The 71,421-nt window shown below is 38.6% G+C and overlaps 5 protein-coding genes across 9 annotated transcripts in view; 3 read left to right on the forward strand and 2 right to left on the reverse strand.

The window, feature by feature from the left end:
• The first annotated feature begins 17,146 nt into the window (after window positions 1-17,146).
• On the forward strand, window positions 17,147-20,463 carry LOC133451932 (uncharacterized). 2 transcript variants are annotated; one of them, XM_061731089.1, is made up of 7 exons: window positions 17,147-17,265; window positions 17,820-17,915; window positions 19,275-19,303; window positions 19,385-19,460; window positions 19,554-19,688; window positions 19,764-19,858; window positions 19,948-20,463. In XM_061731089.1, exons 2-7 carry the CDS (start codon window positions 17,822-17,824, stop codon window positions 20,287-20,289), a joined length of 771 nt encoding a protein of 256 aa, XP_061587073.1. In that variant the 5' UTR covers window positions 17,147-17,265; window positions 17,820-17,821; the 3' UTR covers window positions 20,290-20,463. The 2 variants fall into 2 exon arrangements, with proteins under 2 accessions (XP_061587073.1, XP_061587074.1); XM_061731090.1 differs by having other exon boundaries at window positions 17,165-17,265; window positions 17,817-17,915.
• A 274-nt stretch (window positions 20,464-20,737) lies between these two features.
• Window positions 20,738-25,655, reverse strand: sf3a2 (splicing factor 3a, subunit 2). Its single transcript, XM_061731091.1, has 8 exons — window positions 25,609-25,655; window positions 24,681-24,951; window positions 24,515-24,561; window positions 24,118-24,227; window positions 23,959-24,008; window positions 21,521-21,661; window positions 21,373-21,441; window positions 20,738-21,277 (listed from the first exon to the last, which is right to left on the reverse strand). The coding sequence occupies exons 2-8, from the start codon at window positions 24,876-24,878 to the stop codon at window positions 21,005-21,007; spliced, it is 888 nt and encodes a 295-aa protein (XP_061587075.1). The 5' UTR covers window positions 24,879-24,951; window positions 25,609-25,655; the 3' UTR covers window positions 20,738-21,004.
• A 3,684-nt stretch (window positions 25,656-29,339) lies between these two features.
• Window positions 29,340-34,867, forward strand: plekhj1 (pleckstrin homology domain containing, family J member 1). Its single transcript, XM_061732087.1, has 6 exons — window positions 29,340-29,685; window positions 29,855-29,922; window positions 30,053-30,119; window positions 31,190-31,280; window positions 31,804-31,867; window positions 33,707-34,867. The coding sequence occupies exons 1-6, from the start codon at window positions 29,592-29,594 to the stop codon at window positions 33,797-33,799; spliced, it is 477 nt and encodes a 158-aa protein (XP_061588071.1). The 5' UTR covers window positions 29,340-29,591; the 3' UTR covers window positions 33,800-34,867.
• Window positions 34,868-35,370: 503 nt separating this feature from the next.
• Window positions 35,371-49,279, forward strand: fzr1a (fizzy/cell division cycle 20 related 1a). Of its 2 annotated transcripts, none has more exons than XM_061732088.1 (14): window positions 35,371-35,524; window positions 36,918-36,991; window positions 40,965-41,093; window positions 41,301-41,364; window positions 43,321-43,451; window positions 43,542-43,627; window positions 43,750-43,933; window positions 44,031-44,096; window positions 45,498-45,600; window positions 45,754-45,938; window positions 46,993-47,226; window positions 47,575-47,679; window positions 48,012-48,104; window positions 48,221-49,279. In XM_061732088.1, the coding sequence occupies exons 2-14, from the start codon at window positions 36,923-36,925 to the stop codon at window positions 48,260-48,262; spliced, it is 1,491 nt and encodes a 496-aa protein (XP_061588072.1). In that variant the 5' UTR covers window positions 35,371-35,524; window positions 36,918-36,922; the 3' UTR covers window positions 48,263-49,279. The 2 variants fall into 2 exon arrangements, with proteins under 2 accessions (XP_061588072.1, XP_061588073.1); XM_061732089.1 differs by lacking the exon at window positions 35,371-35,524 and adding an exon at window positions 36,061-36,112.
• A 14,168-nt stretch (window positions 49,280-63,447) lies between these two features.
• LOC133452633 (spindlin-Z-like) overlaps window positions 63,448-71,421 on the reverse strand; it is a 10,731-nt gene continuing 2,757 nt past the window's right edge. For all 3 annotated transcript variants that reach the window (XM_061732092.1, XM_061732090.1, XM_061732091.1), the window contains 3 exons: window positions 66,020-66,279; window positions 65,234-65,467; window positions 63,448-64,180 (listed from right to left, as the gene is read on the reverse strand). In XM_061732092.1, the coding sequence (XP_061588076.1) occupies window positions 63,975-64,180; window positions 65,234-65,467; window positions 66,020-66,279 (700 nt within the window). In that variant the 3' untranslated portion in view covers window positions 63,448-63,974. The remainder of the gene's footprint in view (window positions 64,181-65,233; window positions 65,468-66,019; window positions 66,280-71,421) is intronic.

Consider the following 71,421-nt stretch of genomic DNA (forward strand, 5'->3'; position numbering starts at 1 on the left):
TAAGTTGCGACATGATACAGGTGTGTAGCAATTTTGGTGCATGTACGTCAAACTACGTGAGGCTCTGGAATTTAGTCACCAGCAGGTGGAGCAGTTGGCAGCCGAAAACCGCGGTTTGAAGGAGTCGGTGAATTCCCTCACAGAGGGGATGAACCAGCTCCAAAAGGAGAATAAATCCATGAAGGAGGCCGTCTTAGACCTGCAGGCCCGGAGCATGAGGGACAATTTGGTGTTTTCCGGGATCCCGGAGCACGGATAAGAACACAGAATTGATTCTTCAAGATTTCATCCAGAATCAATTAAAACTTCCAGAAGATGTGGTCCGGAAAATCACGTTTCACAGCGTCCATCGCCTGGGAGGGAGGAGAGTAGAAGGCCAGCGACCAAGGCCTTTCGTAGCAAAGTTTGAACATTTCAAGCAGAAGGAGCAGGTGAGGAGCCGGGGACCACAGCTACGCGGATTACCGTTTTCCGTGAACGACCAGTTCCCCCGGGTGATCCTGGACCGTCGCCGGGTCCTGTTCCCGATCCGGAGAAAGCTCATGGCGGAGAGGGCACGGGCCATCATCACTGTGGATAAACTGTACGTGAATGGTCAATTGTACCGCAACCCGGACACCACTCCCTGGCTCTTCTAAAAACGGATAAGTACACAGTATTTTTGTCACTGTTGGTGTTTAGATTAGATTTAGCTCCATATACACCTTTGGCTCATATTAAATCATTAATAATTACTACACTGCTTGTCTCAACAACACACGGCACACACTGGTGATCGTTTCTTTTATTTTTATGGTTAGAATTATTTACCACCCCCCCACCTCACCCCCTTTTCCCATTTCTATTTTAAATGTTTCTTTTCTTCTTTCTCCCTATGTCCCATCCTGCTGCACTTTCTGTTTGGTAAACTGGTATGAATACACATGCCACACACATAGAATAACATGGCACGCACATATGCAACAATATATCATTTGTAATTTACACGAGCTCATACAACTTAACCATTTACATATAATATTACTTCCAATGATTGGATTATGGACAAATTAAAGTTTCTATCCTGGAATGTAAACAGAGCTGGAAATAAATTGCGGCAAAATTACACGATGTATTCAAAATGGCCGACTTCCTGTTAGGTTTCGGCCATGGCGCCAAGAGACTTTTTTTTAAGTTGCGACATGATACAGGTGTGTACCGATTTTCATGCATGTACATCAAACCGTATTGTGGGGCTTAAGGCACGAAGTTATCTAGGTGGCACTGTTGAGCCATTAGGCCACGCCCATTAATGCAAACCATTAAATATCAAATTTATTGCCAGGCCTGGCTTGCGTGCAACATTTGGTGACTTTTGGGGCACGTTTAGGGGGGCATAAAGGCCCTCCTTTCGTTGGAAAAATAAAGAAGAAAGAATTCCTACAGATTTCCTACTTATTTTTCCCCATGTTCTTTGATCTTTTGATCCTATCTTTTGCTAGCATTAAAGATAACTAGTAACGTCCACCTTACAGTTGTTGATTTAAGATATCAAATGAGGTTTAGATACGATAACCACTTTTTAGAGGACTGTCTTACATGATATGGTATAATCTGGACTACTATGAACATAGCCCTTTTTCAGACTTGAGGTTTATAACTTTAACTAATTCATCAATCTTTAAAAGCAATGCCAATCAACTGTTCAGACGTCACTTTTCTGTTAATCAGACATTTCTGTGAAAGTGGCAGAGGCATGCATGTGTGATATTTGCCATTCATTAGAGAATGGACCATAAATCAAGTGAGACAAAAAATAACAAAATTCATTGTACTAACATCCCTGATATCACTGATAACAATTTATGCTAACATCCCAGGTGTTCAGCGGTTGTGTGAAACATGCCAGCAGCAGATGTAAGCAGCTGAATTCATCGATTTTTTTTACACGTTGAGGTAAACAGTCAGGATAATACTTCTGACTGCACTACAGTAACAGCGTAGTTTTTATCGATTTGAGAAAAACATGACCTTTCACATTACCTGAGGACACCACCTCAAGCCTTCATAGCTTTTTGTCAAATGAGAAGCTGCACCACTGCAAAAAAAAGGTATTTTTCAATATCAAGCTAAAAAGAACAAAGAATCAGGTTAAACAAAGTGGCAGAGGATGGGAGTAGTTGAAGATATTCATAGCTAATAAAAATAAAGCTTCCACTGTACCTCAAACACTTTTAAATATCTGGCTAAAATGTTGAGAAATGAAAACTATCCTCTGCCACTAATTACTGTCAGCAGACCTAGGAAACTTTGGACCTCACTGATGTTTATCTATTTGCAATCTGCCAGATTTCTCTGAACAAGTGGATCAGAAGCCAAATAATGTGACTGCTGCAGTGTTTAAAGTGTTGCATATAAATTACTAGGTATGAATTAATCAGGTATAACATTGCAAAAAAGCAGTGTGGGGTCATTCAGACATGACCCCAGTATATTCTGTTATCGTGGGATTAATCGAAAGACGATGTATATCTGAAAGGACTTTTGACAATTTTAAAGTTTTGAGCTCAGGAATTGTTTTGTTGTCTAGAGTCTGTAAGATTGTTGTGTCTAAAGTGTGTACACCAGCGTGCAGTCCAACCAGATTATTATCTGTGACAGAGACAAAAAAGGTGTTATCTTTTTAGACTCCTTCAGCTTGTGTATCGGTGTGTTTTTGTGCAGAGGTTTACAAGTGTGTGCGGAAGCAGCAGTGTGGCCAATGATGCATGGCTCATTCGTCCTCTGTGCAGGACATGTGATGATAAGCCAATCACTCGGGCTGATGGGGTGGGATGAGTGATGGGAGCTCTATTTCTCAGCGGAGAACGAGACTAAGAGGGATAGATGATGTGTACTGATGCAGACTGCGCTGCTTTTCTGCCTGGCATGACCACCTAACACCTGAGACCAGGGCCAAGGCAGCACAGTCAATCACAGCTGGTCCAGACCTCATTGTCAAAACGAGCACATACACAGTGAAAGATTGGCTCGGGACAGGTCTCGAGAAAGTAATCGTTGAAAAAAAGGAACAGTTAGTTTTTGTTTTCTGGTGCATCAAACCTGCTAAATGATTGATGGTTCTGACATGAACCATTATAAATGAACCCAGCACTAATAATGTTACAAATCTAACTGGCCTATGGCAAAACTAACTTTATGGCAAGTCAAGCATTCAAAAAAGAAAACATGAATAAATGAGGTACAGGTTTGCTTTCATTACTGTGACTTCATTGTACTGAGAAAATAAATGGCAGTTTAACCCAAACAAGCAGACATCACACATAAAGTAAACAATTACTACATTATATGTGATTGCACTGCAGAATCTCTGCAATCCTCATCATATATGTAGACAAATGCTGTATATTCATCCGATCAATGATTGCATTTACAGAAAAGCATAGCAGCTGCCTGTAAAATCAAAAATCCCTGACATGCCCTGTGTTCAGAATGTCACCACATTTATGCACAGGCATTTACAACGTGCACACACTCACCAAGGAGGCTGTAAAGAATCTGTCATCGAATGCCAGCTAACACCCAGTGGGTATAACAATTACACTTATGAGCCTGTACGAAAACTGAGAGGGCTTTGTCAGAGTGCCTGCAGCGTTGAGATAAACAAAACAACACAGCTTACTCATTTGCCACTGCGTTCATTTCAGCCTGTGCATCTCATGTTTAGCTTCCAGGACAGCACAAGCCTGAAGGAGATCAGGAGCACATTTCATTTCAATACCCATCTACAGGTACGTACTGTCATCTCTCCCTCCACGGCTCAGCTGTTTCCTGCTTATATTTGGCTCATTTAACAGTGATCAAGTGCAAACTGGGACCAGAGACAAAAACAAGAGAATGGAAAAAAAAACAAAATAAACAGCATCTATTTTTGGTTTTGTTTTGTTGAGTCAGTAAGAAAGAAAATCCTATAACAGTTTTATTAGTTCATAGTTTTAAATCCTGTCTGAATGCAGTTCTTATACGCTTATCTTTACATATGCAATAAGTGTGTGGTTACTCGAATTATTCTTTCTCTTCAATTTGGCATCAACAGAAATAAGATTCTGCTAATTCTACAAAGGACTCGGATTATAAAAGTGTCTCCACACTGCCAGCAGAATGCCACACATTTTAAATTACATGTGAGTATGAATGAGGACGTCATATTAAAGGAAGTGTCACACTGTAACTGCTGGATTTGTCAATAAAGTGTGTGTTAGGTGTGTGTGTGTGTTCATCCAACTAAATACCTTGCCAAAATATACCCAAAACAATATATTATCCCTCTTTCTAGTTGAACTATAGACATCAATCTATGTAATCCCTTCAGTTCTGTTAAAAAAATCTACAAAAATTCAAAAAGGTAAGAAAAAATGTAACACGGTACTGTCAAAAGTAGTTTGGTAAGAAAGAAAGAAAGAAAGAAAGAAAGATAGATAGATAGATAGATAGATAGATAGATAGATAGATAGATAGATAGATAGATAGATAGATAGATAGATAGATAGATAGATAGATAGATAGATAGATAGATAGATAGATAGATAGATAGATAGATAGATAGATAGATAGATAGATAGATAGATAGATAGGCAGGGAGAGGCAGAGTCTCAGGTTTGTTGAACTTTTATAAATGTTGTGAAAAAAGGAGCCCTTTCACATCTAGAATCATACAGACGTAAAGACAGTAGTCTTCCTGTTGTGCTCAAAAATACAGGGATAGTTTTAATGTGGAAAACATCCATCTCTATTCTAAGAAACTGTTCAGATTCAGCGAGTGAGATGAAAGACTCTGAATCAGGGAGAAAGCTTGAAACTTCAAATGGCAGCACAAGAGACTCAGCAGATAATGATAACCTCACTGCCAGCAACAGTCTCCCACTCAGCATTCACTTTAAGAGCTGTTCCTGTTCATTAATGTTGGAACAAAATTTTAACAATTGGAGGAAAGGTTAAACGACGGGAAACAAGTGTGGAGTGGAGCAGCCCCTAATGAAACAGACGAGTCACTGATCAAATAATAAGGGAACACATTCTTTTCTTTCTGGTGCTGCAAGAGGACCGACTTAAGGAAACCACCAAAAGAAAGCCAAGGACTCTAAAAATCCAAAACACAGAAGCGATGAAAGCATCCAGAGCAACACAGGGAGCATCACAAGACAAGTACAAGTCCAAGCTTGACAAGGAAGTTGACGAACAAACCAGCAATGTGAAGGGGCAACACAAGATGTTACAGACAAGAGAAAGTACACTACAGCAAACCAGCTAAACACACAAAACAAATGTATTTGGTCCAAGAATCCAAGTAAAGTAGACTGAAACCCAAAACCATAACATATATTTTTCCAGCTTTAAAGAACATTTTGTGTGGACTGAAGCTTTAGTGAGTGAGACTGTGTATGGGTGTTTGTCTGTATGCTGCCGACAAAGGACTGGTGTAGCCCGGCCTGTTGCCTGAAGAGAGCTCTGGATGGATGGATGGATGGATGGATGGATGGATGGATGGATGGATGGTTGCTTTAAAAGTTATTTTTAATACTGTGAACGCTAATGGAAGAAAATAATGCACAAAACCTCAGACAGAATTAAACTTGTGGTAATGACTGATTATTTGACACCATTTTGTGAATTTTTGTCCTTTCTCTTTTGATTGTTAAACTTGCACAAGCTCTTATAGTCACATTCCAGATGTGCTCTCCTTCCTGCTTTGCCTCTCCTGCATCTATTTGCATAATCAACCCAGTCTAATTTATTACCTTGTACTTTTGAGTTCACCTTGAAAGTAATGTACTTAATAAATGTCAAGCAAGAGAGACAATGAGTGTATGTGGGAGATGCATACAGGGAAATGAAAGGACAGAAGGTGCACATGTCCATGTTATTGTTTTTCTTCTTTTGTCTATTGCTATTTTGTGCTTTTGCCTGCAGTGGGGTGTGCAGCTGTCATGGCTTCCCGTGAAACAAGGAGGCAGACAAAGGGGTGTCGCTGCTGAGAGAGGAGGACGATGAGTGCAGCTTATATAAGCATGAGACAAACTAAGGAGGAAAGTGGGAAGGTAGGATGCCGAAGACAACAAGCCGAGACAAAAAGAGGCAAAGAAAAACTTGTCAGACAGGCAACGAAAGAAAGAGAGGAAGATGAAGAGAGCTGCCATCATAAAAAGTCTGACTCATTCCTGCTGTTCTGGATGTAGCAATGAACTGAGAGACATGTAGTTGAAGTGCAACAGCTCGAGAAACAATTACTTCAAACCAGGTTAAAAACATGGAAGAGAGGGGGTCAGTCACTCCAAAACAACACTGAAATAGAACTACGTTTCTTCTGAGATGGTCACCAATTTATCTACAATTTATACTTACTTTATTCTTTGGTATTAATTTAAGTAATATAGGCATCTTTAACATGAATAAAACATTTTATTTCTTCCAAAATAACATTTCTTGAATCTTAAAAATAAATGAATCATTCGGCAGTCAAAGTCCCTAATGGAAGACAATGTTGCTTTTCATTGGGTTTTCTGTTTTCTGCCGCATTATGTTAAACGAACACCACCAGCAGTCGGATGTATGATTTTATTCTGTCAAATTCATTGCACCACGGTGCCTCTAGTTATCTACAGAGGCAGTTAAGGGCCTGTGCTTGGCATGTTCTCCCACTGTAAGTGCCTGCAGAAAGGACTGGCTGTGAAAGCTGCAGTCAAATAGCTGTAATTATCTGCAATCAGTTGACAACCAGGGGCCGGCTGAAAGGCTGCTCACACACAAACATGGTGGAGGGAGAGAGGCGTCAAGGGGCGCAGAAGGCAAAATATCTCACAGAACGGAAAAAAAATGGCAGCAGTGTTCGTTTCAAAAGAGACCGCATGCAAAAACTGCAGCATCCATGAATACAGGAGTATTGCTTAAGCGACACATATATGTGCATGTATGTGGGTGTTGTAAGAACCACTTAAGGAGAAATTGTCATTTGAAACCCTGTTACAGTTTTATGTAGTTATTGTTTTTTTTTTGTTTTTTAATTTTGATGTTTATATTAAACCTTTAAATTTGTACTGTAAGTTATATGTTATTTGCAATATTTAAGTAAACGCTGGGTCTTTGTGTAAGGTAGGTTGTTAATTGTGGATAGTATTTGCGCAGGTGCAATAAGACGCTTCTTCTATGTTGTTAAGTTAAATGTCGGGTGTGTGATTAAGAATCTGCCGAAGCTTGGATGGAAGCAAGTTTTTGATGTTTTGTGATCAAATTAATTATCAACCTATCAAACATCAAGTTGGCCTCCAGTCTTGGATACTATATGTTCGCAGGTCATGATTTTTGTGCTGGAACTCTCTTTGCAAGACAAGATAGTCCAGTAACGAAACAACGTTCATGAAATATTTCATTATACTTGATACTGCTGCAAATGAATAAACTGTATCCCAAATAATTTCAGAAGATTATATAAATCATTCTAATCACAGCCACTGAAGTTTTATATTTTCAATTTTAGGACAATAGCATGAACCTTTGTTTACATATCAGTGGGATTATTACACATATGCATGGGCAGGGGCTAGGTTGAAAGGAAATGCTGCATAATTCACTGTTTTTCGACAAACCAAAGGCATGTAGATTCAGACTTTGTGTTGCATCTCTTGTATAAGTAAACAACCCAGTCATTGCTGAGCAGTAGTAATAAATCACTCTTTTCATGAGTGTGCAGAGATTCACGTTCGTGAATCCTTGCACACGTCCTGCAAGGATTCACGTTTGTGAATCCTTGCAGGATTGTGGTTGGATTGTGGTTGTGATACAAGCTATGAGGAACTGGCCTGGATCTTTTGGATGATGCTGAGAGGATGAGCAGCCTCAGACAATTGTAATTGTCTGAGTGTAATTAATACATCTAGTGCCACAAGAAAGCAGCACAAAACCAGTCCAAATTACTTTGTCAATAAAATGGCCTACAGACTCAATGAGAAGTGTTGAAGGGCTGACTATCAATCATGCCTACTAAGAGAAAAGCAGTGGAAAGAAAACATGAGCCAAACCGGCTTCATCTAAATTATTAAGATAAAAGTGGGTCAACATAAAAGGGATCCGTATTATAACAGTTAAGCATTATAGTCACATAAAAACTGAACAATGAGTTCTGAAACATGAAGATTAAAAATATCACTCTAATATTCATAATCAAACAAGGGATTTGCATAGCCTTTCAAGAAATCCAGTTACTGTTATCTCTGCTCGTCCTGTTCTATCATCTTAAATCAATCTCCTGTGTCATTGTCCCACGATGATGGAAAAAAAAAGAGAACTTTGAGATATTTAGGGGAGAAGCTCAATTGGGATTAATCCAGCATGCACAAGAAGAAAACCATCCACCTACTAATATGTGATAACATTCCTTTGGGTCACTCCAGCTCTTTCCTCAGGTACAACTCTTCCTTACAGTGGGAAAATGATGGGCAGATTATCACATTGTTGAGACATTTGAGTATTTCTTCCAGCCCAAGGGCGTGGTCTAGATTAAAGAGGAGTGTACATTACTGAGGCGGCAGGTCTCATACTCGTGATCCCTGCAGTTACATGTTGTGGTCTCTGAGAGATCAAAGGTTTGCAGAGCTGCCTGAAGAGATTCATAGTGTCACAGGAGCACATGCGTACGGCAGCAGCTCCAGGAGAGCACGACGGCTTTGATTTAGATTTAAAGTGAAAGGTGAGCACCACTGAGACTATGACAGAATCCTTGTGGATTCAGTGTCATTCCTCTTGAAATGAAAGTTGTACACTGTCAGCACAACTGTGAGGGAGGATGTTAAATGTACAGCCAGATATTCATGCTGGACGCAGGTGGGCTGTCCTGTGAGTCTGCCTGATGAATGAGGGGTGCTGGTTCAGTCCTGCTAACTTGCTCCCGGGATGAGTTATGCTGGTTTTTGTGAATACTGTCATGAAAATTATGACAGTGACTGTTTATGTAAAACTGAATACAGGTGAAAGCTGATGAGACAAAAGAAAATACAACACTGAAGGATTTTTGATTTTTTTTTTTTAAGCACAAAGTTCCCTTGATGTGACTTAGAACAGCACAAACAAAGTCAAAGTCAAATATTTTTCATCAACTAGTTTACTAAATTAAAAGTAAAGCATTAACAGCATTAACAGTAAACATATTAGTACATATTGGTGTATTTCAATCCAAGCAGTAGCCTACAGCTTGAATGCTTATTTGATTTAATACTTTGGGATCTCTGAGAGCGATCCAGACTTTCCAAACCCATAACAGTGTTTGAAAGCAGCTCTCTGAGACCTGGAGGCACTCGGAAAACTAAAGGGGACCTATCGTAGTGTCCTTGGGCAAGACACCTTACCCACCTTGCCCCGTGTGAATGTGTGTGAATGTGTATGAATGTTGGTGGTGGTCGGAGGGGCCGTTAGGCGCGATATGGCAGCCACGCTTCCGTCAGTCTGCCCCAGGGCAGCTGTGGCTACAATGTAGCTTACCACCACTGGAGAGAATGTGTATGAATGAATAATGATTTCTGTAAAGCGCTCTGGGTGCCTAGAAGGGCGCTATATAAATCCAAGTCATTATTATTATTATTATTATGAAAAACACGTTTTTTCTTGCTTTAACATATATAGTGGTCTCCCCTCAGCCTGCCAACTCAGAGAAGGAGGAAAGCAACCAAATCCTGCAGTGTCTGTACAGCCGCCTGGATGAGCCATCCAGTCTGATGTGGCTTCTACGAGCCGTTCAGATTCTGCTCCCGTCGTTACGTAATGACGAGAGCGATTTACATAGATTGGCATCCGATGCGTGAAATCACGCCCACAACTAACTCCGCCGGCCGGAGCTTCCGCCATTTTTTCGTAGCGGTGTATCGCGTCATTCGCGTCATCACGTCAGGCAGCCTTTCAGCACAGTGCCTCATTATCATAGCCGCCCACCCACTCAGAATCCCGCATAGAGAAGGAGGTTAGAAACGGGGAAGATAAAGACATGGCTTAGAGACTGAATTTCTAATTTATTTAGCAAAAACAATCAAAAGCTTCTTTTTAAGATATTCAAGGCCTGTTTAAAATTGGTATTAGATGCCATAATAGGTCCCCTTAACTAGACCAAAAAACAAACAAAATTAAATCTGCATGAACGGGCCCTCGCACCCTTGTGCACGTTCAGGTGTGTTGCAGTGGAAGCGCTTGTAAAACTTGAATGTAGATGTCTTCAGGCCTGGACATTTAGTGGATGACACCAGCCACGACTCTCTATATCAGACCATTCAAAAGTTATGGCAGAAAGTAGGAACTATCACCTATCGACCAATCAGAAGAAGGGGCGGGGCTAATTCATGCCAATGAAGGTCAAGTACTCAATACCGAGTCCGATGACACCACCCATGACTCTTTATATCACACCATTCAAAAGTTATGGCAGAAAATAGGAACTATCACCTATCGACCAATCAGAAGAAGGGGCGGGGCTAATTCATGCCAATGAAGGTCAAGTACTCAATACCGAGTCCGATGACACCACCCATGACTCTTTATATCAAACCATTCAAAAGTTATGGCAAAAAGTAAGAACTATCAAATATGGACCAACCAGATGAAGGGGCGGTGCGCTTTTTGGCATGTATCGTCGCCACGGTAACACTTTTGACTGAGAATAGTAATGCGCATCGTCGCAGGATCGAGACGCACATTTTGATGTATAACACACCTGGGTGGACGTTACGGTTTGGGCCGTATTAACTGCCGAAGGAATGGCATAGATTGCGCCAAAATTACACGATTCATTCAAAATGGCCGACTTCCTGTTCGGTTTCGGCCATGGCTCCAAGAGACTTTTCTTTAAGTTGTGACATGATACAGGTGTGTACCGATTTTCATGCATGTATGTCAAGCCGTATTGTGGGGCTTGAGGCACAAAGTTTTCTAGGGGACACTGTTGAGCCATTTTTGCCACGCCCATTAATGCAAACCATTAAAGGAGCTTGAGGCCGGATTGTGGCAAGATTTATGAAAAAAATCCGTATACATTTTAAGTTTTCTAGTAATAATGTCAGATGAAGCGTTCCAAACCCAAAAGAATGAGCCCTCTAGTGTATCTCTCCTTTGCCTTGAACAGGCTGTGTGCTGCAAAATGTGCTGCAATTCGGTCCCGAATTTCCCGCGCTGGGCTGCGGATGTGACGTCACATGACGCTGCATGCACGTTCTCCCCGTTCTCCCGTGCCGGCTTCACTGTTGGCTGCAGTACCCCCAACGGCCGTCGTGGTGAAGGGTGGCGCTAGAGAGTCTCATTTCTTAAAAGGAGCCTCAAGCTCCTTTAAATATCAAATTTTTCGCCAGGCCTGGCTTGCGTGCAAAATCTGGTGACTTTTGGGGCACGTTTAGGGGGGAAAAAAGGCCCTCCTTTCGTCGGAAAAAAGAAGAAAGAAGAAAAATTCCTACAGATACAATAGGGCCTTCGCACTGTAAGTGCTCGGGCCCTAATAAATAGAAAGGTTGACATTTGGATTAGGTTTAAATTGCATGAATATTGTATTTGTTAATATTTGAATGATTAAAAACCAAGTTTGATGAGATTGTTAAAATACACAAATGTTGTTCCAGTCTGATTGTGATGAGATGAAGAAAATGACGGTCTTCGTGGAAGGAAGGCTTATGAACGTTAATGAGGAGAAGTGGGACTCCACTGCTCACTGAATATTTGTGTAAGAGCAAAAATACATAGTTGCCTCATACTAGGGGCACATTTATTCTATGTTATTCTATTCTATTTATGTTTGAGGTCCAATAACATTTTGGATTAATTGAGAGCATAGCATTTGTTCAAAAACAAATGGAGGAATAAAGTTCATCTTGGCAGCGGTGCATGTATTGAACATTCAACCAATTTATTGCAGGGGTTGGTCCATGTCATTCAAAAGCACACACTCCAGTTCCTCTAGAAATAAGCCAAATATTCAATAAATCTTGTCGAAGTTGTCTTTTTTTAAGCAAAAATATCTTTGCCAATGGGGTAAACAAAGATAAATATTGACTGGTATTCCTAAAACTAGCAAAATAGACTATGTAATGGATTTCTGAAAACTGTACAACAGCCCAGAGACGTTAAACCATTCTCTTCTGCCTAACAAAGTCGAAGCCTGGCAGTTTCACTTCCAGTCTTGGTTATATGGATTTATCCAACGACCAAATATAGTTTTTGTTCTGTGCTCAGAGATATCTCCTTTATTCAATAACATGCTTAATTTCTTGCTCTGTATTCATCTCAGACAGAGATGTATGTGACTGTCCACCACTTTAAACCTAACTTTATATCCTCTGCCACTCAAAATTCAATTTCAAATTTGTAAACACTCACACTAAGCAATCTGCTATGCCCAGTTCCTGCTCTCAGGCATGGTTGGAGGCGTGTGTGGGCATGGTATGGTTGCACATTTACATAGCAAACAGACAAACACTGATACACCAAAAGAACAAAACATCCAAACTGAAACTGGGCATCATCATCACATGGTCGAACAAAGGATATCTGGCCCATCAGGTCAAGATTCAGCAATCCACCTGCACAAACATTCACATCTCTATTCATGTGACTAAAACCAGGTAAACAATTGAAAGTCAGAAAAACTCCAACATGATTTTCCCATAATTTCAGTTCATATGCTTGAAACTCCAAACCAGTCTCTTTGAACTGAGGATGCATTCTGGGTTAAATGTAAAACATCTTCAAAAGCCGAAAGAAAATTAAGTAGCTTTTATTTAAGCCTTTGAGGCTTTCTGTTTTTCTAGTTTACTGGGTAAGAAATGCACAAGTATAGTGAAAACTTTCAACAAGCCAAACAAATCCTGAGGCTGTCTGGATTGGAGTTAAGACCTCAGTTGCTCAGCCTTGTCTTTGATTCTTCAAACCCATACTATTAATACTTGATCAGACTATCTGAGGAGTTTAGGAGCTGTCTCCAAACAATGGCCATTGCTACGAGTAACTACAATTGATATGTGACTGCTATAGAGTTGCTTTTTCTTTATCGATATTTATGTAAGCTCTTGAAAAAAATATAAAATTCTGAGCTGAATAAAAGCTGTGACCAATAGTTTTCCTGACGATCAATTTATTGGAATTATATGATCATTTTACTTCACCTATCAGGGATATTAAAACGTTTTGCTCAAAAGGTACAACCTATTTCCTTTTAAAACAGTCTTAACATTTTCAACTTTAATTTCAGTTTTCAGAGTAGTTTCAGGACATGTCATCATTTCATCACTTTTTATTTTTTGCTATAAAAATGAAAAGTTGTGCATTTCTGTTTGAAGCTGTTCTGATCAAAATGTTCAGATATTGTTTTTCACTGAGGGCGTCATCCATGGAAATATTGCTTGTGGAAAAATCTTTTTTATACTCTACTTTTTTGTTGACACTGACGTTTTGTCCGGCTCAAAGCTGCCACAGTCAGATATTTAGATTCCAATTTCAAACAGATTTTTGGTAAAACTCAATACTGTCCAATACCTTACATAATAAATCAATACGCACATGTACATAGAAGTAGAGAAGATCTGTTTGTGGAACAATGTGAGTTCCCAATTTTCCTGCATTTTCAGTGGTGGGGAAAACTCCATGTGCACATGCTTAGAAACATCGTTGAGTGGAATTCTGTGTCATTACTGTCTCCTGGCCGTCATCACAACAGTCTAAGATATTTTGTTTATTAGTGCAAACCATGAAAAAATGCTAGGAAGAGATTTAAAGAGAAAAATTCCACTAAAAGTCAGGACTGATCAGCAAGTTGATCAGCAAATGGTAATCAAGAAAACTTTATAATTTCCAGTTTGTTTTATAGAATTAGAAAATCTGCACAGTCGATCCCAGACATCCAGACATCTAAATACTACTGCTAATTTGTGGATGCTGGATTGTTTTGTAAAGAAATTCTGCATGTTATTTACATCGATGTTTCAGCTCACTTGACTTATGAAACATACTGCCAGCAAATCAATATTAATGACAAATATTAAATAAAGTAACAACCTTTTGTATCCATTTTTTTTTCTGATTAATTTATTCCAAGTAGGGCTCTGCTGTCAAAACCATTGAATTACTGATCCGTAATTTAAGAGACACTTATGAATGTAGTGATGTTTGCTGTACTCATCTTTTTTCTTTTCTTTCTTTTTTTTTAATAGGCGTACAAGTTGCGAGTTTTATCATTTTAATTTAAGGGGGCAGATTGAAATGGTCTCGGGTTATAGTTTTTAATCTGTGGTTTAGTGTAACAAGGAGGGGGACTTAAATATGGAGGGTTTAAAATGCAAGGTGACTTTATTTCAGGATTTCACAGTCAAAAATTGTATCTTTTATCGTGTGTATATGTTTTTAACTCTCTCAAGTAAATGTGGAGTCCAGACTCACTTGCAACAAATTTCATGAGTGCAATTTGTATTCTCTGTATTCAGAGAGTGAGTCTTGAGATTGTCTTTTAAAACTGCTTGAAATTGATAACAATAATAACAAAGTTAATAATAAGTGAAAACTATAAACCCTGCCTTGTGTTAACCTTGAAATATTCTTCAAGAACAGTCCAAATGTATTTGTTTCACTTTGCTTTTCTTTGTTCTTTTCCACCTCAACATCCGACAACAAAAAGACACATGCAACTAAGACGACCTGACATTGTGAAGGAAAGTGTCAATCTTCAGGCCCACTTTGATACTTGGATGAATTAATTAATCCAAACTGTGCACACTTTTCTATTAGCAGTAACTGAAGAACCATTCACACAGATGATGCCCTCTAACTAACAGTTAAACAGTATCCTTGGGGCTAATAAGCACTAACAAATGAGTGGGGCGAAAGTGCACGATGAACAATTTTGCATGTTAAAGAGCTCATTACAAGTATGAACAGAGGAATAGTGTTTAAACAAGAGACAGCATCACTGCAGAGTTACCTGCATTGCGTTAAGGGTTGTTAGTAATCCACACACATAATGAAAACTTCATATCATATAAGAACAAAAAAATGATTACAATCAGCTCAGGGTTTGTTATAGTTCAACAGTATTTGAAAAAATAAAAGATAAATTAATTTATATGAGGGTTGAGGCAGAGAAACTGGTTATTGCAGAGAAACTTAAAACAAGTCATTTTAAAATGTGGTTCAACAGAATCATTTTTTTTTTTTAAATGAAACTGGCCTGGACAAATAAATTGGTACCTCTAAAAGACAGTTTCACCATTTTGACATGTTAAACTGAAGTGTGTCCAGTAATAAGCATAGCAGGTGTTTACAGTAACTCTGTCTGGCTATTTAAACAGTTAAAAGTTGTCAGTCTAGAATCAAGTTTAAGACACTTCTTTGTGTAAAAGAGAGAGGAGGGTTAAATGTACCTAACTTTAAAAAATACTTTTGGGCAGCTAAGCTTAGAGCTCTGGTTATGTGGATAACCAGAGACACTGACACGCTGTGGGTGGGAATGGAACAGAGCTCTTGTCAGAAGGTAACTTTGAACTCGCTTCCATTCCTGAATAAGGAACTGAGGAAACAGTAATGAATGGATCAGGGGGCCATTGAGAGTCTGGTCAATAGTGAGAAAGAAACTTAAACTGTTACATTCTATTGGTAGGGCCACTAAGATTGCTATTAACCCAGACTTTTTACCTTCTAGTATGGGCTCAGGGTTAACAAATGGGCCACTAAGGGACTAATATATATTGGACAAATGTTTAAAGGTCAAACCATGAAGTCATTTGAGCCACTAACCCGGGAGTTTGATCTTCCAACTCAGGACTTTTACAAGTTCTTGCAGCTGATGCACGATCTTCAGAAACATGAGGAATGGACAATTATTAGTGGAGATCCATCATAGATTGGAGATTGTTTAATCAACTGACGGGTTGGGACTGAGAGCAATAATCTTTCTTCATCTTTTCTGTTTCTTAGAATAAAGATGTACTTTAGCACTTTTGTATGCTAAATGGTAGTATCGACATGATCCACTCAACAGCAACATGTTAGGAGGCTAATTTGCAAACAATGAGCACAAAAATACATTTTATGCAGGTATTTGATGATAAATAACAAAAACTGACCTTGTGGGGAATTAAGACAGAATGAAAAACAATATCAATTCAGGCTAACATGGGTGGGCTTTGTTAGTTTCTATGTTATAAGTCACAGATCAGGGTATTTCCCACCGTCTACCCACATCAACAACTACAGAACTGCTGTCCAGTTACGGTTACTGATATTTAAGGCAAAAGCAGCGTGTGATTCAGGTTGAACTGGGAGAGTACCATGAGATGCATGAGTCACCAACATCAACACAAGTCTGTTTATAAACCCTTCCTCTCCCCTCCCACATACAGGTGGTCTGCAACCACCTACCCTGATAAAAGCCAGCCCTGTCACTGTGATATCTGTTATATAGCCTCCTGGAAGAAGCCACCATTTTATGTTTGCTTCAAAGCTTCACAACAGACGCAGTATGAAAAAATCCAAATAGTGAACAGGAGAAAAATTAAGTAACATGCACGGAAGCTTTTTCAGACTGATGTCTCTTGAGACAACGTTGCCACATGCCTTTAATGTGCTCAGTGTAGTAGTTGGTGGTTGGCTCATAAAAATAAATGTGTCAGTCTCTCAGTTAATCTGTGCCACGTTTGTCTGACTGATGCAGACATCATCTGTAAAGCAGAGCATCCCCACACTCTGTACCCAAGAACAGCAACGCTCTCTGCTGGTGGTTTATCCACCTGAAACCCAGGCAACTTCTCATAAAAACTGTGGTAAAACCTTGGAAGTATCTTTATAACAAAATATTTAATTTGTGGAATTTATTGGCCTTTTTTAAGAAAAGACAAAATACAAAAAAGGAAAGAAAAGATTGGTCATGGGAGCATTAAATCATTTGGGAATATGCAGTACTTATATATAGATATTACATAAAATGTCTCTGGCGCTGGTTACCAGAACTAGTTATAATATGCGGCCTATTGTCTTTTTGTCTTTTCTCTTGGGTTCACTTGGATGTGACAGCTGTAGGAGACATGGGGATGCCTGCTGGGCCTCAGTCAATGTCTCTCACTGACACCCGATCACTTTTTGTTTTTTCATCCTTCAGCACCTGTCCTTGGCCGTCAGACAGCTCATAGTGCGAGTGTGCTGCCTTCTCTGCAAAGCAACAACAGCTCTGTGACAAAGGTTCCTGTACCACCGCCCAGGCCGGCCCAAATGTTGAGCCAGGTAGGTCCTTATTTCTTTCAGGGCCAAAGGTCCTCATAGCTTGTATCAGCAGGATTGTACAGTAACATCACACCTTTTGTTTTTGAGTATTTACACAAAGGAAGCGTATCAGTCCGTCTCACTGGGGCCATTGCCGCATCTATTTATAGAGCTGCAAGGACATTAGCTCAATGTCCATCGAGAAATGTCATTTAAGTCTAAAGGCCTCACAGGATTCATCTATAAAATTTGAAGGTCAAGAAATGGACTCAATTTTATTCATATGGTGAAGACGTTCACGTTTAACTTGAGTCACTTTTGTGAAGCCAAACTGAATACTAATGACACTTTTTTACTATGCTTCAAATTAAAAAACACTGATAAACAAAACCCTAATGACAATGTAATTCACTGAATCGTCTTGTTTTTTAGAAAGGTAACACCCAGAAAAAAGAAATAGCTTTAAAAACAAATAACCTGCCATCTGAACATTACTCTGATGTTGTAAAGCATACGCATGCCTGAAATATGACAAACAACTGAAAAACCTCTCACTCTCCCTCTTCTCTGAGGAGGAATGGAAGAAAGTTATGAAACATTTGAGGAGGAGTTAGGGCCATCAAGAGCAGAACCTCCCCCACAGAAGCCTGTTCGACAGATCTGCAGACCAGGTGGTGACACACACAAACACACAGATGCTGAAACTGATGCCTGTGCATAAATCCATTTTACAGACTGTAAAGCTTAATATACAACTATAAATAATCCGGAAGACCGGCACAAGCAGCCACTGAAACTTGACTCCTGGTCAAAGGCGGTGGGGTTATAATGAACCTCAGCCATCCAGACGGATCATTAAGATAGATTCTATGAGTGATCATCTGCATCATTACATTATTGGTTTTGTTTGAAAAGTCCTCCAATCTTATTTAGGAGAGGGTTTTCATCCCCCCTCGAAATGAATTGATGTGACTATGGTGATAAAGACCTTAGCTTTAGCGCCATGACGCCATCATCAGGTCACCCCATGCATTTGCCAAAAGCTTTGGTTTTTAAATAGATGGAATTATTTGCTATTTTTCTATTGGTTTGTTTGGTGATGAAGGTATTAAAAACATACCGGTGGCTGAAACTTAAAACCTGCTATCTGAAAAATGAACTCTCCTGAGAGTATAAAATAAAAACTCAAACAATGATATTTTTTATGGATACACTGTTTTTGGGCAAGATTACTTTACTGTGTTAACAATACCGATTTAGCATTAATGAGTTGCAAAGGGGAGATTAGAAGATTTTGACTACTTTTTTGGATCATTTTGCAGACAGGCGCTTTTGCATTTTGGTCGACACAGAAAACCATATTTGTCATGTTACTCACTACATTCTTACTGTGACAGCGGCCTTGTCAATCTGTACATTACAGTGTTTAATTTATACCAACGTTGGTGTTCAGAACCAGTATAGAACCTCTAGGTTACAATGGTAAGGGATGTCTGGGTGAAACAAAACACTGCGTTTCCTTTACGAGAGCCTTGCTCTGTTAAACACGGAGCAGCTAGTATCATCATTTGCCTGTTTTAAAGCACCTGTTCCAGGACAGCTCTCCATCAGTGACAAATCAATGAAATCTAAATTATACCACTGAATTTAGGTAATCATCAGGACATTTGTCCATAACCTTCACCTCAAGGATAAGTGAGTCATGCAGCAAGACAAAAACAAGTAGTCTTAGCAGTAAAGAAGGATAAAGTTATTGTTTAGAAGTGGTCAAGTAACTCATGATATTAATCAAACAGTGGATGTTATCAGCAGTTGCCAGAAACACTTACGGTAGTTTAGTTTATTTCTTCACGAAGGACTCCCACCGGATATTGAAAGCAAGGGTTTGCATGCTTGTGTCACTCTTGTGTTGTTGGAATTTTTTCTCTGTAATTCAACATATTTGTCTTATTTAATTGCATTTTCTTTATCTCTCTGTCTTCCAATTATATTTCACAATAATTCAGTAAATCTTCATTTGTCTGTTACAGAAATGTATACAGCACGGAAAATCAGAGAGGTTAGCTGCAAAGAAACCTACAATTAAACTTCCATGTAGCTAAAATCTCAAAATACTCAGCTTTTTGTTGCTTTCTTATAGGAAGTGACTCCACTTCCACAGCAGCCACGATCAGAACCTAAAACCTTACCCAGAGAGGGCAGTTTTGGCAAAACAAGTGAGTCATTTTAATAATTCTCTTGAACATTCAAGCACAATGCAAATTCCCCATCCATGCCAATTACTCATTCACTTGTCCTCTTTTCTTCAGCATCCTTGCACAAAGCCTTGTCCATCCAGAACCTGACTCAGATAGAAAAACCGTGGGAAAACGTCACCCTCAACCGCTGTCTGTTTGTGGCCATCAGTATTCTGGTGCTCACATCAGGCTTACAGAAACTTAATGGCAAGTAAACATCACATCTCCGTTATAATTTTACAGTAACATTTTGCATGATCGTTTTATAACTGAAACCCACAGAAACTCTTCGTGGTCATGGAACAAGTGAGGAGGAGGAAGAAGCTGGACTGACGATGAGGCGGTCAGGACTGAGGCACAGAGGCCAGCCGCCAGAGGTAACTGGGATCAGAACTTCTCTAAATCACAGTTAGAACTTAATCAGCCATAAACCTGTTCACGGTTTGTAATGCTGTCCATCTTGTAGCCAGAGAAATCTTTGTGGGAGGTCTTGTTGTGGTGGCTACCTGACTTGGATGATGAAGAGGAAGAGGATGAGGATGATGAAGAAATCAAAAGAGGAAAATCAAAGAGAGGAGTAACATCACGAACATCCAAAACATCCACTGGTCTGAGAAATAGGCCACTGCCAGACAAAAAACTCCTGAAGGAAAGACGTGGGACATTAAGTGAAAGAAGAGCCAAGAGAGGCAAAGAGAGGGAGATAAAAGACGACCCTGAAGAGGGAGCAGATGAGGATAACAAGGAGACGGTGCCTAAGAAAAATAAGAAGTCGGAAGAAAAGAAGAAAAAAGCTAAAAAGGTTTGAATGCTGTAGATGTTGCAAAATATTTTCTCTCGTTAAAAAAAAAAAACTCAGATCTCTCAACAAAGTGTGAATCAAACTGCAGAACAGGATCAGAACTGACATGTTGCTGTCCAGGAATTATGTTTTTTTTTGTGTGAAAACAACTTCAGTTTCATTAAAAATATTTCAATTGGATGCATGTTCTGCTCCGTTTATTTAAATCCATGTGATAATCTGATTAATTTTTGGTGTTTGAAGATATCTTTGAAAACCTGCCCAGTCGAACTCAGCCAAACGATGATAGCAGCTCGACCAGACTGAACAATACAAACTTCAAATCAAGACTTAAAGATTTGTTCAGTATAGTATGTTGTTTACAAGAGCTCAGTAAATTCAAGCCTTTATCCTTATGAGTTCAGGAACTGCTATATGTTTTATGTCTTTATAGAAGCACAGATACACTTGAATATTTGCAGTTTCTCAAAAGGTATTTAATTACAAAAAAAAAACAATCTCACAAGATCAGCTATTCATCACTGCTCAATATCAAGATATATAAAAAGAAGAAAAATGGCCACATTAATAAAACAGCCTTCTCTACACATTTGCAATAACCAAACAAATGTATAAAAATGTACTGAATGTATCTGCAATATTTAAAGGATGATGGACACTAGACGGGAAGGGCAGAGTCACTGAACAACGTGACAGAGAGCAATCATGAACACTCAAAGAATCAATTATTAGATACTGATAGGCCCTGTGGTGGGGGGGGTCTCATCGGCATGGGGGGCATGGCCATCTGATGAGGCATGTGGGGGGTACCAGGGGCGCGAGGTGGTAGAGGAGGTACTGGCATCCCTCCTGGTGGGGGGGGAGGCAGACTGTCGGATGGCTGACGAGGTCCTCCTCCACCCATGAGAGAATTGGGGTGTTTCACAGTGGGAGGTACTGAACCGCCAGACTGGGAAATAGCTTTCTCCATTTTGAAGTGGAATTGCAGGAAGAACTGTGTGAAAAAACATAGATAAATCAAAGTGCATGTTTTACATGAAATATGCTGGTTGGCTTTGCGATACCTAATTCTCACAAACTTATGGGTACCTGTTTAGTTTCTTTGTTCCAATGAGTCCAGAAGCGGTTTTCTGCTTTATCAATTTCCCTGCTGGGGACCTATAACAGCAAGCATGTCAGTTGAATATTACAGAGAGACATAAGCATAATAAAGGCTCAAAAGGTGAGCCCTACTCACTTTGAAGGCGATAGTTTCATATGGTTCAGCAGCAAACAGCAGATACTGCCAGCGACGGTCAGGGGGCTCAATACGCTGCTCATAGGCAGACATGAAACGATGCCGGGGTCCAATTCCTTCAGCAATCTCCGGATAGTCAATCTGATCAACAAAAGAAAAAGGAAAAATCAGTTTGATAGTCAGATGTCTGGATGACAATCTAGAAATACCATGTAACGACATTAATGGACTGTTCCAGCAGAACATTTTATAGGAATGTGACAATGATGCTTCTCATCTGTGTCTCATCTGCATAACAACGTTCTAATCATAATATTGATCAATCCTCTAAATAAAATAAACAAGCAAAATTTGGTCAAAATTTCATGTAGTATGTGGCTTTGGTTTAATCACTAAATATGAAGCGCATAAGGCCAAACTTAAAAACTACTCTGCCGTTTTTTTTTATTCAAATTACCGTATTTATTCCCAGAGGAAAATTAATAAAAGGTTTGTCAGTCACTTTGTAAAAAATTAATAAATATAAATGTGTATATATATATATATATATATATATATATATATATATATATATACATACATTTTATTTCAGATTCTTCAATCTATATCAGTTCAAGACCACAGATGACACATAAATATAATCATTACAGCTAATAAGTCCAGAATAATTTAGATCAAGACTTTCAAGAAACTAAGTATTTTGTGTCACTTCCTGTTGGATCAATTAAAACCAAATTAGATGTTTTTACTTAGTTATTCAATACCAAGGAATTTCATGTACCTGTGCATGAATTCCTCGACACTGCAAGAATTGCAGGCACATCAGAGTCACAATCACTTGCATTTGCCCATCTTGGTAACTTGAGAAAAGATCTTAATACATCATTAAAGCCACCTGAAGCTTTTACATTTATAGATTTACTCTAACCACATCAGATATGACTGATGAGGCGGATTACAGTACGTTTTTAAAAAGGGACATGTGCCAGCATATAGTCCACAAAGTTTGTAGTAGGTCTACTGTTGGTATATAGCTACTGATGTAACATAAAGATCGGAGGACAATGTAGTTCCCCATCCACCCTTGTTTTAACAAATGCAATCACACCCTTTTAATGATTAACAATAATATTTCCCATCACACATCTGATTTTGCATTCAACTTACTGGATAGATCTCCCACATAAAGATAAAACATCCAGTGACAATATACCTCATTGGTAAACCCATTTGTCATTAAAAAGATAGGATCCCATCTAACTTCCTTGGTTTGAATAGAATACCAAAAAATAAAAAGCAATAACCGTATCAAGTATGAGGAATTCCCTCCTTCTTCCCATTTAACAAACATGTTACCATGCTTAATTTCATCAAATGCCTTAAATCTATCCATGAAGCACATGAATGTTGCAGTATTACATGTTCTGTACTGGCTAACAACTTCTTTAAGTGCATAGATACACAAATCCCTTTTTTTTTTAAACCAAATCGATCATCTGTAGTCATCATATACTCTTGAAGCTCATACCTAAAAGGATTTGTTCAAAACCCTAAAGGACATTAGCCACGGGCTCTCCAATTTCCATTGTTGATATTTTTCTAGGTTTATCTTTGATGTTTGGTACCAACAAGAAGGATAACACAGGATCAGGCAGCATGCCATGTATTAAAACTCCAGAAAAACAGATGTCCAGTAACACTGAATTCTACAATTAACATACTTTAGATGCTCTACTTTTATTTTTGGCTGCTACATGCTTTGTTGATTTTCAAATTCTGAATTCTGTGTATATCTCATGTCATATAATCTAACAACCACACCCTCGTTATTGATCACATCCCCATACAAAAAAATTAGCACTTTTAATACAAATAAACATTACTTTATTTCCTAAAATGTCCCCGCATTTAAGAAATACTTAAATGTACCAGAGGGCAGGGTCATCTTTTTGCGATTTAATAAGTCATTTATTTATACGTTTAAATAAAGAATGTGGATATTTCTTATGTTCCCGCTCTGGATGTTAACTTTCCCTGACAGTATCTTATCTTAAAAAGCTTCCCTAGCCTCCTAATGAAGTTCAGGCACAAATTCAGTCCAACCTGGCCTAAAGATATACCGTTTGGTCCTTTTCAGACAGTTTTTGCAATCAGTTGGGCAATGATCAATCTTAATATACATTTTCCATAAATTCCCTATATGTGAACTGTAGCACCACTTATCATCCTCTGCAAGCTTTGGACAGTTTAAAAGATACTACATGGCCCATAATCAAACTATGATTTTAAATGCAGCCCTGTATTAGGAAACAGTTGGAGATTCTAAAGATGAAATGATGAGGCTGCTTTTGCTGTTACTGGCTTTCAAAGAGTCTCTCTGGCATTTGAGACGTACATTTAATTCAAGAATTAAAACAATGTTTCATTGGGGCACTAACCTGGAAAAGCAAAGACTGTTGACCGGTCTCCTGGTCCCTCTGTTTGGTAACTATGAGGAAATAGAGAAAGACATGGCCCATAAAACAATCGGTATAATATAATCTACATTTGTTATACATAAATGACTGCTGTGATAAACAGTAACACAGCAAACTTACCTTTATATCCTGGTCTACCAATTTTTACAAATTTCTTGACCTCAACTTTCACTTTCGCTGGAGCTGGTTGAGCAGGAGCTTCTTTTGCCTCTTTGGCTGCTCTCCGTGCTCTGAAGCACAAAATAAAAAATCATTTCATTTGTAACAAACACTGTCAACTGGCGGTTGCCTGACTAAACTCTCGCTGTAGCTCATTTATGAAATCACATTTAAAACATGTAAAAACTGTTTACACGCCATTAAAGACTTTCACTCCGATGCAAACATATTACATCCAAAACATTAAATGTGCCAAATTGAATTCAACATGTCAAATTCTGTCACAAGGGACAATTATTTGGACTCGGTAGACAGCTATATTAAAACACATGCTGGAGTACAGATTAGGTGGACTCACAGGTTGGTCTGATGTTTTTTTCCTTGCGTGTGAGCCAAGTAGCTACCCTGCAATACAGAGAAGGGAAGTTTGTGAGTTTACTTTTTTTAATCAAGATGCTTGAATACCAAGAAATAGCCCAGAAGTTAAACTTAACACACACGGTCCAGACATTGTGCTTCCTCACCTCATTGTTGTGAAGTGTCAGACAAAGTTTGCACTCATATGATCCTAAATGATTTTTCATAAAGTAGGGGTCTTTGTTGATGTCAATGGTCTCCAGAGCCAGCTGGCGAAGCCGCTCCCGTCTGTCGCGGTTGCTCTCAGAGGCAGACGCCACGCCACCGCTGCCCGTCTTCCCTCCTGCTCGATGCTGGAAATCCATCTCTGCAGGGTGATGAACTTAATCCCGTGGTCAGAACAAAACTGGAATATCCAGTCAAATCCCTCCTGGTGCTCTGTAACAAAATGTTATCAAGTAAAATACATAAAATGAGTCACTGCTATTAATATACTTTATTTAGAGGCACATTACAGACCAAAAGTTTGGACACACTTCCCCATTTGTTTGAATGAGAAGGTGTGTCCAAACTTTTGGCCTGTACTATATATCCAACGATCAGTGTGTGCTTAAATTAGTTTGTTGCTTTCTTATACAACATGTATTTACATAACTAAGAACACAACGCACCTTTAAATAAATAAACTTCTTCATAAAATGACACTGTGATCAGTCTGACTAATGTTTCCTCGAGATTCCTGAATAAAGATTATTTAAGGAAATGTATTAATACAAAAAATAAAAGTAACCAAAACTGTAAAGGTTAAATTATTTAGAGTTAAATTTTATAGTTTCGTGAGATAATTTACTACAAATATTTCTCTACTCAAATAAACGATTCTTTTAAAACCAAGTTTTCAGTCTGAACCTCTGAAGCCGCAGCATTGTGATCATGCTAAGCTAACGGTGTTATCGGCTAATAAAATACACGCCTTTCATAGGATCTCAACAATCGAACTACAAACAACGGAGATATATATGCTGTGAATAACATATCCAAGACTTAATGAGGAAAGGTAGATATATCAAAGTTTACTTCTTCAAAACCACTTACCTACTCGACAGGATACACCGACAGTTTAACGCAGGCGCAGACTGTGCTGAGCTGAGCGTGGCTCGTAGCTATGAGCGGGGCCGCTACCGCCACCTGCTGGACTGGAGTGGGAGCGCGCTGTTTTTGCTTTAGTTTTTTTTTTGGTTGTAGTTTTTTTTTAGGGGGCGGGGAGGGTGATTTATGTGTGTATCAATTCAATTCAATTTTATTTGTATGGTGTTTATTACAACAGAAGTTGTCTCTCTGCTCCCGAGCAATTATTACATACACAATGGCAGGTAAAAAAATCTCCTAGTGGGAGAAATATGTTAAGCCAAACAGGGGAAAGGAAAACCCCTTTAAGAGGGAAGAAATCTTGACCAGGACCTGGCTCCTAAGGGGGGACCCTCCTGCTGAAGGCCAGCTGGGCAGAGCAGGAAAAGAGAACAGACAACGAGAATGAAGAACAGCGAGAGGAGAGACACAGACACAATGGGTAGCTGGTGCACTACAGGGATGACTATATAAGCAAATGCAGAAGACAGTGAGGTGGGACAGCAGGCCAGGATGTCCGTGGGCATCCAAGAGACATCTATACAGACAGGTGGAAGCAAGCAGTGGGATGGTCAGAGCATGGGACTGCACGGCCGCATGCAGCTCTGGAAGCTCTGGCCTGCAAACACGCACAGAAGAGAAAAAGAGGGGGCAGACCAACACAACATATTACAAGAACAATGGATAACAATGATGGTGATGAGATACTTTGAATTAATACCTGAGGGTTGATCTGATGAAAGGAAAGAGAAGGAGTGGTGATGGACACCACCTAGTGGATCATGTTGGTGTCCCCCTGCGAATAAGGCCTATAGCAGCATATCTACAATGAAGCTGGTTTGAGACAAACTGTTTTGTCCTATAGCTGCAGCTATGACTGCTAACTAACACACTAGAGGCTGGAGCCTATTCATTGAATTACTTGGATATCCTGCTAAAAACACATAACAGTAATCTAGCCTAGAGGATACAAACTTGTGAACTTATTTTAACACATCACTCTGGGAGAGGATGTTCCTAATCTTTGCAATATTATGGAGATAGAAAAACGCTGTTTTACACACCTGATTAATATGCTGTTTAAAGGGCAAGTCCTGATAGAAAATAAAAGAATAGAATAGAATAGAATAGAATAGAATAGAATAGAATAGAATATGCCCAAGAGGAGAAATTCACTTGTGCAGCAGCAAACATACACACGCTCAACAATTTTTACAAAATACACACGAAAGTAAGAGAAGGTATATATATAAAAGAGTATATCCTAAAGAAAAAGAAAAATAACCAATATAGCTAAATAATTAAAAAAGAGCAATATAAAAAATGAGCAATGACCAAAAGAAATACTAAACCCGAAAAACGAATAATATATACATGTGCAAAAATACCAGTGAAGTATTTAGAGGGAGAAGGTTATTGCACTTTCAGAAAAACAGGTTATTGCACTCGAGTGACTAGAGTTGGTTGTTGTGGAGTCTGATGGCCAAGTAGTATTGGAGGCCATCACAATACCGTGTAATCCCTCCCTAAAAAACTTGGGACCAAAAATAATAATCTGTTTTATCGGAATTAGAAGTTAAAAATTAGCAGTCCTTGAAGAGATGCCTGAAGTTTAGCTAACGGGTCTGTTTTATCTGGGTTCAAAGACAAGAGCTGCGCATCATCAGCATAGGAAGGAAAATGTATGCTGTGATTCTGGATTATAATTCCCAAGAGATGCATGTATAAACTGAACAAGATTGTCCCTAGCACTGAAAGTATGGATGTATACTCAGCCACCACTTTATTAGGTACACCTTGCTAGTACTGGGCTGGACCCCGTTGTGCCTTCAAATGTGCCTTAATTCTTTGAGCCGTAGATTTAACAAGATGTTGGAAACATTTTTCAGATATTTTGGTCCACATTACCATGACAGCATCATGCAGTTGCTGCAGATTGTGGAGGAGTACAGTGTACTCATTGTCATGTTCAAGAAACCAGTTTATTTGAAACCAGGTGATTAAACCTTTGTGACATGGTTATCAGAAGATGGCAACAATGTGGCCATAAAGGGGTGGACATGGTCAGCAAGTAACAATACTCAGATTGTGGGGTTTAAACAATGCTCAAGTGGTACGGTACCACTGGTACCCAATGGTACTTACTGTTGGCTTTCTATAATCTCAAAGCAGTCATTCTCTGACATCCTCAAGGTATTTTCATGCAGAAAAATGCTGCTTGCTGAATATTTTCTCTTTTGCGGTCTGAAAAAGAGGAAATATCCAGCAAGCAGCATTCTCTGTAAACCCTAGACATGGTTAATGCTTGAATATCCCAGTGGATCAGTAGTTTTTATAATATTCAGATCAGCCCATGTGGCATCAAAAAACCTTGCAAAATAATAATAATAAAGTCTCTTAATTTCCCTTTCGTACCCATTTTGACGCTCGGTTTATATCTCATGAAGAAATCTTGACCATTTTTTATATGCATAAATGTATTGAGTAATCTGCCATGTGAATTGTTGATTAGCTATTTGTGTTAAGAATTAATCGAACAGGTGTACCCGATAAAGTGCCATAAAGATATGTATATATTTATTTACGTTACTTCTGCTGCTGATCACCTTCTACACTGCCATCATACAGTCTGTTCTCTGCACTTCCATCATTGTCTGGTTTGGATCGGCCACCAAACTAGACAGGCAACGGACAATTAGGTCTGCAGAGAGGATAATTGGGACTAACCTCCCATCTATCCAGGACCTGTACCGGTCCAGGACCAGGAAACGGGCAGGTAACATCTCTGCAGATCCCTCACACCCAGGACACAGTCTGTTTGAACTTCCCCCCTCTGGACGGCGCTACAGAGCTCTGTACGCTAAAACCTCCAGACACAGAGACAGTTTCTTCCCCCAACCTGTTGCTCTGATGAACTCTCATCACTCATAGAGTCTCAGAGTAATCAACCTTTCCTTTTATCTATATATCATGGATTTTTACTGTCTGCATTACTTTTATACTTTTAAATGTTTTTATATGATCATTTTTATCTTGTACTCTTATTTGTTGATAGTTTTATCTTTTTATGCCTTCATATGTGCAGGATTTTTACCTTTCTATATTCATATATTAAATTTTTATATTCCTTTTTATATCATCCTATCTTAGTAGTTGTTCTGTGGAGGAATTTGGAACTGAATTTTGTCAGGGTTATGTTTTATATCGCTGCACTTAAATATTTGTGTTTTTTGTTTTATTTGCCGTTGTTGTTTCTTATTTGTACTGTTACTGTAAAGCACCTTGAGCTGCGACTTTCGTATGAAAGGTGCTATATAAATAAAGTTTATTATTATTATTATTATTATTAACAACTGTGCAATAATAATAATAATAATAATAATAATAACCACAATCATATGCTGTAACAATACACCTATCAATAGCCATGTCTACCTCATACTGCTGCACCTTTCAATTTTTTTTTTAATTGTATATATGTTAATAATAGCTGTCATTTGTCTATTTACTGTACAGTGAGCCAAAATAACACAAATTCCCTGTCTTGTTTGACCTGACTTGGCCATTAAACCTGATTCTGAATTATTTTTTGACCCTTACGAGTTACCGTAGAAACGTACTATCAGTGGGCGGTGCCTTCTTCCCCCAGAAGGCTCTGTTTCCATGGGGACGCGACAGCCAATCAGAGACCAGATTGTAACGTAGGTCCGGTGTGTAGTGTGACGTTGGACTTCAGCGTACATACTTGCCCGCTGAAATGATCAACCTCTCCAAATCATATGTCTTCAGCTAACAAAGCGGCGGACTTAAGGAAACAAACACAAAAGACAATTACGTCGTATTGCTGTTAGACAACTCCATGATGTTTTCGTTTAGAGAAACGTGCCAGTCTTAGCCCAAAGCTTCCTGTTTCTGTGTCCTCGCTGAATGTTCCTCCATCGGTGACCGCCATGCGTTTCAACGAGAAGGAGCTGGTGAGCCTGAGCCGCCAGCCGGCGGAGATGGCGGCTGAACTGGGGATGCGGGGACCCAAGAAAGGAGACGGTAAAAGTGATTATTACTTCAGCCTAACACTCACTTCCGCTTTGGGAGGCAGTTAATAATAGAGGAGTTCATTAAATGTGGCAACAGCTGCACTGCACATGTGTGTGTGTGTGTATGTATATATATATATGGTTGAGTCTAATCCCAGCTCATGTTTGCTGTCATGCAGTCATGAAGAGGAGGCTAGTGAAACTAGTCGTTAACTTCCTCTTTTACTTCCGGACTGATGAGGATGAGGTCAGTCCAGTAAAAGCCCATCCACAACTCTATATTTAGTCACAGTATTTGTGTATTTTGATTGTATTCTCTGTATATTCTCACTAAGTGAAACGACTTCCGCAAAATGTTTGTTTTTGTTATTGTTTAGCCAATCGGAGCTTTGCTGTTGGAGCAGTGCAGGGTGGAGAGGGAGGACAAGCAGACTTTCTCTATCGGTGAGCAGCAGTGTCTTTACAGTTGCTTTGCATATTTCACATTAACCCATGTGCTGTCTTTGGGTCAAGGGAGGGTGAAGGGAGAAAAGAAGGAAAGAAGGAAGAAAGGAGAAAAGAAGGAAGGAAGTAGGAAAGGGAGTAAGGAAGGGAGGAAAGAAGGATGTAAGGAAGAAAGTAGGAAAGGGAGGAAGGAAGGGAGGAAGAAAGGGAGTAAGGAAGGGAGAAAAGATGGAAGGGAGGAAGTAAGGAAGAAAGGAGAAAAGAAGGAAGGAAGTAGGAAAGGGAGTAAGGAAGGGGGAAAAGATGGAAGGGAGGAAGTAAGGAAGTAAGGAAGGGAGAAAAGAAGGAAGAAAGGGAGTAAGGAAGGGAGAAAAGATGGAAGGGAGGAAGTAAGGAAGAAAGGAGAAAAGAAGGAAGGAAGTAGGAAAGGGAGTAAGGAAGGGGGAAAAGATGGAAGGGAGGAAGAAAGGAAGGAAGTAGGAAAGGGAGTAAGGAAGGGAGAAAGGGAGTAAGGAAGGGAGAAAAGATGGAAGGGAGTAGGAAAGGGAGTAAGGAAGTGAGAAAAGAAGGAAGTAAGGAAGAAAGGAGAAAAGAAGGAAGGAAGTAGGAAAGGGAGTAAGGAAGGGAGAAAAGATGGAAGGGAGGGAGAAAGAAAGGAAAGGAGGGAGGGAGGAAGGAATGGAGAAAAGGAAAGAAAGAAGGGAGGGAAGAAAGAAGGAAGGAATGGATAAAATAAGGAAAGAAGGAACGAAAAGCAAAGAAGGTAGTAAAGGAAGGAATGACGGAAGGGAGGTAGGAAGAAAATGGAGTAAATGAGGGTAAAAAAGGAGGAAAACAGGAAAGGAAGAAGGAAGGAGAGAGCATGGCAGGAGGAAAGAAGGATAGAAGAATTGGGTCATTTTGACCCAAAGACAGCACAAGGGTTAAAAGCAAAACATTTCCCCTCACTTGTGAAGACTTTAAAGATTTTTTATTTTTATGACACTGGTGTTAGTTTTCGTGCTCCTCACTTGTAAAAACAAAGCCCATCACTTATAACTTTACTTTACAGTTTCTGTTTCATCTTGCAGTGTTTCTAGATGAAGCAGAGAGGAAGTACCTGTTTGAATGTAACTCTGAGGAGCAATGTGGGGAGTGGATAGACTCAATTATAAAAGCGAGGTAAGACTGGGCCATTTATACCTCAGTATCTGTTTTAATCTGAGAGTATAAATTGACCTTTTTTATTCTTTCTTCTTGGAGGGTTACCTTTTGACCTGAAATCTGTTAATAACTGAAAAATGAAACTGAATTCAGTTGCCTTATGGCTAATGCACAACTTAGTCCCACATAATTAATTGCGTAAGTGAATTTAGACACACTATAACCATTTACACTTTTGCATGATGCATGCGCCAATAGCCACTGACTATTTCCTAAAAATAGTCCATGCTACAAAGAAAATTGTACTTCTACCCTGCAGAAATGGAAAGAGAAGTAATCGCACAAGAAGTATACAATTTTTACAAAGATATTATTGTGTATTCCCTTGTTTTTTTTTGTTTTTGTTTTTTGTTTGATGTATTTATCATTTTAAAGATATTAAGGAGCCTTCTGCCTTATACTGTCTGACTATATCAAAGCTGCACCTCTAATCACTATTGTGTTTGATTAATATACTCTGTGTCAAATTCATCTCTTGCAGTTATGAGTTTATGAGGAAAAACCTTATATTCTATCGAACTGAAATCCACAGACTTACTGGAAAGGTGAGACCGCTTCTGCCATCAAATCAGTCTTGATGCCAGTCAGATTGTACCCCCCAAGAATCAGTTTCCAGCCTTAGGAATGTTTGCATTGTGGAATGATGTGGCACTGGAGTGCAAAACACCACAAGTATTTGTACTTGATTGGTTGATAAATTAAGGGATGTAAAGTTGCATAAAACAAAGTGTACCCTCCGCAAATAGGTTTCAATAATTGGGACATAAAATAAAACAAAAAAAATCCCAAAGTCCTTACTAGGTCTTTAGAGTTGGGTAAATACAAGCTCAAATAAACAATAACACACAACATAATAATACCCCGTCATAATTTCTCTAACAAAAACTAAACCAAAATGCAGAAGCATTGTGTGAAAAATTAAATGCACTGCATAAATCAGGGTTCAGAACCATCCTTTTTTTTATTTCTTTTTTAAAGCATCATTGTTGTCTTTCTGATATTATTATACTCACATCATTAGGAAGGAATTTTGGCCCACTCTTTTTTTAACAGCATTAGTTGGTTGAGGTTTGCAGGTAGCTTATGCAGAGTTCTTTTAAGATCCCACCATGACTGCAAGCGGATCTGGTCCTGTGGCTACAAAAGAAACTCAAAACTCATCCACCACTGTATTTGACGGATGGTATGAGGTGTTTGTGTGGGTTTGTTAGGTTTTGTTTTTAATAAATATAGTATGTCCTTTTCGCCTTGTGGCCCATAGAGCCGGTGTTTATCTCTGGTTTTTGTGGCGCAAACAAACAGGTGGTAACCACCCCCAGGATAGGACGCTATCGCTGGACCCATTCATACACCTGGGTGAAGTGAGGACAGCCGAGAGTAAAGAAGGGTTCCAAGGTTCGAACCCTTCAGATCTTGAGCCCGAAGCCCTAACCACTAGGCCACTCTGCTTTTAATGAGCAATTTATTCTTCAACGGCATGTGACGTAGTTGGATGGCCACTCCTGAAACGACTGGTAACAGTCTTCAATGTTTTGGGTGTTTTGTGTACAATATTTAATCTTTCAGTATGTGGATCCAATTTGTTAAATGATTTTCCAGATTGATTGGCTGTTTTTTCTTCTCTGAAATCTTGGTGTCCTTTCTCTTTGGCAACGTGTTAACACACCCTTGAATGTTCCAGATAAGCAAACTAACAAAATTGTTTTCTCACATATCAATTAATCAAGTGTATTTCATCAGCAGCATCTGGTTACCACCTCCTCCATCGTCTCTATTGAAGCAGGATGCATGTACTTAGTTTTTCACACAGTGTTTTTGCATTTTGCTTAGGATTTGTTCATCGAATAATATCTTGGTAATTCTTTTCTTCTTCATCTGAGGTTTTTAGGTATTTAGGCAAGTTTATCTATATAAGCACAGTTCAACCATAAGGTGATTCAAAGTGCTTTATGGACATTAAAACATCATCACATGATAGAAAAAAAAATAAAGCATTATTCGAAATTTAAACAAAGGGGGGAAAAACAGTTAAGATATGATAAAGTTTTGAAAATAGTTTCTTATTTTAAGAGTTGGTATGGGTACATTTATTTATATATATTTGTACTGTATATCCTGGTTTGAAAACTATATTGCAACTAAGTTGTGCAACTAAGTAAAATTGGCCTTTTCACATAACTGTCTGTATTTAGGGTTTTGTTTGATAATGTTGTGAGTTGCAATGCTGATGTTTATACAATCAATTCCAAATTTTATTTTATTTTTTAGTTTGATAACCCATGACAGAAGATGTATATGTTCACTGAGAACTGTTTCCCAAGAATAACAGGCACTGCCCCCCTGCATTTTTAGAAGAGTGTACTTATTGCAACCTTTCTCTGCAGGACCCATTGGAACAATATGGTATATCTGATGAAACCCGCTTCCAGGTGAGCAATGGTCTACACCTTGGGTCTAGAGATGCATCCTCCTTGTAGACCTGTGTTCAGATTATTTTCATTTGAGAACCTACCATTCCAACATGTGTTTCACACTGGTTTTAGAACCGCACCATTACTCTTAAAGCTTCAGTTTTGTTTTTCATTTCTTTTTTTTTTGTCTAAGAGGTGCAAAGATCACATAACATGGTTTCTTACGACATGTAAAATTACAACTCAAATCATATGTATTTTATGATTGTCAGGTAATGATGGGTTTTTGTAAAACTAAGCACTTTTAAAATATATTTTTAGAGGATATAACATACCTTTTTATGTCTTATTTTCAGACTTCTGCCTTAGTTAATAAGTGATCTGTAAACATGTTTTTATAGTATGATTTTTATCTGGAACGTTCATTAGATTATATTGAGAGGCTGTGATTGGGTGTGTGGCTTTCATTCTGTGAGTGTTTAGTTTCAATCTAGCACATATAAACATTTGGCGTACACCAAATCAAATCTGACAAAATACTTTTTAGTTTTATTTTTTTGAGAAACTTACAATCTGTACCTTGCTTAAGTTGCAAAAACTATAGCAGAATAATTGCTGATTTGAACTTCACAAAGCATTTGACCTGCTGAGTTGAGCCACAAAATGAAAAAATGTTTTCAGCTGTCCTTGTCCTGTTTTTATTTACCGTGTAACCTATGTAGACTGTTTTTTTAAACTATCCTTTTGCACATGTTCCTGGGTGTTGAGGGTTCATTTTTAATAGAATTGCAGTAATTTACTTGAACCTTTTATCTACCTTTTTTGTGTCGCTGTGAATGAAATTCTTTTGGGTAAATTGTTGGACCACATAAGGAAAACACTCTTGTCTCTTGATTCCTTAAACATTAAACATGACATTTGCAACATTTCAGAAAAGAGAACATTTTGCTCTCAGCCATATTTCCCCATAAGGTTTGCTACGTCATACATGGTGAAATATTGCTTAGTCAAGAAACGTGTCATTGAATGTGTTTTTGTTTTAAAAATGTTGCACATAGAAAATGTTTAGTCTCCTTTTACTTTTCACTGTCATCCTTTTTTTTTTTTCTTTTTCAATTAATAAATCAATTTAAAAAATACAGTGCACTGCGTTTTAATGCAATGTGTCTTTAATAAAAACATTTACCCATCTGAAAGTTTTAATTTTGAATGTGTTTTAAATATGGGTCTGTGTGATGCTGTTCAAAAATCAGCAATATTGTCATATTTCTCTTCACCACAATTAACACGAGTATTCGTGTCTGTTTTGATTTACACCTGTGGTTCTTAACCCAAATTCTTAAACTCTAAATCGAATCGACCAAGTTTCCTAAAACGTTGCATAGCATCAAAGTACAACATCACACAGAATATATCTCATCCAAGTCTGAGTCATGTTAAAAAAAATGTTTAAATGCACCAAAGGCATTTTGACACCATACATTAATAAATTAAATATATAATAATATTATATATAAATATAAAAAATGAAGTAGATTAAACGAGGCTTTTTTTCTCCGACTCGTTACCTTAGCAACGTAAAGTGTGTGATTCAAAAACTGTGATGTCACAAAACTCCCATGGTGCTTTGCGAACCCAAATTGAATACTCGGCGAAAGAATAGATTTGTGTTGTGTAGATTTGAGCTTCAAGCATTAAAAGTGAAATAAAGCAATACCTTTCAGCAGGTCCCGTAACGGATTAACGAAACAGTCAACCTGCGAGTTAAGGGGGAGAAGACATCGTGGGAAGGTAGGTTTTAATGCAACTACAGATAGTGAACAAACAATCTTGATAACATATTAGCCGGACATTAGCGTCGCGTTAGCGGTTAGCATCCGCCGAGGCTAGGCGCTTGCATTGTTTAGTTATTTTTGTTTTAGTCCAATGTTTCTTTGCAACAATCAAAGAACAACGACAGCCATCGTGGGTGATTTTTAGTTTTATTACATGTCCCAGTAAATTCCTACAGAATGGTTATTTTGTTCAGGTTCTTCGTTTGTAGTTTGCTCAGATAGTTAGAAGGTTTTAGCATAACAGACTGATCCCAGCAGCAGACGACACTGTAAATAATGTCACTTACAGGTCAAGCATAGTTTGCTAGTGGGACTGGGCGTGAAACAATGGCTCTCAAGTGTAATAGGCCATCCTTTGACTATTTTGAATAGGTGTGTTATGCATAAACTGCGTTACAGTACAGTTGATTTGATTGATGTTACCAAAGCGTTTTATTTAAAGATTATCCGCTTAATCTGAGTCACTGTTTGCCTTGTCAACATCATTTAGGTAAAAGTGCAAATCAACTGAATGACAGGTGCCTGCAAACATATTATAATTTACGTAAGTGATTGTCAGTTGGCCGTGGACAATGCATTGTAGTCCAGGAGGATCATCTATTACTCTGTTATATCCAGGGTTGCCACCTTTCAGAAATAGAAATAAGGGACGCCTCGATTTCAGCAGCGCAGGCGACAAAAAAAGGGACATCCCCAAAACTTCTAAAATGCATAGAAATGTATTTATTTTATAAAACAAAATGCTTTGATTTAAAGTGCCTTAATAGCATTGAACTTGCATGACTGTACTGACAGCCAACCATACTAGCAACTGAAATAGCCTCCTATGATATGTATGTCCACATCAGCCCAGATGTAGCTACAGGTGAAGAATATGGTGTAAAAGTGAATTTATTTCAATAATTCAACTTAAAAGGTGAAACTAATACATTACATAGTCGCATTACATGCAAAGCAAGATGTGTTAAACCTTTATTTGTTATAATTTTGATGATTGAATTTATTGATTTCATAATATAGAGATTCTTTTATTTATCTGTGAGCCATAATCACCAAATTTATAACAAATAAAGGCTTGAAATATCTCACTTTGAATGAATTGGGAAATAATATATTTGTTTCACCTTGAGTTGAATTTACTACTAATGAAGTTTTGCAATATATTCAAATTTTCCGACCTTCACCTGTATATTATGACATCAATAAATAAGAGCATAATATGTGTCTGTATTGGTTCAATACGGAATGCAACTTAGTTATATCAGAAGATACATGTTTAAATTTCACTTTCAAACTAATTATTGTTTTAACTGCTTTTATTTGTAATTGTTGTGTGGCCTTATTTGCAGGTATCATGGATCAAGACTATGAGTACAGGCTGCTCAGACAGATTAATATCCAAAATGAGAACGCAAGCCCCATAGTAAGTACATAAAAAACATGCCAGTGCTTTGTATTGGTCTATGTTTCTGTTCTTTGACATGAAGGAAGTCTGTTTTCTCTTAAACCAGTAGTCTGTTCCAAAAAATTGAATAGTGACATCTGGGTGAGCATAAACCAGATTACATTTAATTAGATTACACATATAGGCAAGGCAAGGCAAATTTATTTATATAGCACAATTCAACACAAGGTAATTCAAAGTGCTTTACATTGACATTAAAAGCAGCAAGACATAATTAGACAGTACCGGTAAATAAATAAGATTGAAAAAATTAAGAATAAGATGAAAAGAAAAGAAGTAAAATAATAAAAAGCACAAGCTGTTAAAAATAAGGGCAGTAGAATACAGCAGGTAAAATATACTCTGACAATAAAGCTTGACTTGACTTGAGTTAACTATTATTATATAACTGCAACTTCTATTTGAGCAATGTGAAAAATGCAAAAGGAAAAAAAGTGATTCATTGATTTATGTTTCTGCCTTTTCACAGACAGGTTAATCTCAGGATATTTCATGTTTTCTCATCAATTTCATTTCACTTTTTTGAATACTTGTCAATTTTTGTACTTCCTTCAGCATATTCCAAAACGGTTGATGGATCTGCATATTTCTCTTTTCAACAATGCAGCAATGTAATTAAACAAATCAAGGAAAATGGGGGAAATAAAGTGTGTAAAATGGCAAAGGCACAAGCTCTGAGCTGGATTCTCGTGTTATAGAGAGGGATAGAATCACTTAAACAAGCAGTTATTTAGGGAAATGTTTTTCGAGCAATACAATAGACCAGTGGTCTTCAACCCTGGTCCTCAAGATCTACTGTCATGCTTGTTTTAGATGTGTCCCTGCTTCAGCATGCCATGAGAGTTACAGACCTTGATGACAAGCTGATAATGATAATTTATTAGAATCAGGTGGGTTGATGCAGGGAAACATCCAAAACATGCAGGACAGTAGCTCTTGAGGACCAGGGTTGAAGACCACTGCAATAGCCATTTGAAAATGTCACTTTCCTGTGCAAAAACAAAACAACAAGGCTTATGTTAAGCTTGTTCAAAGGCAGTGTGAAGTCTCTGGGCTCAGATTATTCTAGAATGGACCATCATTTCAGAGGGTTGTATCAGTGCACATGCTATTTCAACTTCTGTAACGAGCCTGTCTGCACTCCTGACCTTCTTTCCACAGAAAATATATGGATAATTTAAAAATATGAAGATGACATACCTTTGCACAATATAAGATATTATATACAAAATATAAGATTAGTCCTATGTTGTTAAATGATTCATTGCTTGCAATCTCAATCTTTTTTTTTAATGCAGTGTTAAAATGAAATGCAAAAAATGTATGTATTTTAATAAATTAAGTTGAAGAAGGCAAAAAATATACTGGGTTAAAACTGTCTACAAAAGAAATACAAATCAAAGTATTAGTCAAAAGTAAATGTAAGAATCACTGTATTTTATTTGTTTTTAGATATTTTGCATGTTCAATTTCATTCTAACTTTATCTGATTTGGGATTGTATTTATATATATATATATATATATATATATATATATATATATATATATATATATATATATATAATATCTTATATGTATATATAATATCTTATATGTATATAAGATATTGTTTTGGTGCCATGATGTACAAAAAAGTTTTTATGGATCAATTATTCATTGAGTGAGAAAAGTAAAGCTATTTCATAGTGGACTATTACAAACTAATTTGTTGGTAACTGTCAAATTAAAGGAGGGAACAATCCACACTGCTTGGTGAAATAACATGAAACTGACAAAAGTAATAATAATTATTAAGTATCTGAGCACTGACTAATGAAAATTAAACCTGTTTTTTTTTAATCGACCCATCGGTATGAACTGCCCCTCAATAATGGATGACAAAATCTGTTGGAAACAACACGTACAGAACAAACTATCTAGAAACATCTCAGTTCTGGCAAAAGCTAAACATTCTGAACAATAAATCCATTCATATTCTTTATAACTCACTGATTCAGCCTTATTTAACATACTGTTCAGAGGTATCCTACAGAGTATCCTACAGAAACGAGCCGTCAGCATCATCAATAATGTCAGTTTTTACGAGCATACAAACCTATTATTCTTAAAATCTAAAATGTTTACATTAAAATTGCTCAAATTATTTTTAAAGCATCTAATATATTATTACCCGAGGACATGCATAAAATGCAAGAAGGGGGATATAATTTAAGGGGATTCGTAGCAAGAATCTCTTTAGCTCAATTTTTTTCCCATTTTTCTGGGCATGGGTACCTGGGCCCTTGGTGGCATTGCCAGCGAATTGGTTGGATGCCTCCGGTCACTGCTGACAGGTCCCTGCTACTGGCGGGGGGCTGCCTGTGCCCCCTGGGACGGGGTGGGAGGGCACCACCCCAACTTGCCCCAGGGCTTGCAGTAGGGCTTCCATTGTGGGGTGGGCATGGTGGGGGAGTGCCTTGGCTGGCTCTCGGGTGTTGCTATGGGGGCCCGGGTACTGGTGTTGGTGTGGTGTCTTGTGCTGACCACCCTGTTGGGTGGGGGGACTGGACATGTATGGTACTGTACTTGTAGCTGTATATATGTATGTGGAAATTAGTGTATCTATACATACAGTAACAAGTATATGTATGCTTTAATACGTGTAGAAATATCTATGAGTAAAAATGCTTGTAATGAATAAGATTGTAAAAAAGTGAATATAAATTCACATCGTAAGTAATGTATGCATTTATGTATAGATGAATACAGGGACTCAGGGGAAATAGTGTTTATATATCGTGATAATTCTATATGACAGTAATCACTATATATATATATATATATATATATACTAGGGCTGGGCGATTTTGGACAAAAATAAAATCCCGATTTTTTTTTTTCTCTGAAAACCCGATTTTCGATTTTTTTGGTAAACCTACAAAAGACAATGGAATAAATTGTTTCAAATATTTTATCTTTATTTTTAAAGAAAAATAGCAAACAAATTTCCCTATTGGGAATTAAGTGCTATTGAAAGATACTGTAAATCCTCCTTGAGTTTAGTAAAGTGACAACATTTACAATTTTCTTGACCAAACAAAGATGACTAGACGAGCTCTGTCTGTAATGCAGCCAGCTGCAAAAAAGGAAAATCGATTTTCCAATTTTCCTTTTTTTAACATCGTCTTGATTAATAAATCCGATTTAGATTTAAAATCGATTAATCGCACAGCCCTAGTATATACTGTGTAAAATTCCAACTATTAATTTGTGTAACTCCTAAATATGTCCAGATTTTGTGATATCCAATAGCAATGGTCCATCTGAAAGAATAGTACTGAGTTCAAGGGGTAGGAGCTCATAAGTTTTTTTTTTTTTTCTGTTTTTTTTTCTACTCCTTTTTGAACATGTCAAGACTGCTGCTACCAAAAAAAAGTGTCTCTCATGCATTCATTGTTTAAATGTTCAAGCATGTCTGTTACCTTACACTGTCATGTTCGAAATAAAGACTTTTGAATTGAAAACACAGTTCAAAAGCAATGTCTGATTTTCATTGGTCAATGTTCAGTAAATTCTTATTTATTACTTTTTTTGGTTTCCTTGACTGTTTTTCTCTCCTTAATCAAGGGCTACGAACACATTTGCCTGTGTAAGTAGCACAGCACTTAAGATGAGTGGAGAGGGTGTTACTGTCATGTGTTGGAAAAGAAAATGGTTTAACAAACCAGTTATTTGACAGTGTCACTAGTGTTGAACAAAAACAAGACGATATCTGCCAAATGGCTGGAATTTGTGAATGCTGCCGTCTGTTGTTAACACCTCAAATGAATGCACCATCTGCCACCTAAATCCTCCTCCTGTTTTGTTATTAAGATATCAAATCACTATCCAAGACCTTTTTGTGTTTGGCGTTCAGTCAGAAAATGCTCTATCCTCTCTTCCCTCATGTAGAAAGCTGTGGGAGCAGTGCGATCTCTGACACCCACCAGCTCCCCGCTGTCCTCCCCTAGCAAGCATGGTGATCGCTTCATTCCCTCCCGGGCTGGAGCCAACTGGAGTGTCAACTTCCACCGCATTAATGTGAGTCTGCTGCAGTAGACCTAAGACTGAACTCTCCGTCCTGTCAAAAGCACAATGCTCTAAAGATCATAGTGTTGAGTATGACCTATGATTAGTCATGTTTCATTTCCTGTGGTTTCTTTTAAACTTTTTTTTCTTCAGTTTCCTGTCTAAAAATGCTTTAAGTGTAGAAATGTGTTTTTTTATTAGTTTAATTTTCTGACCCAGGAAATTGAAAAGTCACACAATCAAAACAGGAAAACCAAAGATGGCACCACCGACAGCAACAAAGGTAATCAATAGCTTTTGTGCTATTTTTTTCCTGTTTCTTCTTTCCCGCATTTGCCTGGGCTCTTTTTGACTACATCTACATCCATCTACAACTTTCCATTGGTGCCTTAAAGAAGTAAATAGATGCATTTTTACCGTATTTTGGGGACCATTAGGGGCACCGCATTATAAGGGGCAATATCAAGGAACAGATCTACTTTCATACGTACGGTGCACCGGGTTATATGATAAAACTATGTAAAACAAAACAATCTGGTAAGTCAAACTTTATTCAGCTTATTCACAATAACTCAAAATATTGTTCAGCTGTAACTAATACACAAAAATACACATTTTAAATCATTTGTCTTCCATGAATCCCCGGAAGGGCAACCAAGAAGAGCCAGCAAGGCCCTTAACCCTAATTGCTCCCTGGGCAAAATGGTGTGTTTGTTCCCTCAGATGTAAGTCGCTTTGGATAGAAGCGTCTGCTAAATGACAGTAGTCGTAGTAATAGATGTTGGATGTTTGATGACGGTTGCTTTCCAGCGCTAAATACTTATTTATCTAACGTTGTCTGATGTTGCAACCCGTATCCAACCAAGGATCGACTCTAATACAACGTCCCCGTGTCAGCTGGGAACGGTCCGACAGTCAATCAAGCAGACTGCTTACCAAAGTCGCACCTTTTGATAGATTTTTGAGCACAGGGTACCAAATAAAATTGGTTAGAGGTCAAGAAGCACAAGAAGATTAATATAAAAAGCGCACCGGCTTATAGGGAGCACTGCTGATTTTTGAGAAAAATTAAGGATTTTAAGTGCACCTTATAGAGCGGAACATACGGTTGGTTTGGTTGATTCCATCAGTTACTTCACTGGAGATTCAACATGCTCTGTTCTTTGAGGAGTTATTTTTTTAATTTTACCTATATATGAAATATCTTTACCATAATAATGTAAAATGTTGAAATATAGCAACACTATTCTTTCATCTGTCCTGCTTTGCTCTACTTTAACAATTGACGGCTGACTTACTGGAGGACCTGTAACTGTATCTGTATCTTTTTTTTTCATTAAAGTTTCAGCCTCATTTCAGTGTTTAATTGATCAACAGCTGCGTTGGGTTGTTTTAATATAAGTAGAAGACTTCTTGTTTTTGCTACTTCACTCTTATGTTTTCTTCTACTTATATGACTGGATAGTTTCAGTGTGATGAAGTTAGAGGAAGTACAGTATATTCAGATGAAGGGGGTGGGAATGAAAAGCACATATGAAAGCTCTTTTATGTATTCATTCAGTCACAATATTGTTGATTTCTGTTTCTTTTTACTGTCACTATGGTCTAAGCTATAAGTAATATATAAATAAGGACATGATGGTAGTAGTGTGTTATAAGATACATTTGCCTTGCTCTTTTTCACAGCTTTCTCTGTCTGCTATGGTTAATTTTGATCATTTGGCTTTCTCTTGTTTAATAATGGTGCATTGCATTTGAACTCAAAGGTCAGGATCTTTAAATTCCCAGTTGGGAAATATTAATAGAACTTCAATTCAGGATTATTTTATTTATCTCAAAAGGTTAATGTAGTATGTGGAAGCCATTGATGTGGGCAGGTATGATCTCCTGCATGAATTTATATTGCTGCAAACCTGCATCTACAATCATGTCCCATGTTTTTCTTGTGGAGATGACTGCCATGATAAAACTTTTAATGAATCTGAACTTTGTTCAGTTTGTGTTTCATTAAATCAGTTATACAAAGGGTACAACTTCTATTAGAAGTTATTACTGTGTGCGTAAGTGCGTGCATGTAGGAGATGAGAAATAAACTGAGTAAATTGAAAAATTATCATTAATATTTAGAAATGTGGAAGAGACATGAGAAATAACAGAGGGAGCTGGGCATGAGCATTCAAACTTGATCATTGTTGATCAAATGTTGATTCCCCACACTGTTTTCTTCCCTCGTCTTCAGCGGATGGGTTAGCCTATTCAGCTCTGTTGAAGAATGAACTGCTTGGAGCGGGAATCGAGAAGGTCCAGGACCCCCAGTCCGAGGACCGTCGTTTACAGCCATCAACCCCTGCCAAGAGGAGCCTTTTTAGTGTAAAACAGATGACAACGCTCAAATATTTAGTCTATTATTCATTTCATGGTGGCTCTGTCCTTGAATTAATAATAATCTGTGTCTTGTAGTATTCTGTAAGCACAAAGAGGGCTTTGCCAGAAGAAGATGGAAACACTGTTTCTCCATATTCTCTATCACCTGTTAGTAGCAACAGGTAATGCATTTTTTATTGATCATCATGATCAAGAACTTTTTCTTTTTCCCCTTTCATTTGTTGGGTAAAAGTGTTACATTTACTTTTATGGTTTTTTTTAAATCTTATTTTGTTCACTATAGCCAGAAACTGTTACGGTCGCCAAGAAAGCCTACGCGGAAGATTTCTAAAATTCCTTTCAAAGTTCTGGATGCCCCGGAGCTTCAAGATGATTTCTACCTCAACCTGGTGGACTGGTCTTCCCTAAATGTGCTCAGCGTTGGACTGGGCACCTGCGTATACCTGTGGAGTGCCTGTACCAGCCAGGTTCCTTTTTTTTTTTTGTCTCCAATCAAATTGTATCTAACAATGAAAGTCTCTTGGACATTTATGTTAACCTTCTTTTGTTCTCTCCGTTTGTTAGGTGACACGTCTTTGTGACCTTTCTGTAGAAGGAGATTCTGTGACGTCAGTTGGCTGGTCAGAGAGGGTGGGTTTGTCTGTCATCTTTCTTTAATCTAGCCAAGTCCATTCAGTATTTTAATGAAGGGTATTGAGTTGGGTGATTTTGCCATCCAGGATCCACCTTGAAACAAAAGGCTGTTGCCTGGGATTTTGTGGAACACTGTCTTTTGTCATTTGATTTATTTGCTACACTTCACCCTGTTAAATGGGTAACATGCACTATATTAAATCTTGACACGGCAGCATGTAGGTATTTAGTTCTTGAAGATACACTGGACTGCTAGAGGCAGTAACCTAAGTGGATATGTCTTCTTACTTACACTCTATGCAGGTCATGTATGGGATATGTCAACGATCGTTGCACTTCCACTATAAATAGACTGTAGACTACATCTGGTGTCTTTGTGGGTTGCTTCCACGGTAGATCCGTGTTTCAGATCTCTATTTACAGATTAGATAGAGTTGTATCTCATTGTAGCTTCGTTTTCTGTTCTGGTGGATGTGCAGTACTGCAATTTACATCGTAGATTGAGGTGTAGGATGGTGACAAGCTACGCCCCGAATGCCCAGACCTGGCATCTGGAATACTGGGCAGCCCACACCCAAGATAAATGTATTTTAAAATAAATTACTCAAAGTTACAGTAAAAGTAAAAGGGTAAATTAAAAAATATCTGATATTACAGCTGCTAGGAAAACCATCACTAGAGCTTGGTATAAACCGGAAGCGCCTACTTTTAAACAGTGGCTGGATATTATTAAAGAAATATCGACTATGGAAAGACTGACCCATATCTTGAGTTTGAGGGAAGGGCTATTTGAGAAGAGATGGCAAAAGTGGACATTTTATCTACAGAAAGCATAAGGATGCGGACCTCTTTTTTTTTTTCCTCTTTTCTTTTTATTGGATAGATTATTAATGTGCTAACCCACAAGTTTATGTTTGTTTTTCTACTTTTTATTTTTATTTGTTTGTTTGTTGCACGGTGAATACACAGATCATTTTTGTGATCTGGTAAAAATGTGCAGTTGTAAAAAAAAAAACTGAAAATCTAATAAAAACAAAGTGACAAAAAAAAAAAAATCTGATAATTCCTCCTGATTCCACGTGATCAGATTGGGAAATCACTAGCAACAGAGAAAATCTTGTGCTGTGGAAAGAGGACACCTTTTGTTTCAATTTTAGATTTGGCTGTGTGTGTCTGAGTATCTGCTGCTCAAGGCCCATTCACAGTAGTTTCCCTAACAATCGTTTATATACAAACACAACCGGGCAAAAGTTTGGACATGCCCACTTGTATAGAGTTGTAAATTACAGCCAAATTATTTCATTTACTTTGCCATTGCAAATTCTTGATTGTTGTCTTTGTTGTGAGATTCCAGATTCCTACATGTAACAATGTGGTAAATGTCTTGTGTGTTTTTAGGGTAACCTGGTAGCAGTGGGCACTCATAAAGGCTATGTCCAGATCTGGGATGCAGCAGCAGGGAAGAAGCTCTCTGTACTAGAGGGACACACAGCCAGAGTAGGTGAGTGGAGACTCGGTTTAGTCGGAGGAGACATTGACAAAACTAAATAATTACATTGTTCATTCATTTTCATGCAAGTGTTTATTCGCATCTTTTATTCATCGTTGGTAAATGGTGTCCCCTTTGATCTGTTTTACCATCCTTTGATGCCAGGTGCTTTGGCATGGAATGCAGACCAGCTGTCGTCTGGGAGCCGTGATCGGATAATCCTGCAGCGGGACATCAGAGCGCCACCTCTGCAGTCAGAGCGCCGTCTCCAAGGGCATAGACAGGAAGTCTGTGGTCTCAAGTGGAGCACAGACCACCAGTTGCTGGCGTCAGGTGGAAATGATAACAAGGTATACAGACAGAGGATTTCCTCTGTTCGACCATCAGCTACACATCTTTAAAAGGATTACCTTTTCACATGTACAGAACTATAATGCCGCGTCGCATCGAGGCATTGATTAGGACAAGATTCCAAACCAAGTATTGAAAATTGACATATCGTTTCTAAAGTACCATACTTTGATTGATTTGATGTGATCCTAATTGATCTCTTTTTTTTCTGCAAAAACTGAGAAGTAAATGGTGATTTCTTCACAGTATTCTAATTTTTTGAATTCCTGTTTTAGTTAGTTAATATTTATTTCGGTCCATCACAAAAAAATCAACAAACAAGATAACACAGGTTTTTCCCTGGTCAACATTGTGATTTATTTTGACCGAAAAGGTCTGGGCTTGAAGCATAAAGCTTATCTTGCCCACCTTTTAACAGAATAGAATATACAAGAAGAACAAATGAAGTATCATAAGTCTACACAAAATAATAATAGTAATAATAATAATAACAATATTGACGATGATGATAATAATAATAGTAATAATAATAGTAATAGCAATAATAATAATAATAATGATAGCTCTGAAAACAGAAAGTGAAAAGATGCTAAGGAAACCGACAAAACCAATTTAAGTTGTCATTTTATCTCATGCATGTGTGCATTCTTCTTTGTTTGCTTATTGTGTTTCTATATATGTGTCCATTACCTTTGCTTTGAATAATATCTTGTATGCTTTTATTGAGTTTGCTAGTTTAAGGCCGTTGTGTAATGAGTTCCACAGTTTTACTCCTAAAACGGATATACATCTGCCCTTTGTGTTTGTTCTTATTGCTGTTGTGTCAAACATTGCTGTTCCCCTGAGCTCATGCTTTCATTGGTGTAGGAACTTGAAGCCCGAATTATGTAAAAATAAACAAATTAATTCTTGAAATAATACAATCGGCCCTGAATCTATAATCTATGAAAGTTTAACTTTTTGAATGGAATGATATTCAAATTCTTTGGAAAGGGTCTGTATTTCTGCTCATCTCATTTCTGTCTTCTGGCTATTTCAACCTGCTGTCTACAGCTACTCGTCTGGAACCACTCGAGCGTGCTGCCTGTACAGCAGTACACAGAGCACTTGGCTGCAGTAAAAGCCATTGCCTGGTCACCTCACCAGCACGGGTTGCTGGCTTCTGGAGGCGGCACAGCTGACCGCTGTATCCGCTTCTGGAACACCCTGACCGGCCAGCCCTTGCAATGCACTGACACCGGCTCGCAGGTCTGCAACCTGGCCTGGTCCAAACACACAAACGAACTGGTGAGTAACCTTAAATCTTTAGTTAGTGCTGATGTGAAATGGAGTGGCTGCTAGTTTCTGTTCATAAAAATAAAGTTCAGACCAAAACCGTGGTTGGTCTCAAATATGCTGACTCACTTCCTGTCCGACAAGAAGCTACATGTAAATAACAGCTGGAGTTGGTTCTTTCACTTTTGAGTGGCGAAAACAGTCTTTTTCCTGTGCATCCAATATCTGCACTTGGCAAGGCTAAACATGCCCTTTTCTCTGCTGGAGTGGTGAAATGGAATTATTACTGGATGATTTCCAAAGTGAAAGCTCTGTTTTAAATCTTGAGATTAAACATGAACTCTTGTTTGTTTCCTACAGGTCAGCACACACGGTTATTCCCAGAACCAGATTCTGGTGTGGAAGTATCCCTCTCTAACTCAAGTGGCCAAACTCACAGGACATTCCTACAGAGTACTCTACCTGGTCAGTGTATGCCGCAAGTGTTGACATATTTAAACGCTTAAAAACATCTGTGAAAAATTACATTTTATGCAACAAAGAGAGGGGGGGATTTTTCTCACTGAAAGAATGTAATTATGTTCTTGCAAAAACTACTAAAATTGAAAAATGAAAGATGATAAAATGTCTCAATTAAGCATCTGTGAGCACCTTATGGCTTCTGAGAGGCAAAACATCTGTCCTTACTGGGAGGGAAACTAGAATTACAAAATCTGTCTCATGCATGTTAATGATTACCCTGATTGCATCGTATTGCAGTGTTATATCCAGAGTGTGTAATACTGAGTTATGTGCAGGCCATGTCGCCTGATGGGGAGGCCATTGTGACGGGGGCTGGAGATGAAACACTGAGGTTCTGGAACGTCTTCAGTAAGATGAGATCCACTAAGGTATTTATTCACCCAATTTTCATATGTAATGGTCTCATGGCTGCACAATAATCATCAGTTATATCACTAGTCTGTAATATTGCTGGTAATAATAACCTTTACTTTCTTCTTTTCAGGAATCAGTCTCTGTGTTAAACTTGTTCACCAGGATCCGATAGTCTGCACTGTGGGGAACTAAAGAAGGGAAGAGTTTAACTCTGCATGTCTAAAGTTGTTTTCACCTCAGTCATCTTCTGAGGGCCACCTCGACTGCTCTTAGTTTCTTCAGCCAAGTTTTAACTGATGGAGGGAGGTGGTGGAGAGATCCACTGCCTAACTGTTGAGGGCTGGGAGGTGCATGCAGCACATCCATTTCCCCATTAATGACGGAGACACTGCCTCCTCCAGCAGACTTGCGATTCATGACGACCAGGAGAATTATCAGCCTGTTTTGCGTGATTTTGCGTTTTTATTTTGGTGTTGTTGTTTTTTTTTTTGTTTTTTTTTTTTACACTGATATTGTGCATACCTGCCAAATATTGAGTTTGTCCTTTTTGATTGTCTATTTATTTCCTTTTTTCTTTTATTTCTCCATATTCCTACAAGGTTATTGTTATTTCCAGTTGAAATCGTTACTTAAATGAGAAAATCAGGCAAAAAATACTAAATTAAAATAACCTGGAAACCATTATCAGTGTAGTTTATGTTAACAAAGCGTGCAAGTTTTAAAAAATAATAATAACGATAAGTGATTAAAGCAGATGGTGGAATACCATGGTGTCTTGGACTTCTGCTTTGAGCTGTCTAACAATATTCAGGCTGTTACTACTTACCAGTTCAAGCCAATTGTGTGTTTAACAGTTGGGCTCGTGTGCTTTTTTTCCCCCCCATTTGATAAAGATTTAATTTCTACCATATTTCTTAGTAATTGTTGTCTGAATGCCTGAGTTCACTTGGTGTGCTGCATTTAAAGGAATGCTATTTATTTGTTTTGTTGAAATTTATAGTACAGAGATGTTTGTTTACTAAATTTATCAGAGCAGACATGAGAGGCAGTTTCTCTGTGAAACTCTGGAAATTTCTTATATTGCCACTTCAAAAACAATGCTGCCAACTTAAATTGCAGAAAGAATGTTTAAAATGAAAATATTTCTGTACTTGGACTTGTTAAACAATTAAACAATCATATCTTGTAACGTCTGTTAGGTCTCTTATTCATTACCTAATTAGGGTGAAGAATAATTTGGGACAAATGCGAAAAGTAGGAACAGTTAGTTCACGGTGTGCAAATATCAGTTGAGCCGAAGTCCTAAGACGAGACTGCAGTTTGAGTGTCCCATCAGGGGTAATAAATGTGGTGCAAGGATTTGTACAGTTATTACATGTCGTGGTAAAGGCTTTCCTGGATCTGTCCTTGTGATGGGATCAGGTTGTTGGACGAGGACCTTGATTCCCGGTCCAGATTGTGTGTATTCTTCCACTAACAAACACAGTAGTGAGTTTTACTGTTGAGGTTGATGGTTCACCTCTGTCCTCCCAGGTTTAAACACTCACTACTTAATTGTAGTCGTTTCAGCATTGTTTTTTTCTTCCTGATGCAGACCAATAATTTGACATTCCTAAAACAGAGAATGTATCTTCCAACATATTTACTGCACCAGTTGGGGATAAACCACTTGTAGCAACTGTTGCCATAGTAATCACTCAAGTATTTTCAAAATGGGAGTCCCTTACCTATGTTTTTTCTTTTTTCCTCCCCCATTGAGCAGATGTGATGGCTATTTCTTTGTTTTTGCTCAGGCAGTAGGTAAACTGTATGTGCGTATATATTAAGACTATTGAGTATTTTGTCATTCATCAATATTATTATTATTGATATCATTGTTAAGGATCTGAATGCTTTCCAGTGGATTTCATGTCTTGCCCAAATTCAAAGTGATCACCAGAGGGAGCCATCATTTGAACAGATTCTCTCATACACTGCTTCTCTGCTGCTACCACACCCAAACAATCAACTAAAATCATATTACCTTGAAGGTGAAGCACTGATTTAACTCACAGGAGGAATAGCATGCCTGTTGTGTTGACTGTGTTTGTAACAAGCCACAAGGAAGGATCTGAATCTGAAGATGCAGCGAACATCCCCACAAGGTATCTTATTTAATTTTATCCCAAGTTTAGAAACGCATTTGTAAGGAACAGTTTCTTACAGCCACAAAACACCCCTTGGCTTCACCTTAAGAGTCTGCAAATTTCCATGTTATTACCAGGTCAGCCCACACAAGCTTAGTTTTGACCCAGAGCATGAAAAGTAATGAATGTCCACAGCTTCCCAAAGCTCCCACCTCTGCACGTGCCCTGCAGCTTATTCAAACTGAATCTTGTGCATTTAAACAGCAAATGCATGTTATCAAGAACAGCTGGAAGGTCTACATATTTGCCGAATGTCAAGCGAATGATTTTGCTCCTTTGTTTTTCTTTTCATTTAGAAGTCAAAAGTAGCCCAGAGCTTAAGTTTTAGAATATGACTGATATTAAACAGAAGAAAAGTAAAGGTCTTTTTTGAGAAACAGTTTTTACCAGGTATTATGTGACTCACATCCTATCGACTCCAAAGAGCCAGAGCCTTTTTTCCTCTTTGGACTACATTATAATGTCATCTGAACAATGTGCCTAGTCCATTATAGAGATCATCTGAATGGAGGGCCGTAAAACACAGTCTTACAGCTCATTTGTGGTGCACAGTGGGCAGATGTTAATATTAAGCCCTTAGAGTAGTAGGGAGAACACAGTGGGATTGCTAATATGCATAATCCTACCTCCTGATGTTCCCATCAAAAACACAGAGTGTGATGTTCATTATGCTACTTAAGGCCTCACAACACAGTGAAAAGGATCTTTCCCCCAGGTTCCTCCATAAGCCTGACTCTTGAGCTTTTCTTGAAAACCAGGCTACTGGGGTATCAAAGGAACTGAGCTATTGTAATAACTCAGCTTCAGCACACAGGATTCAAATTGGTCCTTTTGTCAGAGTGGACAGGACACGAGGTAGGCCTTATTTAAAACAGGAGTGACTCACCTCAGCAGCACCTTTGCACTCAAAATGGGATATGTTTTTTCCTTAATCTGTAAACTGTGACACGCTTTCTGGTAGCATCTGAGAGAGAACACACAAATATTTCAATAGCTCTTCAAGTGGGAACCATCCATACAAATGTTCCTTGAGTGGAAAATTAAAGCTGGGCTGTCCTTATGTTCATCTATGCTGAAAAAAACTGCCTTTAATCAATAGACCAACATAAAAGATGTATTCAGCTGTAAACATCCTTAGTCCTAACCAGCCAAAAGTATTTCCAGAAATATGCACAACACAGTCTGCTACAAGACATTTCAAGAAATCACCTTGGGCTTTCAGAAACCTAAACAATGAAATCTGAATTTCTGTGCTTTTGGTATCTTATAAATATGATATTAGCTGACAGACTCAGGTCTTGAATGTAAACATCCATCCATCCATTTTCTATGCCTGTTTTATGCCCGTTTATTGCAGGGTCATGGGGGGTCTGCTGGAGCCTATCTCCGCTTAATACAGGCGAGAGGCAGGGGTCGACCCTGGACAGGTTGCCGGTCCATCACAGGCCCACATATACAGACAGACAACCACGCAAACACTCACACCTACGGCAATTTCAAATCATCATATGCATGTTTTTGGACTGTGGGAGGAAGCCGGAGTACCTGTAGGGAACCCCGCAAACGCAGGGAGAACATGCAAACTCCACACAGAGAGACCCCCGCCCGGCCCGGGAGCACGGTGGCTAACTGGTTAGCAGCATTGCCTCACAGCAAGAAGGAATGTAAACATATAAACACATTTTGCACGTGTACTGATTTTCAATTAAGTCTGGCTGCACAACAACAATTTTTCACTTTTCTGTAACAGTATATAATGGTTCTCAAGTGTCTGATAAATAAAGATTTAACTGCACATAGTTACACATTTATAATCCTGTAAAAGTGTGAACAAGACATATTGTATCCTGGACATAAGGGCACACTGATAAGGCATTATCTTTACTGAAAAACATATAAGTGAAGGTGGAGAAAATTTTAAATATGTTCCAACAAAAGTACCTCTCTGAAGCCTAAATCCCTTTTTACCTAAAACCATAGTGACTTATTCAGTCATCTGTTTATCAACTCGTGAGCTAACGTAGTATAATCATTCTTATTTAAGAGACAATATTACTTGTTGTACTGTTAATTTTACTAACAGAAGAGTACAACCAGCTGCAGGTTAAGTTGGGAGGGTCTGGGGTTTGCCGCAGGACTGGCAGGTTGCAGATTTGATCACAGTGAATGTAAGATAACAGTTAACACTAAGGGTTATCATTAACTATGCCGGGTTTCTAAAATTCAAGTCCTCGAAGGCTGCTGTCCTGCACGCTTTAGATGTTTCCCTGCTTCAACACACCCTGATACAAATGACTATGCCATTAACAGACTTGTGCAGACCTTGATGACAAGCTGATGATGATCCACTACCGGTAATTAGAATGAGGTGTGTTGATGCAAGGAAACATCTAAAACATGCAGGACTGCTGCCCTGGAGGACTGGAGTTTGAGATCCCTGATCCAGGCTAAGATAAAATAACTAATTTGTGGTAACTGAGCTAAGATAGGCATTTGCCACCTGACTGCAAGGGTGCTTGACTCAGATGTTATTTGTTTGATAAAACTGTTTTGTTTTTTTTTCTCGTGCTAAGCAATTAATATATTTGCTCCTTGAAAATTGTGTTTTTCTATGTAACTGCAACGGTGACTTGGAGGGGTGAAGGGAAGGGAAAATGAACGGTGCATCACTATCCACAAACATCCCACTGATGAATTACAGGCAAAATGTAACAGTGAAATTAAGATTCTCACATTTTTCTTCACATTTCTGCACAGGGACTTTTTCAGAGAGCAAAGTACAGAGTCTTTGAAGCTCCTGTTTGTTAGTCTTTAGTCAACAGAACTGTGCCGGAGCAGAGCTCTGAAAATCACTAGTCTATTAATGGATTCTGAATATACTTCTCTCAGTGGTACAATATCTCCTACTTTATATATCCTGTTGATACATTTGTCAGAATACAGCTATTACTGTGTAAACAACATATTCAGAATTTTCAAGAAATATAACTCAGTTTACTCTGTTCCTTTGTTAGGTTTTGTGTGTTTAAAAAAAAAAAAAAAAAAAAAAAAGGAGACAATGTATAATGCGTCTGTTTGACTACACGTTTCCATGTTTTAAGTGTATGTTGTTTCTTATAAAAAGATCAATAAAAAAAAAAAAAAAGAAATATAACTCAGTTTGTAAGAGCAGTCCTCATTACTGCCCACCAACACTGATGACGTGAGATGTAAACGATATGTTTATGATATCGTAAGGTGGCATCCTATCTGAGAGTTACTCAACGGGCATAAGGAAATACATGGTGAAATAAGGTGTACATTTATAGCTAATATATCCACTTATGATCAGAAAAGCCAACACCCATCTTCATACCAAGGAAAGACGGCCTCAAATGTGGTACATGGTGATGTAGACTAGTAAAAAGCCTGAACTACAAAATAGGCATTTTAGGCTGTTTACAAGCGTTTACTGTGCAAGAGAATAACTGTCTTTGTTGTGGTCTTTTGGAGTTGTATTTGTTCTATGAGTATTTTTCTAAAACAGAAGAAAATGAAAAAAACTTAGTATAATTAGTTCTTTTTAATTATTTGTAATGGTTTTTGTAGTTTTCTCTTTAGTCCAGTTAGGATGAAGGAGCAGCCGGCAGAATTATGAAGTGAAGCAGGACCGATTACATCTGTTTAATTTGAAAAGATATTCGCCTATAGTGGCCTAATTACTGTGCTGAAACAAAACCTTTACAATGTTGACTCCAGACTAAACAGTGTAACATTTGTAGTCACTTTAAACTGACTAGCCTATTTTCCCACCCCAATGAATATACAGTTAAAGAGATCAAAATATACAGAGTACATTTTGACCATGTTGCCAAAAGACTGCTGAAGCTGAAATGACATTCATTTCATACAGATTTATGTATTTTGCTACGTCCTAAAGACAGTTCCTACTCAAACAACAGAAAACATATTTTAGAGGGCTGGTGGTGTGTGTATACAGCTCAGCTCAATTACCTGTGTGCTAAAGTGGATTGATAGCATGGGTGCAGATCCCGGGGGGGACGGGGGGGACGGGGGAGACATGTCCCCCCCAATTTCTGAAAAACACGAATTGTCCCCCCCAATAAAAATACCCTAAATTATTCAAAATTGAGGTTGAATATGTAGAATATTTATTAAAAATATATTTCTAAAAAAATAATACATCCACGGTGCATTTTGAGGTGTAAAGAATGAAAGCAATGGGTCCTTTTTTTTTTTTTTTTTTAGAACTGTTTACCACCATAACTGTGTTAAAACATGATCAATTAGTTCAAACAACTTGTTTAGGGCTCCATATTTCATCCATGTATCAATTGATCGTGCATAAAGTAGTCCCATAGGATAAAAGGAAGATGGTGAGAAGAATTTGAGATGAGTAGACACTACATGCCCAAAACCCTTAAAAGTATGATTTACGAATATAACAGTTAAGTAAGCAATGATACACACTGTAGGCTGTTTAGGACAAATAAACAAGAAAGGTAAGCACAATACATGATTCCCTGTGCACTATTTTTGGTGAGCCTTTACCAATTTATGGCATGGTATGAGTTGCATATTGGCAAAAAATTAAACATTAAAATCACGTTGGTGTCCCCCCCAATCCTGACATCGGATCTGCACCCCTGATTGATAGTATCTATAAGACAAATCAACAGTCATGAGTTCAGTTTTTCTTTTTTTTTTTTTTTTTTTTTTGCACTTACATGTGGAATAATTTCAAATTATTTTTCCTTTATTTGCTGTAATATTAAAATACTTAATGAAAACTTACCAATGTACAGTGCATTACCTCAACTGGTGGGTAAAAAGCCATATCCCATATTAGAAATAATATGTGAGCAACAACATCATACCACGGCAACATTCAACCTTTATATGTTTTATTCATATGTTTCTTTAACCTTCATATAATGTAATTTGGTTCTCGGTTCGGGCCGCACCCTTAACAAGGTCTGAGGGAAAAAAATCCACGTCAATTGGTCTCCTCTCGCAGTCGTCACTCCAATTTGTCCCACCTCCTCCTTGTCTCCTCCGGGCAGCAGACGTATATAAACAGACTGATCAATCTTCCTCCAGCTTACCCAGTAACATCATGAAAACCATTACGTGCAGCTCAGATGGGAGGGCTTAGATTGTGGCTGATTTCCACAAGAGGAAAAAGATTTTTTTTTTAAATTAAAAAAACGGAATGGAGTGGAAGCTCGGGTACTCATCTAGAGCCAAAACAAGCTCCATAATGTTAGGATGGCATCACCTGTTGTTCCCGTCGATTAAAGGTGAGTGTTTCAGCCTTTTTGTGAACTGATCTCTGTAAAGATTGTGTGAGAATTGTATGTGTGTGTGTCTGGTTATGATAATGTTGATGTTTACACTGACCTGCTCCAAAACGGCTGACTTTTTTTCCCCCTCTTTTTTTAATTTCTTCAAACTAATATCCGCAAATAGATGTGATGAAACAAAAACTGGTCAAGAATGAAAAGGAGCGGATACAATACCAAACGCGGCTAAGGGAAGGGGGATTTCAGCCCTTTCCTTCTCTTCCTGCCTCGCCTGGAGGAAAATGATGATCATGTCGTCATGTTGCTGTGATATCATAGAGAAAAAGCAAACGGACCTTCCTACACTTAAGAACCGGGGCAGCGGGAGATTAGGTGGCGAAAAATGGCTTTATAACCTCTTGAGAGAAAACTTCGGAGCAGCAACAGGTGGCATGTTTTTTTTTTCTTCCCCGGGCCGGAATGGAGGCGACATGAGGAGGAGATGGACGTGAAGGAGCAGGGCGTCATTCAGCACCGACACACCGGACAGCTCCACGGCGAGGGCTGAGCAAAATAACATGCTGATTTGTGGCTTAACCAGTTCATTTTGACACATCCACTGATTATACACGCAGTTTTATGTCACATTTAATTAATTTGCTATTTGGGAACTAAATTGATTTTTTTTTTTTTTTTTTTTTTTTTTTGGTATGTGTGTGTGTGTGTGTGTGTGGGTTTTTTTTTTTGTATGTGTGTGTGTGTGTGGGGTTTTTTTTTTTTGTATGTGTGTGTGGTTTTTTTTTTTTTTTTTTTTGTAATAGCAGATGCTTTAAATGTTAGACTTCCAGAATCATGGAGAGGGAATTAACATAAATTGCTTTAATTCGACACTGTTTTCAAACGGTTTAGTGGGCATTATTTATTATCCTTTCCAGGGTCTCTTTTTGGCATAAATAGTGTCTTCTCTGTGCTCTTCTTTTCTCTAGTTTGCACACAAGGACCCCTCCTTTCCCTGTTCCTTGCTTCCTTCCTCTCACTAAACTGTCCCCATCTTCCCATCCCCCCTTCCACTGACTCCCAGTCTTGTTGCATAGCTACCAGCTCAAACACATACTGGGGATGCAGGACATTCTCTTCTCCCTCCCTCCCTTCCTCCCTCCCTCCCTCTCTTTCACTTCAAATGTGACTTTATTAGATGAAAAACACAAACACACTTGCTGGTTCATACTGACATGTTTTCAGGATTTTCAGGTGGACCCGGTTTAAGACTTCCGTTCGCTGCATATGGCAGAGAATACATACTGTAAGTGTGGCGATCCTCTCTCCCTATCTGTCGCCCCAACCCTCCTGTCTCCCTCTTTTGAGAGGAGTTGAAAGGTTGGCATTAAAACAACAAAGGAAGGATGGAATGTCAACAGGCTTCAGAGAGAGATGCAGAGATGGGGATTGCATATACTATTCTCCTGCAAAAGTTCACAACCTATTAGCACACAACTGGCCTGTCTGCAACACCAGTGACTCATGGGTGTCCAGCAATCGCCTCCAATTGTGAGGTCCACGTCGGTGTCGCTGCACAATCAATATATCATGTTCAGCACATAAGTAGGTTGAAGTGTGATTTAAGTGTTGCAATCCTCTTTCTTTCTCCTTCATCACAGATTGAACCAGAGGATGCAGATGTGACCGAGGAGAGAGAAAAGTGTTGGTAGTGCTGGGTGGAAGACTAGTGATTTTGTTGTGACGCTGATCAAAGAACAACAAGTCCCAGTCTACCTCTCAGCACAAGCAGTCCCTTCAGCACACGCCAGCACTAACCTGCACGACTCAACAATGTTGGCGTTAATGACAAGATTTCCTGTTTATTCAGCAGCAAAACTGCAACCTTTTTAAAAAAAAAACAACGTTTAACATGCTCCGATTCAGCCCCTGTGTAAATGATTGTTGAGTAATGTTAATTACGGGCAAAATTGCAATGAAAAAGCATCATTTAAGCCTTGTAGTGAATGGTGCAGTAAAAGCTGTTCAGGGAAATGCTGCAATTATCTCATAATGTGCCTTGTACATAACAAATTGAAACAGCTTACTACCACTGTTTGCAGCCTTTTTCTCAATACTGTATGTATGGTATATTTAGTTCCACAGAATGTTTCTTGTTCATTTATCAGCTGGTTTCAAATATATGCTTTTTCAGATTGATTCATGAATGATAAACAGCTGTTAATTTGTAAAATAAAAGCTAAAATTAAACCTTTACTGTGTATGTCTGCATTTTTTCTCACACCAGCACACACATAACCATGATGAAGTCAAAGCACTGAGATCAGAGGACATGACACATTTAAAAAAGAAAAACAAAATCATTTTTGTATTCTGCCATACTATGGGATGGCCACCTGTAAGAAAATCTCATTTAAGGATTTACGACATACCACAATCTGAGACCCTAGTACAAATACAGATCAGTTACAATATATCACAGTTACTTCCTTGAATTTTTGGACTATGTGTCACGCTTTTTAATGACTTGGTAAAAAAAGAAGTCAGATTCCCAGATGAGATGCAGGAAGCAGAGGCGCGACTACCAAGATAGGACATCATAATGATGGAAATATGCTTGCATGAACAAGCAAGAGTACGTGTATCAAAGAATTAAAATACACCTTGGGACACTCAGCTACATTATTAAGCAAAATGACAATTACTGAGCCCTTTAGGATCAGAAATAGCTCTCAAATGTACCTTCATATCCATTTATTTTGTCCTTATTTTGCTTTTTATGCCTTGTATTGCATTGCGTGTTTTGCCTGCATAGTGGCTGTATGTAGAGCCAGGCCTTTTAATCTTTTATTAGTTAATAAAAGGAGCCAATGGAAAATATCCACACAAAGAAGACTAAGAGCCCAACCTAACCTATAAGGAAATCAAATATACATAAGGAGACACATGCACATAAAAGGCTGCAACTCAATCCACATGGCCAAAATACTTCATGTAAGATCACACCACTCTGCAAAAGTTGGCCAAAAACATCGAGGGAGAGCAGCACACATACATGTGAAAAATCATTATGTGCACTAAAGCTTGAGGCCCCACGCTTACCTTTGTTCTCGTCACCAGGATACCTGCATGACTGACCTGACAGTATCTCCATTTTTGTTACGCATGAGGAACATACTGCCAAGCTCATCTCTACTGGCAAAAAGTCATTGAATCAAATCACTTGTAAAGCTTATATCAAAGTCCAAAGCTGACATAGAACCATCATGTATGTTACATTTAGTTGAAGCATGATTTTCATGTCTCATAAGCATTTCCACTGACACCAAATGCTAAAAATCGTTTAGGAATCATTCCTTTTCTACACCTGTTTTAATGTTATTCAGGGTCACAGGGGGCAGGAGTATATCTCAGCTGTCTATGTGGAAGAAGTGGATGTACACCCTGAACTGGTCAACAGGCCATCAATCAGTCTCTTGGTAATCTAGGCCACAAACAATGATATCAGCTCAAAGCTTGCAATCTTTTAATTAAAAATGCATTGGAGCTCCATCTCCTTCACACTGCATGCACCCTGTCTCCAGACTGGCAGCATCCTGGTTTTTCATATAGAAAAATCTGGGGACTGGCTTGCGTTGCTAAGCAACACAAAAGAGTCAAGTGTATTTGTTTATTGGCCGATAAGAATGCAGAAGAAGTTTCAAGGTTTTTGAGGAAGGTTCTGCAATAATGATAACATGAAAATGAAGAGGAATATTCTTTTATGAGTGCTGGTTAATGTCTGCATTCACATAGATCCTCACTAGCCTTGTATCAGTTCTAAAAATGTCTTATCTTTTATCAGTTCACACAAACACTCATGCAGCTCTTTTGTTATACATATGGTCTCTAAATGCATCATAAAGTGATTGTTCATGTTATACAGAGAGCATCCAAAGTACAACCCTTTTTTTCTCCTGATGTGTTCTGATCTATTTGTATTTGTTATTATAAGAAAAAAAGCCAAGATGCTCTTTGATATATAAAATTGGGAGACATTTTGTAGTGGCTCTTTAAGTATAACATCACGTTTCATACACATTTCATTATTTGTGCTGTTTCCCTTGAATTAAAACTCAGTGTCATCTTAAAAAACTAAGAGTTAAGATGTTTTACTGTGCAATTTTTATTTTATTAATTTTATTAATAAAAGCTACACAAAATCCGGCAGAGGTTTCATAAAGGCAACATTAGAAATTAATGATGAGCGACGTGCAAAAGGAAGTGCACAATAGGCGACAAAGCTGCATCCAACACATTCTCAAGAGTGGCGCTGGTGTGATGCATGCTTCCCCCTTCTCTGCGTTATTACTATCTGGGCATCCAGCCTGGTGTGATGGTATGCCAACTGTTCCCTGATGTCTGTACTGGCACCCATCACCGCAGCACTGGCACCTTGGAGAGAGTCTGGGGGAGGGAGAAGCAGTCAGCATGTGGCTACATGTGTGATCGTGAAGATCAGGAATCAGAACATGTCGACATTAAAGCAGCACTGACATTTGATCAGCAGACACGGAACAACGCTGTTATCAAACACAAGCTCCGCTTCTTGGCAGATGGATGGCAACCAAAAAAATAAATATCAGAGTAGGGTCACCTTATATTACTTTTCTGGTGATAAATATAACAATTTTAGTCATCTATGTTAAGCACTTATGAGTAAAGATGTAGTTTGGTCACATTGGAAACAAGCAGGAAAATTAATGAATACCACTAATGGGACGTACTCTGTTTTGTGGGCCAAACTAAGTTTTAAGGGAACAAGGATTAAGCTCAAAACATGGTTCTGATCCAAAGTGAAGTTGAAAACTTGTGGTTGCTAATTTCAATGTTTAATTTCACCGGCCTTTAAATGGAGAAGCTAATCAAGAATTCGATTAAAACAGGCATATAAAAGGTGAGGCGGCATAGCTAAGGGTTAAATCTGTCCTCTATGTTTCTTATTCAGTTAAGCTTTTCATTCATTGCCAAACAGCCTGTTTTGGTCGTTCTATGACTCTCCAGATAAGATACTGCATAAAACACTACACCAGATAATGTTTGGATTGACATTCATTCTGTCGAAATGATGAATAACAGGTTTTAAACTAATTGTTTAAGGGTTCTGCTCAGATAAGGCAGTCTAGATGTTTCTCTTTCTCCAGTTTTCTGAAAAATGGAGGTGACAAGCTAATAGTGTGTCTGGTTTCTTGTACCACCTCCATTCAACAACACAAGCTGATTTTTGCCCTGGACAGTTAAAGAGTTTGTCTTCCTCCAGAAGCTGCTGTCTGGCAGAGATTTGTTTATTTTTTTTGTTTTTTGAAATACAAAGATCTGGTTCAAAGTTGAGAATACATGTTGAACAGAGGTGCAAGTGACTTATATCGTAAAATTTGGCATAAATGTTCAAGATTTCTATGAAATCTTGGTTTTACTTGGATGTTCTCTATACTTGCACCACCATATCATCTACTGTTTGTAAAGGTAGTGACTGTGTGGGCTGATTGGTTGTTAAAATGATGATTCATGACATGTCACAATAAACTTTAACTAAGTGACATGATCATGAACAATTTACTTAGAAGGTGATTTTGTACTACAGAGTAAAAATGCTGTTAGAGGCTGCATTCAATTGTGCTTCAAAACAAAAGTTTGTTGTTAGACAAACCCAGTGGTGACCTACAGCAAGACTGGACAGGGGATTGCATTACATTTGTCTGAATATCAATACAACCTTTTCCATGATCCCATGCATCCAAAAACAAGATTTCCTTCACCTGAAGCAGCAAAATGACCCTGCAGCATTATACTGTACTCCCGCCACCACGTTTCGCTGTTTGAATAGTGTGGAGTTTGGTTTTGGTTGAGGGTCTCATTATTCCTTTCCCAAACAAAAACAGCATACAGCTCAAGTTTGGGCTCTCCAGACCAAAGAACAGACTTGTAACACTATTTCATAGATTTACACACAAACTGACTATGATGTGCTGCTGAGTGATCAAAGTTGCTTTTGGACATCCTCCAAAGCCACTGCGATGAATAGTTGTCGCAGCTGTCTCCCAAGAAATATCAAGGCCGCAAGAAGGAAGTTCAGCAACAATGAAGTTTATAGACATCTTTGTTGACATCTCTCCCAGTTTACCTGTCTAAACTTTTATATATTTTTCACTTTTGACTATGTCCAGGACTGATTTTAACTGAATTTGCCTCCTTGTACTTTGCAAAGAATATTGACCATCTCTTTGTTCCCTACATTTTCTATGAGGAGGAACTTCAACATGGATCTCCCATTCAAAAGTGAGTTTTACAGACTTGATGCAATCGTTGGTCAGTAATTTGGGGAAATGTTTCCCAGTTTCTTAGAGGCTAACAGATGTGACCTTAACTATACGTCAAATTATACCTGCAGAACATGAGTTAAACTCATGCAGAAATGGCCACATCTAGAAAACGTTTATTATTACAGCATTTCAGTAATTAGTTAATTAATTCGATCACAAGGGTATTATCATACAGTTTATACCAGTTGATCTAACTGGAATAAAAATTATATTTAGCTCTAACAATATACTATATTAACATATACTGGAGTAAAGGTTGAAATGATTGAAGTAGGGTCTTTATATCAAAATCATACATCAAAAAAATATTAGAGATCTTCTTTTGATGTCGCTAACATAGCTTTTCATGTTTTATTGATAATTACATGTTAATATGCTCAGACATGATTGTAAACATGCAAGGTCCTGCTGCCTTTTTTTCCCATTAATGAGGCTCTTGAAAACATGCTCTGCTTTTTTTTACTTAGGTGTTTCAATTATCATAATGTTTATGTTTTAAAGTTATATCTGAATGAGAAGGACAGACTGAGGTGATCAATCAACACAAAAACAACTCAACAGCAGCTCTGGAGGTCAATAGCTTTTCCCACGCTGTAAACACTTACCTCTCACGTTAAACAACCTTTTGTAAGTGAGAACCTTGAGGCTTTTTTCCACTTAGCATGCACAATTCCTTACATTTGTGTATGACGGTCAATTGAGCTGTCCCTTAGCAGTGATATATGTGAATGAATACTCAAAGGTTACTCATTTGTTAGAAATCTCATAGAAAATAATAAAGAAGAAACCACTAAGGTTACATATATATACTGTAATTCAAGCTTTCTTTAAATTACATGTTATTGAATTTGAATTATACTTGTTGAATTTTCAAATTAGATATTTTTCACTAAGTTACAAACAGTTCAGCCGATGCAAATGCAAAATAAAAAGCATCTGCTATTGAGTACATTTTCACTACATTTTGTAAATATATTTATTTTATATTAATATTATACATCCGTGACCCTGTAAAAGGATAAAACGTGTTTAGAAAATGGATGAATGGATATTATTATACATCTAATGTAAGAAAGAATTCTGATTAAATAAGTGGAGTATATAAGGTCATTTCATGTGTTTATGTACTCAGTGAATTCTGAACGATGAGAAGAGACGCCTTTTCTTTTAGTTCATCTAACTGTGCAAGGAGAAGCATTTCATGATCTGTTAGGTAATGTGAAATTAGATCAGCAGTGGGCCTGAAAATGCTCGAATCCCAATGCTGTTTTGTTCTTCTACATCAGCAATATTGAGCTGAATTCATGAAACTGGAGATGAGATGATTACATCAAAAAAGACTCTCGTAATACAACACTTAATTCCCTTCTTGCTTCACTGGAGAAACAGTAGTCAACTCGGAATCTCTTCACTGATGTTTTAACCATTTTGGTTAAATTTAGTAAATGTGCATCTTGCATGTATGATGGGACACGACAGAACAAACATCCCCGTCCAGACAAACGGCACTCAGAGATAACAAAGACAAAATAAATGTCACGCACTTTTGTTTTATGTTCATAAAAATGTCTCATATTTACAGAAAAAAAAAAAAAAAACATATTTAGGATCACAATGAACAATATATATATATTTTTTGGTAAATGAAGACGCCAGTCCAAAATACGAAACAGTGTGGGTAGCCAATTTGAACCACATAAATAGTGCGCAGCAACAAACACAGTTTGAAACAGCTTGACATGAACGCCAACCTTTCTGACACGTAATCAGAAAGGCGGAAGAAGACTGAATATTCATATATTAAGTTAAAATTGAAACTGAGAATAATAAAAAAAATAAAAATGATGATGTCTTCTTATGCTAGAGTGAATGAACCCCCCGGAGGCAAGAGAAATAAAACAAACCAAAATGATCAGGAAAAAAAAAAGAGAGGGCTCTTGGTGATGGGCACATTGCCTCCCACGGGAGGAAATTTAAAATCTTTAACACTTTAACAGGTAACGACTGGTCAGAACAAATATGAGCCACTATCTGAAGCTGAAACTCGACAGTCAGTACTAGGTGGACTTCACCAGATCGTAGACATGGATGTGGACGTCATCGTCATATTTTATGTAGTATACAGTGGGCTTGGCGGGGACCTGGTAGATGACCAAGCCCGTCCTCTTCAGACCGTTATCTGTGACGTACTCTACCTGTTTACCCACGAGGCTCTCTGGCTCTTCACCCGGCTTCCTGTCTGCAGGCAGCAGATGTTTATTCTCTGGATGACCAACACACACCAAATGACAGAATAAGGCCACTGTCTGTAACTAATAAATACATGTTATAAACAGTTTTTGCAGTAAGTGCCATTAGGGCTGGGCGATATGGACCAAAAGTCATATCTCGATATTTTCTAGCTAAATGGCGATACTCGATATATATCTCGATATTTTTTCTGTGCCCTAATTGGGGTTTCCCCCAAAGCATTATAGCATAGCATCTCTGTTAGCATCTCTGTTAGCTTCATTTTTTTCTGAGGCAAACCCTTAAAAAAAGAGTCAGTTTTAATACAAAGCCTCGTGCCAAATGTCACACAGGTTCCTTTATTAACAGAGGTCTGCACAATATCAAAATGTATAAAACAAATGAAATAAAAATAAACTGCCTGCATATATAGAATAAAAAAAGCTTCTTGAATAAAATAAAACAAATATCCCTTTCCTGCATAACAATTAAATTAAAATACCCTGTGCAATTAATACAATGTAGACAGTAACAGGCAGACTTTTCCACTGAGGTTGACAGTTGTGCAAATAACAAAACATTTGTGCAAATCTCAAATAAAACATTCAAGTCAATTCGTCACAAAATAAGCTATATCAAAATCATTAAAAAAAAAAATATATATATATATATTTATTTTATTTTTTCAAATCGATATAAACAATATTGTCTCGTACCATATCGTGTTTGAAAATATATCGATATATATTAAAATCTCGATATATCGCCCAGCCCTAAGTGCCATACGTAAAATGCATTTTCCTGTTTTCTGGGAAAGGTTTAACAACCTTGAACAAGGTGTCTTTTCTAATTCCATGGACATTTATCTCTTCAAGATACTATTTTACTATACAGTCTCACTGTTGCACCAAGCAGAAATACTGCACCAAATATTCAAGAGAAAAAGAGCAACACAGAGATACTGAAGTGTTTTGCTATGTAAATTTGTCCTGTTTTGTCCTCGCCCTCCCACGTCTCTGGGAGAAAGCTGAAACATAAATCATTGACAGTTTTATGCATACTGGCATTTAAGCTTTCATTACCGTACCTGACTCCGGCAGGACGCGCAGGTCTCCATCCTTATAATCATCCCAAAGCTGGTACATGTACAGCACTGGGTCCTTCTCGTAGGTGATATAATACCAGTGGGTCATGATGGGGGCTCGGGACAACACCATACCTCGCCACTCATTTTTCTCCCCATCCTCCTTCTCAAACAGATGCTCCACTGCTCGTCCCACCAGCTCCTCTGCCCCAGGAGGAACCTTAATTTTATTGTTTACTGTGAGGAGAAGAAGAAGACACATTGCCTGACAACTTTATATCAAGTATGTTTAATTTGCACATGATGTCTCAAATGCCTCTCTAAATGCAACTCCACATTGCAGTGCTTGCCTATGCGGTTATATTAGCTGTTGCTGAGTGATGGTTTTTGATTCAGCAAAGTCAGCTGGATATCAGAGTTTACACCTGCTGCACCCTTACACTTTATGCACTGAAATTTGTAGAATTTGTTGAATAGTTTAATGATTTTATGCGATGTAGAAGGAGAAATATGCAAATATCGTTGAATCTTTCTTTGAGGAACACTGTTTTTAAACATTTCTTTGACTTGATTCACACAACTGTTGACAAGGATCATCTGACCATTTTTAGGTGCCTAATGAAATTGATCAATGATAAACAATGTTGCTTCATTTCAACTTGATGTGGATGGTGACACAATGCAGACATGATCAAGTCTGTCCAGAGATTGTTTTTTTTTTTAAACACAGACTTCAACACTCAGCAGATCTAAATCATGTCCATGAGCAGAGAAAGATCTTAAACTCACCGACTTTCTCTGACAAAACCTGCAGGTTAGATACCCGGTTGTCTTTGAAGATCTCAATGCCGTAGACACAATCGAAGCCGTCATATTTGACCATATAGAGGGAGCTGTTCACAGCTAGGCGCTCCAGAACGGTGCCTTTCCACTTGGTCACGTTTCCCTTCTCCCTCCAGGTGTGCTGGATCCTGCGGCCCAGGAGATTGTCAGGGTCTGGGCTTAAGGTCGATGCTGAGCTTTCACTCAGCTCTCCAATGCTCCGTTTCCTATTATAACAATTGAAATGGTGTCAGTACATGTGAAATAAACATTTGAATATACCCTTCACTGAAGAGAAACAACAGAACAACATGCCTTCACAAAACCAGCCAGCATGCAGAATTCCTATTATTGCCCCTAAACAGTGAAGATTAATAAGATGTCACATAAACATAGAATAGAGGTTAACTAATTAATCAGTTGAATGATTGAGTTTGCAGTAGAGGGGTAAAGCTTTAACTCTAATCACTAAAAGCCCTATATATTTAATTGGTTAGATATTAAATATTAATTTTTGTGAAGCAACAGATACCCTTAGGCTACTTTGAAAGTGTGTGGATGGAAAGTCTTTCGCTACAGCTTTGGTTGAAATTAGGAGTAAAACCTTCATCAGGCTCCAATCCTAATTATTAAAACACAATTGTATTGATAACTTCCACCACGATCAGAATTTCTCTTCCTTCTTAGCGTTGTGTCTGCACGCACGCACGCACGCACGCACGCACGCACGCACGCACGCACGCACGCACGCACGCACGCACGCACGCACGCACGCACGCACGCACGCACGCACGCACGCACGCACGCACGCACGCACGCACGCACGCACGCACGCACGCACGCACGCACGCACGCACGCACGCACGCACGCACAGCTACTCAGTAACAATGGGAGACAAAAACAAAATGTTAAAAATTGGGATTATAATTAACTAGAGTTGCTGGTCATAAGTACAAAGAGCGTTTTGCATGTGAGGGCTGAAAATAAACTGTTTTATCAAAGCATTTAGCAAAAAAAACCCAGTTGGCTTTGAGCATTTCATTTTATTTGTTAAACCTGAGTCTGCTGTATGGAGGACCAAAACTGACATAATTAAAAATAAAAGAAGTATATATATCTTGTTTTTCCATTTCCTTATACGTGCATTATCACAAAGAAATGTATCGGACCGGTCTCTAATCTCTTAGGTCCTGGCCATTTGGCTTGTGTATTATGCAGTATTATGAAGGTGTGAAGAAATGCAACAATCACAGGGGGGAATAGTGCTTTAAAAAAATGTTTTTTGTTTACTTATATTAATTTTAAAAATGCAAAGTGAGCAACCACATATTTGATTTGGCCAAGATTGGCCCTTCCAACATCATCAATTCTTCTTCATACACTTGTAGAGGCAGGGATTTTATGGGCTCAGAGTTAGATGCTTAATTAAACAATTATACCAAACAGTTGCTCATTTCAAGTTCATATGTAGGCTGAAACACAGTCTTTAATCCAAACAGAAACTGCTGTGTAGGAGGCTGTTTTTTAGTTCTTAAAATAATTAAATCAATTGGGGGACGGGTCAAACCAACCTATTTGGAAAAAGTAATAACTGTTATTAACCACTTTTTTGGGGAAAGATGAGTTCAATTTCATTGGCCACACCCAGACCTGCAGAATCAAGAAGTCTCTTAAATAGAACCTGTCTGACATCATGAATTAAGGCTGAGTTATGGTTCTGCGTCAAAACGACACCGTGCCTACGCCATAGGGTACGCGTCAACACGTACCACACGCCGTCACTGACGCCGTCACTGACGCCGTCACTGACGCCGTCACTGACGCCGTCACTGACGCCGTCACTGACGCGTACCTCCCAAAAATTGTAACTACGCGTCGAGGCGACGCAGACCGAGAGGGCTGTGATTGGTTTGCTTGGTAGCAACGCATTTCCGGTTTCCGGTTTGAAGCAGTCGTGAACTTTCAGCGGTCTTTTCTTCGTGTATGTGTGATTTTTTTTTGTTTTGGTTTTTTGCACAATAGTTGTCCTTATCTCTTTGATTCACTGTGACAGGAAAAGTCGGATAAACCATTCAGGAAAAGATCGCAACCTAGCGGTCGCGGGGGGTACTGCACTGCGGCGAAATTGAGTGACGGAGAAGTCCGAAGGGTTCACGACGGCGTCACGGTGGCGGCTTAAGCCCGAATTATGGTTCTGCGTCAAATCGATGTCGTGCCTACGCCGTCGTGAACCCTTCGGACTTCTCCGTCACTCAATTTCGCTGCGGTGCAGTACCCCCCGCGACCGCTAGGTCGCAATCTTTTCCTGAATGGTTTATCCGACTTTTCCGGTCACAGTGAATCAAAGAGATAAGGACAACTATTGTGCAATAAACCAAAACCAAAACAAAAAAAGAAAAAAAGTTCACGACTGCTTCTAACCGGAAACCAGAAATGCGTTGCTTCCAAGCAAACCAATCACAGCCCTCTCGGTCTGCGTTTGGTCTGCGTCGCCTCAACGTGTAGTTTAAATTTTCAGGAGGTACACGTCAGTGACGGCGTGTGGTACGTGTCGACGCGTACCCTACTGCGTAGGCACGGCGTCGTTTTGACGCAGAACCATAACTCAGGCTTTAGCCTAAAACATCTCAAAATGTGACTCACCATACCTCAATCAAAAGAAATTCAAGAACAAATGAGAAACAAAGTCAGCCACATCTATCAATCTGGAAAGGGTTACAAAGCCTTTTCTAAGGCTTTCAGACTCCAGCAACCTACAGTGAACGCCATTATCCACAAATGGATAAAAACATGGTACAGTGGATAACCTTCCCAGAATCTGGCCTTCCAAAATAACTCCAAGACCAAAAGAAACACAAAAGAATAACATCTAAAGCACTGCAGGCCTAATTTTCCTCAATTAAGGTCATGATTCAACAATAACAAAGAGACTGGGCAAAATAGCAATCATGGGAGAGTTCCAACAACAACAAAAACCACTGCTGACCAAAATGAACACAAAGACCAGGGGGGACCTGCGGCTGCAGAACGCCCACCTCCCCAATTCTGTACCACTGCCACCAGAGGCCAGGGCCAAAGCAAGGTTGTCCCACACCCTAGGCTCCCAAGGCCATCGTGCCCCCATCCATGGCAAGAGCCCAACCAAGGGCAATCAACCCAGCAGACTCTCGCTCCACACAGCCCGGCAGCAGCGGCAGCACCACCACTCCTGCTGCCTATCTACTGCCAATCAGACAAAGGGAAAAGAAAATGGCAAAGAAGGCGAGAGGGAGGAAGGAAAAACCAGAGCGACACAACCAAATCCAGAGGGGCCAGGATGGCCACCCCCCCCCGCCGGTTCACCACCTACGCATGATGGAATGACAGCCAACACAGGCCAGCCACATGTCACCCCCTGAAACGCCAAAGAATTGCCCAGTTAGCGACTAATCACCACACCACCCCCCCAGGAGACCCCCCCAAGCGACCGGCCCACACACCAGATCCACCAGCCGAGCCGTACCCCAGACCAGGTCAGGGGGCGGAGGGCACATCCCCTCTAACGAGTCCAGGCTGTCACAGGAGCCCAGGTTGCCAGCACGGCGCGTAGCTGAGTAGGAGGCTTAAAACGGACTGATGAACAGCCAAACTCGGCGACCAAGTGTTGTCGTGGAAGATATACACATAGCTAAACTGAACACAGCAAGAAGAGACAAGAGGGTCATACTGCACGAGCAAGGTCTCTCCCAGGATTTCTTTTAAAGAAACACAAAAAATTAATGTAATGCTGAGGACCGTTGACACTTTGGTTGGGTACAGAAATGTTGTGCATCAGACGAAAGACACGTGACGCTTACTTCTCTGATCTTACAATCGAGTTTGTCTGGGATAACATGAGAGAGGGAAGGATTTAAGGCAGCCTATATCCACAGAAGATATGTTGTTAGTTCTCCAAGACGTCTGGAACAACCCACCTGCTGAGCTCCCAGAAGAACTGATGCTGTTTTGAAGCCAAAGGGTGGTCCCACCAAATGTTAATTTTTTATACAGATTTTACTTTGCATTTTGTGAAGTGATACAAATAAATATCTTTTATATCTTTGGAAACATTCCAACTTTACAGCTTTTCGTCATACCTGCCTATGATCTTTGTACAACAATATGCATATGTGTGTGTGCGTTTGTGTGTGTACAATTAGGCATAAGTGGACAATTACAGTTTTATGATTTTGCCACCACAATGCATATGAAATTAAACTATCAATATGTGGTCAAAGTCTAGAATTAAAGAGGTTTCATAAAAATATGGCATTTACAAATTTAAGAATTACAGCCATTTTAAAACAGATTACCTCCATTATGAAGGGCTCAATATTTGGACAAAGTGACATAACTGTAAATTTACCCATCATATTAAATACTTTGATGAAAATCCTTTACAGTTAGTAACTGCCTGAAGTCCGGAGGCCATGGACATCACAAATTGTGAGTTTTCTCCCTGGAGATGCTTTGCAAGATTGTTTTTGGACCTTTCTGCCTTCAGTAACAACAATGATGCTCCTTTGGCTTGTGATCAAGCGACCGACTTGAACATTGAAGACTATTCCCTTCCATTGTTTTCAAAGTCTTAAGTTGCTTTCACAGGTTCTTTAGAGTCATTATCAAGCTTCAGTGTATTGTCCTATTAATCGTTTAACAATTCAACAATTTTGTATCATTTGGTTGAATGTGAGCAGAGAGCCAGCCAAACATGCCCATACCATAACACTTCCTCCACTGTGTTTGACATATGACATGGTCCGCTTTGGATCATGAGCTGTTTCTTTCCTTCTTCACACTTTTCTCTTCCTAGTACCTAGAACATGGTAAGTTTTCTGTACATGTTTTCAGACAACGTCTAATCTGTCTTTCCTGTTCTTAAATATTACCAGTGGTTTGCATCTTGTTGTAAATCCTCATTCACTAAGGTGCTCTTAATTTAATATTTTGACGATATTCCAGAGTATTCTTGCCATGTTGATGTTAAGGTGTTTTTTTAGAGATTGACCTTGACCTTCATATTGGTAGCTTCAGTCACGCAGCTGCCAAATGCCAACTCAACACCTGGTATCAGCTCCAGACCTTTTATCTGCTTTATTTTCTTTAAATAATGAGGGAATGGACTGCACCTGGCTAATTAACTTCTTTTCAGTCAAATGTATAAATACTACTGAAAATGGAGGTACTTCACTTGAAGTGGCTGTAATTCCTAAATCACACACAAACATACTGTATGTGTGCATACATATTTGTATGCCTGTGTTATAATTAATTATCTTACACAAAAGGCTAGACAAGCTGTTTTTCTCCCTCAACCTTGTAGTTTAAAATCAGACCATTTTTTCCTATA

Source organism: Cololabis saira, chromosome 10 (assembly GCF_033807715.1).
Source record: "Cololabis saira isolate AMF1-May2022 chromosome 10, fColSai1.1, whole genome shotgun sequence".
NCBI classification, from domain to species: domain Eukaryota; kingdom Metazoa; phylum Chordata; class Actinopteri; order Beloniformes; family Belonidae; genus Cololabis; species Cololabis saira.

Coding starts and splice junctions, on each gene's coding strand:
- fzr1a (XM_061732088.1), top strand. CDS start 36,923: ATGGATCAAGACTATGAGTACAGGCTGCTCAGACAGATTAATATCCAA. Junction 45,939..46,992: donor CAGGTGGAAATGATAACAAG/GTATACAGACAG, acceptor TGCTGTCTACAG/CTACTCGTCTGGAACCACTC. Junction 47,680..48,011: donor CCTACAGAGTACTCTACCTG/GTCAGTGTATGC, acceptor AGTTATGTGCAG/GCCATGTCGCCTGATGGGGA.
- plekhj1 (XM_061732087.1), top strand. CDS start 29,592: ATGCGTTTCAACGAGAAGGAGCTGGTGAGCCTGAGCCGCCAGCCGGCG. Junction 29,686..29,854: donor GGGACCCAAGAAAGGAGACG/GTAAAAGTGATT, acceptor GCTGTCATGCAG/TCATGAAGAGGAGGCTAGTG. Junction 29,923..30,052: donor TCCGGACTGATGAGGATGAG/GTCAGTCCAGTA, acceptor GTTATTGTTTAG/CCAATCGGAGCTTTGCTGTT.
- sf3a2 (XM_061731091.1), bottom strand. CDS start 24,878: ATGGATTTCCAGCATCGAGCAGGAGGGAAGACGGGCAGCGGTGGCGTG. Junction 24,562..24,680: donor TGACACTTCACAACAATGAG/GTGAGGAAGCAC, acceptor TCTGTATTGCAG/GGTAGCTACTTGGCTCACAC. Junction 24,009..24,117: donor TGGTAGACCAGGATATAAAG/GTAAGTTTGCTG, acceptor ATTTCCTCATAG/TTACCAAACAGAGGGACCAG.
- LOC133451932 (XM_061731089.1), top strand. CDS start 17,822: ATGGAAGAAAGTTATGAAACATTTGAGGAGGAGTTAGGGCCATCAAGA. Junction 17,916..19,274: donor TCGACAGATCTGCAGACCAG/GTGGTGACACAC, acceptor TGTCTGTTACAG/AAATGTATACAGCACGGAAA. Junction 19,689..19,763: donor AGGCTTACAGAAACTTAATG/GCAAGTAAACAT, acceptor TGAAACCCACAG/AAACTCTTCGTGGTCATGGA.